Below are 69,839 nucleotides of genomic sequence, written 5' to 3'. Positions count from 1 at the left end.
CCGCCCCTTCGAACTCACAACCCCCACCCTTTCGAACTCGGCGCTCCCCCTCCTCCGCCGCAAAATCGCGAATCCCGAGGCCGGTGGTGCTGCATTTTCTGCTAGGGGGTTGTGGGAGAGTGGCTGTGGGGGAGGGGTAGGGGTGGGTCTAGTGTTGGTGGCTGGTGGGGCTAGGGTTGTTGGGGGGTGGGGGCAAGTGGGTTAGGGGAGAGAGAGGGTTAAGATTAATTAGGTTGACTTAGGGTTAATTAATTTGAATTAGGGCTAATTAAATTGACTTAGGGCAAACTTCTATAAATAAATACTAACGGATGACTAACGTCTGTCAACATATTAGTATGCGATAGATACATCATAAGCTTCACTTCTTCCTCTAACTCCTGTACGCGTCTACTTTTATTTCAGCACAGTAAATTTCAATAATTCCTATTTCCTAGCAATCACTGTTAATGGATTTTCATGTGCTTGTTTTTCTCCCATTAAATTTGTGATTTTCTTGCCACATACCTAATCTCTATTATTCTACTCAATAACAAAAGCTGAAAAGCGCAATTTTCATCACAAATTCAATTCAAAATCAAAAAATGAGCTATTATGAGAAATTGAAATAAGGTTCTTTGTTAAATTATGAGATGTGGGGAGGCAAAAATGAGGTATTTATTCTCAAATATTTTCTTCTTTTCGTTGGATTTCAAGATTATAATTAGGGAATAACATATTTTCAGTTGATTTGAGAGATTTGCAAGATTTAAGAGAGAAAAAAAAGGGAGAAGATAGATATATGAAGAATTAGTGTTGAATCAAGGATTATACTTGTCATTTTTGGAACCGTATTTTCTATTTTTGGGGTGGTTACTATACAATAGCTAAGGGTAGAAGTAGAAAAAAAATTAGAGTCAGAGTGGGTAGAAGATTTAGTGGAGGAAATTACACAGAGGATTAGAGGAAGTTTTAGATTTGAATGTTATGTTCTTCCTGGTCTTCAACGTAAGCTCGTTTAACTTTTAATGGTCTCGGCTCGGCTTGTGAGCTCGACTAGGCTCAAGCTCGTTTTCATGCTCGGCTCGAGCTCGACTCTAACTCGGGTTCGATTATGGGTTCTTCATGGTCTTCAGCGTAAGCTCGTTTAACTTTAATGGTCTCGGCTCGGCTTGTGAGCTCGACTAGGCTCAAGCTCGTTTTCATGCTCGGCTCGAGCTCGACTCTAGCTCGGGTTCGATTATGGGCTCGAGCTCGTTTGAGAAATCTATATTGCTTAAAACATGTATATATACTTTAGTTGAGTTGATATTTTAAAAGAAATACTTAATATAATTTTTAATATATAAATAATTTTTTAATATAAAATATTTTTTTCGTATAAAATATTAATCGAGCTTTTCACAAGCTTTTCGAGTCGAGTTTTGCTTAGCTCAACTCGGCTCGTTTAAGTCTCAAGTCGAGCTTTGACCGAGCCAAGTCCGAACTATTCGCGAAATTGTATCACCTATATCACATACACGTATAAATCTCTTTTACCTGTACGGCTGTACCGCTCCCCAATCTGTCCGATTTTTGCCCCCTAACATACATGTGAAAAGGAAGCGAGACATCTATTTGCAATTGCGTAGGTAGCAAATTATGATTAATCCGGCCGATTTTGGTTTAGCTCGTTATTCTCAATTATTTCAAGTCGGGTGCAGCGAGTTATGCTGTGGGGTCAAGCTAACTCTGCCGTCAAGTCTCATCGCATCGCATCCGTGTGTGTAAGCTATTCTTAATTTGTTGCGACAATAACATATTAACAAAATTGTCTTATTTGCATTCCCACTAACTCAAAATTACTTTACACTAATGTTTCCACTAGTCCTCACCTCACCTGATTGAGTCATTGGTCCATTTTTTTTCTATTAATGAAAACAACAATTGTCATGTTCACATGCATTATTATTATTCTTTCATTTGGCCTTTCTTTCCTTAGAACTTGATTATGAGAAATTAAGAGTTTCTAGGATGTTTCTTCTGACGTGATGCAGTACTTTCTTTCAATTAAGAATTCCTTTCTGTAGCTATACATGGAGGAAGATGCAATGTTTTACAGATAAATCAGGAAAAGATAGTCCTGTGTTGAAAAAAGAAACTTTTTATGGAGTATATTTAAAATTGTAGTTGGATTTAGCTATTACAAGAATCAATCATATATGAAAAGCAGCCATTATTTGACTAGTTTCGGTTTTCCTTAAATATTTCAAAGTCTTACTAATTCTCGAGTGCTATATTCGAGATTATTAATAGTCGTAACAGTTTTTTTTTTGGATAACTATAAAAAGTTGATAGCGAAAACATAAGAATCGCATATTAAACAGTGTTATTATTACATGAGTGTTATATTCGAGATAATTAATAGTCGTAGCAGTTCTTTTGTGGAGTAATGTCTTATATGTAAGATTATGTCATATTCTTGATTATGAGATATATTTATATTTACACGACTACAAAATACGAAAATGATCATAATTCATAGGCCATGTTTGGTAAATGGCTTTTCCATTGGCTTTTGGCTTTTCAATTTGGTCAAACAATCAAAAAATGTGTTTGGTTATTGGCTTTTTGGTTGGCTGAAAAGTTGACTTTTAAGCCAAAATGAAAAAGCTCCATGGAGTAGCTTTTTGGATTGACTTTTGGCTTATTGGCCCACAAATTCTCTAATAAACAATCAACAGTCACAATTAATTTTGCCACACACTTTTACAAACAGCTGGCTTAAACAGTCAACAACCACAATTAATTTTGCCAAATACTTTTGCAAACAGCTGGCTTAAACCACTAACTTAAAAAACCAATACATACAACTAATGTTTCCAACCAATCAAACAAGCCAACTAAACTAGCTAACAACTGATTGTCAAACAAGTCCATAATCTATAAACATAACAAATATGTAGCAAGTTTTAACTATGAATTGACTATTAAAAAATAAAAATTAAAAAAATATTATCTCCACATGGTCAAAATCTTTTTACAAAGACTTGGTAAAATAGGATTCCCAAGAATGAAGTCACATGAAAAATTCTGTTCCACAATAAACAGAGTTGTCTTTTGACTCGCATTCTTGTTTACACTTTCTTATAAGTTTTCAAGTCTACACAAGCAAAGTAGTAACACAGCCACGAAGAACACTTCCATATATGCCTATTGCCTAGTAATTTCACGTTTAACTTCTTAGTATTTTCATCTATTTACCTTTGTTTATTTCCTTTGGGCGCAATGCACTACATCGCATATTTTTCTAGTTTTGGATAACAAATTTTAGTCATAGATAAGAGGGACCATTTATATTTGTTTCTTTGTTTGGATTTACTGTGCTTTCCTTCTTAAGGAATTGAAAATTTAGACAGTTGATAATACAAAAAATGTATGATATCTTTTTGTGAAAGATAGATGATATGTGGATTTTATTTGAAAGCTAAAAAAGATGTGGATATTAATTATAACATAATTTCACATCCTTATAAAATCGCTTCAAGTAAATATTGAATTACTAATTATATTATTATTTTTACAATTTTTTTTTTTTTTTTGAAATAGCACATAATTAGTGCATGAAAAATTATTGAGAATTGTAGGGTGTTCAAAACTAAATAAATGTTTTTCTCATCAAAACAAAACAACAAAATAATTTCAATTAAGTCATAATAATAAAAAACACAACGAATTTTGAGCATATTTGTTACCAAATGATTTCATACTTTCATCGGTTAAAATATAAACGTAATAAACGAGCGAAATATTAAATACATTTTCTAAATGAATATCAATTTATGAATTTATTACAAAACTACGCACTGATTGGTATTATTAATTATTATTTATTGCTTCATATTTACACTTGTAGCTTTTTATATGCATACGTTTTCGAACAGAGGTTTGTTAATTATCGCCCCAAAATTACTTAAAATCGCCCAAAATTCATTTTTTCGGACTATTTTACCTTTTCCTCCTTTACACACCACCCACCACGCCCCACCACCCCATACCTCTTCACTGCCATCTGTGACCCTCCACCGCCGTCACCTACCTCCCCCAACCACCACCATCACCCACGTAGCAGAAGTGTTGCGAAATTTTTTTAGGATTGGGCGAACGTCCGCGGTGGACGTTCACCCCATGGCCGGAACGTCTGGCCTGGACGTTCCGGCCATGGGGCGATCGTCCGCGGTGGATGTTCAACCGATGGCCGGAACGTCCAGGCCAGACGTTCCGGTCATGGGGCGAACGTCCACCGCGGACGTTCGCCCAATCCTAAAAAAATTTCGCAACAATTCTGCTACGTGGGTCGACGGAGAGCTGTCCGCCTTGGTCTCAGGTCGTCGGGGGTGGTGGACCAGCGAAGTCGTCGGAATTTCGAGTACAACGCCGGTGGTCGGCGACTTAGAAGGAATTCACGAAGGTGGTGGTGAGGAATTCGCGAAGGTAAGTGGTGGTTTGGGAGGTAGGTGATGGCAGGGGTGGCCGGGGTTGGCATGTGGTGGTGGGGGTGGTGGGTGGTGGGAAAAAAGGAAGGGAAAATGAAGGGTAAAATGGTCTATAAAAATGAATTTGTGGCGATTTTAAGTAGATTTAGGGCGATAAGTAGAAATTCAATTTCGAACATTGTTACATCTATCCGGTGGGTAATCTACCCACTACTAATAGAAGCATTAAAATATTATTAATCATGTGAGTTGGATTCCACTAATAGAAGCATTAATATTATTAGTAATCTATTAGTGGTGGATATATTAACTAGACTAATTATTTTCCATCATTTTCCTTGATCACACACATTAACTTTCAAACTTTCATCATGCCATTACTTTAGAAAGAATATTTCCGGTGCAAACATCATAAATTTTTAATTCAAATATTATGTTTTTGGTGCAAATATTTTACATATCATAGTAGGACTATATAATATCCCTCCGTTACACAAAGTTCTGCCCGCGTTCTGTTTAATGGTGTTCTATAAATGTTTATCATATCTACTTTATTCCAATTTCGGCAGAGGTTCGTTCCTTTATTACTCGTCTGTAGTCCTTACCTACCATTTGATCCTACTTTATACTCACTTTCGATCGATCTATATCACTATACTGCATAAAGTAACCATGTTATCCTACTCTTACTTATTTAGGTCATGTTTTTTGGATTTATTTTTAATTCATTTCAGTTCATTACTCTACAATTCAGTTACAGTTCATTACTTTATAGTTCGATTTTTTCCAATTTAATTTAATTTCAATTAAATCCAATTCAATTGAGTTTCTATCAGTTCAAAAGAACAGGTTCTTAGTATCATTCTTTGATCTTGGAACAATAGTAAATGAGAAAAATATTACACAACACATAGAGTACCACACTTTTTAACATATTATATTTCTTAGGGGTCAAATTCATTATTTCTTTAAATTTTGATATTAATATAGTATAAATTCAATCCATCTCTAGTCCATATATTATAACCGTTACCCTTAATAAAAAAACTTTCCCCCCTAGCACTAATTTATTAATGAAGGGTAGGTATTAATTAAAGAGGTCGAAAACGAATTAAAACATTGATTGATGATTATTTAATTAACCATCTAAATCAAAATTTATTGTCAGAATATTAAAAAAAAGAAGATTTGAATGATTCAAAATATGGATCAGACAGAGCATGCAGCCTAGATGGTGGCAATATGTCCTTACTGGTAGTAATGTAGTATGGTATGTATGGTGCTACTGCTATGCCAGATGGCAGTCAGTCTACCACATTGAAAGTTGAAGCCCACCATTTTGAGTCTTCACTCAATACTTTTTTTTTACCATTTAATACAGACAAAACGACCCAAAACTCGTGCAATCATCTTATCCGTTCTCACTTCTATTTCTCATCTCACGAATATTTTATACCCCCAAAACATTGCCGAAAATTTCTCATTTTCATTGTAATAATGAAAATACGCGTAGGACATTATAAATTGCTGACAATAAGGTCTTGCTATAAAAACAAAAGTTTTACCAAGTATTACTTTATCATTCCTTCTTATTCTTAAGAGGTCTAATAATTTGATTCGAAACATCTACTAGAGGCACTTTAATGGTAGAGATTTTCCTTTATCATTCCTTCTTATTCTTAAGAGGTCTTGCCTGCAAACCCGGATCGGATTGACCTGTGCGAGGTTCCGATCCGATTAGGATGCGTTCTTCTTATCTTTAAAAAATATATAAAAACAAAGTTTTGATATATGTAATCCTTAAATTAAAAATTATCATTTTAGAAATCGTATAAGACCTTAGTATTATTTTCCAAAAAGAAGGGATTATAACAAGTTAATCTAGTACTTCCTCCGTTCCGTCGTTTTAAATGAAACGTTTGCTTTTTCACGCAACCCAACGCGCTTCTTTAGTCATTAATATCTTTAGTTGTGTACACATAAAAAATATAAAAAAGTTATAATTTGATAGTTTGCATCGAGACGAATCTAACAAGATCCCACTTGACTATGTTTTTCTTTATATAATAGCGATAAATTGGAGTTAAAATTGATCAATGAATAGTGTCATTTCATCCAATGTTTCATTTAAAACAGAACGGAGGAAGTATGTGTTTTTGAACTGAACTCAAAGCTGAAGTGACATGAGACGAGCTGAGCTAAAATGAAATGAGTTGAATTTAACTAAAATGGAGTAAAATTGTGAGAACATCACAGAATTTAAACGAGTTGAATAGAACGGAATTAGAGTGAAACTATTCCAAAAATTATGGTAAGCATGACTGTTTAATAGTGCGTGCAAAATGATCATCACATGGTCTCATTTTTAGAGGGTTCAAAAGTCTTAATTTTAGTATTTTTTTAGCCATATCATTCAAATTTTAGTTTTATTTTACAAAAATAGTTTAACAATGATATATTTTGTAGAATACATTATTATAATTTTACAATCTATGCATAATATTTTAAAAATTTAAGACCTAAATATATGATTAATAAAGGACCTGCAAATAAGATGAGAAGAACAAGCCTGCAAAAATTCAAATGAAATATTAACATAAAAACTAAATTAACAGCATTATAAATATATTTAATGTCAATAGTTACAACAGAGATGTACACTGTACACATCAATATTGTTAAATTCATGCGCGTTTCATCAGTACACACTTGTTGAAAGTTATCTCCCCTTTAAATGTCTTTTATAATACATTATATATATATATATACTTCTAGAATGCTTTTGTAATACATTACATAGTAATACCTTCTTTTTTTACATTGGTAATTTGGTAGTAATACCATCTACTTGTCCAAAAAGAATGCTTTTGTAATAATGCATTTTCTAGAAAAATTACCCAATAGATAATCCACCTACTAGAAATAACAAAATTCATATTTAGTAAAGTACAATTCCGCATAATAATTTTTTTGAATTATCTATAACTAACGAGTAATTTACTCGTACAAATAGATAGATGTATCAATCTCCACAATTATTACGTATGAACAAGAATATTTAATTGTTTCGATTCCCTTTAAAATATAAAATATAAAATATGTTTCGATTCCCTTTAAAATATAAAATATAGTGCATGCATGCCTCATAATAAGAAACACAATAGTAAAGAGAGTAATAGTAATTCAAATAATATATTATACTCCATTATCTTATCAAAGATAGTACGAAAATTACATCAGTGATTTCAGCAAACAACAGAGAAGAATCGAAAATAGAAAGACATACATAAGTTTACAATCTTTCTTCTCTTACTCTCTGTCGCAAAAAAGGGATCTTTAAACTTAACAAAATATACTTAAGCTAAGTAAAACCTATTTTTAAATTTTCTTAAAAAACTATACAAAAATTTTAAACCCAGAAAACTCCGGTGATCCGAAACTGCATCGATTCCACCCTCATTTTTTTCTTTTCCCTAAAATAATAATAATACCGAGGAAATTCGAAAAAAAAATTAAAAACTTCCTTTTTTTTTTTTTTTGTTAACTTCTTGACGTCATAATATCCTAAAACCACCTCTTAATTAAATTAAAAAGAGGAGACAAAAAAAATATATAATATAATAATCAAGCCAAATCGAACGGCGGAGGTTCGTTTAAATCGATCTCAAGACCTCTTGGAACGCTATTAAGATCTTGATTTAAATCCACGACGGAGGATGAATCCGAATCACTTTGAACATCACGCGCCATTGGTGGCGCGTGACGTTCACTCACTACATGATTCATCATCATTTTGTTAAACTGATGTTGTTGATTTTGGCGCGCAACCGCGTCAAAGTAGAAGAACTGACTCATCGGCGCCGGAAAACCAACCGCCGGCGCCGGTGAAACGAAAGGAAACCGGACACTGCCGGTAAAGTTTCCGGCAAGGTTAAGATCTAACGGTAAAGAATCAACCATCACCGCGGTTGTTGTTGTCGGTGAGAGATGAGACGGTTTCTCATGGCTTGATGATTCCACGGTACTACTCTGACTAGGACTACTACGATTATTATTATTATTGTTAATGTTGTTGTGGTTGACGCTGATGTTGGTATGGATCTCATTAGGTAGAGGGAAATTAGTTTTAGCCTTCGCACCGCGGAAGGCGCGTGCAGCATCATCATAAGCACGCGCCGCTTCTTCCGCGGTGTCGAAAGTCCCGAGCCAAACCCGTGATTTTTTAGTAGGATCACGGATCTCAGCTGCATAACGTCCCCACGGACGCTTTCGAACACCGCGGAAATGCGCTTCCTTGACATTAACTCCGCCACCGCCGTTGGAGATTCCTCCAACGGCGGATGTCATTTTAACACCAACAGCAACACTACCACCACAACCACCACCACCGCCGCCACCGTTATGTTTCGGCGCCATAGATATAGATAAACAAAAGTGGTATTTTTTTTTTTTTTCTAGGACACACAAAAGTTGAAGGAAAAAGAGAGTAATATAATATATGATGATGATGAGAATGGGTAATAATAAGAAGAAGAGGTTGTGTTGGTTTTATAAGGGAGAGGGGTGGAAGAGGAGAGAGAAAGGAGTGCGGCACAGTCAGCAAGAGATTTGACTGATCTTTGGTTAGCCGCCCACATAGGACGGAAATTACGGAAATAGCCTTGAGGAGATGTTACGTGGCAAAGAGGGCTGTTTCTTAAAACCCGTCAATCGGCTGTAACTACGCTTAAATTAATAATTAAAGAAAGAAAGAAGATAAAGAGTAATTAATCTGAGCCGTTTGGAGATTCTTTTGGTCTGTAGTGTTTTTTGTGACTTGTGAGGTGGTCTGCTGTATTTATGCATCATTTCGGCACAGTATGTTGCGTGCTGTAGGGAAATGGGTAATCTTTAATTTTTTGTGTAAGACTCGACTTTATGTTACGTAGTCACGCTCTTTTAATTCACCGTGTAATTACGCCCACCGTGTGTAGCCGCATGCGCCGCTTTTAATTTATGTTTTTATTTATTACCATCTAACCTCTTGTGTTATGCATTTTATTATGGACCTTGGTCCATGTACACTGCTTTTTATTAAATTGACCAAATTCAATTTATTTGATTTTGAAACGAATTTAAATTGACTAAAAATATTGGTGTTGAGATTGAAAATGAGAATGATAAAATATAAATAGAGGAGTAATGTATAAAATAATCATAATATTATTTTATTTTGGCTATGTGTTCTTTATTTCTCCATTATAAGAGATAATTACAAATAATGTTACTTTATTATATTTTATCTCAGTTTCATCTACTAATAATAACTGAATGTTATGTGAGTGATGTGCAATATGCAATATGTAAATAGTTTATGTGATTAAAAAAATATTTAGAGATAAAAAGAGAGATTATCTATTGTTTCTTTCGTGTAGCACATTTAGATTTAGAGGCTTAGGTTCAAATCTCGTGAAATGAAGGTTACAGAGTTGATTAGTCTTTATATCTTTTATGTAACATATCTGAATTTAGCTCATGAGTCTTATTGTTTGATTAAGCCATAGTTAAAATTTATCATAATTCAAGGACAAGTGCAAAGGGTCATATACAAACTAGGTAGCTTGTGAGATTGTAGTGATCTCTAAAGCCCTATCAAGACCAATACTCTTTGCTAGTTGAGCAGGGAATTTGAAATTTATACTCTTTTATGTCACTTAATTGCTTTACTTTGCGATATCTAGCTTTGTGTAGACATGTTTGGCAAATATGCAACTTGAGAGTTTGTGAGACGACTTTACAATTAACAAACTTACCCTATTCGACTTATCAAGAAAAGTTTTGTAAATTTGTTACAAGTGTATGCGGGATTAGTCGTTTCCATAACACTTGGGTTTCCTAGTCTTCAAACTCATCTTATTCGAGCTAGTTAATAGATAGGTGTTGCAAGCGCTTCAAATCGACCTTATCCAAGCAAGTTAGCAGATAGACTCTTCAAACTCAACCAATCTGAGCTAGTTAGTAAATAAGTTTTGCAAGTTCATCAAATCAACTATATCTGGTTGGTCCGATATAAACTGTTGGTCTGATGCTGGTACAGCTGGACTGATGCAGACACTGGCTGACTGATGCAAGCCAGAGCACTTGGATTTCGATGGATAAATTTACCCTATTCGACTTTGCCATATAAGTTCTGCAAATCTATAAAAAATGATTGTGAGGTTAGCCACTACTAAAGCATTTAGGTTTTTTGGTCTTCAAGCTAACCCAATCGAGCTAGTTAGCAAATGAGTTTTTGCAAGTTCTTCAAATCAACTTTATCTCAGCAACTTAGCATAAGTTCTTCAAATACACCATATCTAAGCTAGTTAGCTGATAGGTTTAATTGTAAGCTGTTCAATTAACTTTATCTTTACTCCTCTAATGAGTAAAGTCGAGTATGCCAACCATGCGGGCTCTTGTATTTACGCCCGCCGTGTGTAGCCGCATGCGCCGCTTTCAATTTATGTTTTTATTTATTACTATCGAACCTCTCATGCATTTTATTATGGACCGTGATCCACATACACTACTTTTTATTAGAAGGACCAAATTCTGTTTATTTGATTCAAGATTTTGATTTTGAGAGGAATTTAAATTGACGAAAAATATTGGTGTCAAAATTAAAAGTGAGAATGATAAAAGAATATAAATAAAAGAGTAATTTATAAAATAATTATAATATTACCTTCATTTGTGTATGTGTTTTTTATATTTCTATATCACTAGAGATAATTGCAAGTAATGTTATTTTATTGTATTCTATTTCTCTTTGCTCTACTAATAATTGAATGTTACATGAGTGAGGTGCAATATGTCAATAGTTTATGTGATTTAAATTAAAAAGAGGGATTTTTTTTTTCATGTAGCATATTTGGATTTAGAGGCTTGAGTTCAAATCTCGTGAAATGAAAGTTACAGAGTTGATCGGTCTCTATATCTTTCATGTAGCATATCTGAATTTAGCTCACGAGTATTATTGTTTGATTAAGTGTAAAATCAATCATTTATGGAGTCCTTAAACTTTGGGGAGCCACAGTTAAATTTTATCAGAAATCAAGAATAAGTGCAAAAGGTTATATACAAACTATGTAGCTTGTGAGATTATAGTGATTTCTAAAGCGCTGGGAAGACCAATACTCTTTGCTGGTTGAGCAGGGAACTTGAAATTTATACTCTTTTATGTCATTTAATTGCTTCACTTTGCGGTGTCTAGCTTTGTGTAGACATGTTTGGCAAATATATATATGCAACTTGAGAGTTTGTGAGACGACTTTGCAATTAACAAACTTACCCTATTCGACTTATCAAGATAAGTTTTGTAAATTTATACCAAGTGTATGTGGGATTAGCCGTTCCCATAGCACTTGGATTTTTTGGTCTTCAAACTCACCTTATCCGAGCTATTAATAGATAGGTGTTGCAAGCGCTTCAAATCAACCTTATCCAAGCAAGTTAGCAGATAAACTCTTGAAACTCAACCAATCTGAGTTAGTTAGTAAATAAGTTTTGCACGTTCATCAAATCAACTATATATGGTTGGTCCGATACAGACTGTTGGTCTGATGCTGGTACAGCTGGACTGATGCAGACTGGCTGAGTGATGCAAGCCAGAGCACTTGGATTTCGATTGATAAATTCACCATATTCGACTTTGCGATAGAAGGTCTGCAAATTTATAAAAAATGATTGCGAGGTTAGCCGCGACTACAACATTTAGGTTTTTTTGGTCTTCAAGCTAACCCAATCGAGCTAGTTAGCAAATAAGTTTTGCAAGTTCTTCAAATCAACTTCATCTCAGCAACTTAGCATAAGTTCTTCAAACACATCATATCTAAGCTAGTTAGCTGATAGGTTTAATTATAAGTTGTTCAATCAACTTTATCTTTACTCATCTAATGGGTAAAGTCGAGTACGCCAACCATGGTTTGCACATGGGGTTCGCTAGACTTGGTCTGCAACTAGACCTTGGCATGGGTCGGGCCCGAACTCGTGAATGGCGGGCCGTGTCAAGTCTGAAATTAAATCTTTTGATTTTGTTCACGGGTCGGGCTCGTGCCTCCCATAGGCCTGACCCGTGTTTTTTGTTATTTTTTTTGTTTTTTTGACAATTTTAGACTAAAAAACAAAGAAAATAGGCATTCGACCCGCGGGCCCGATAGGCGGGCTCGTACCGGGATGGGTTTGAAATAAAATTTCCAGACCGCGGCAGTCCCACGACCCATGTAGCGGACAATGGGTCGGGCTAGCCTTTGAGCGAGCTCGTGCCGGGCCAGGCTCAAAACTTGCTGGTCTGGCCCATGCCCACCTTTATCTGCAACAACTTCTAATGCAAATCGCCTTCTAGACGCTGGCTGGCTGGTACGAGGCAGACTTTCGGTCTAATGCAAACTGTTTATCTAATGTAGGCAAACTATCGGACTGATGCAGACTGGTTGTCTAATGAAGATTGGACTAATGCAGACCAACTGTCTGTTGTAGACCGATTCTTTGATGTAGGTTAATTGCTGGAATAATGTAGAATGACTGTTTGATGTAAGATATCATAGTAGCACTTATAAATGTACTTATTTTATCTTCCACTTAAAAAATTAGGTGCTAAGTGTCTGAGTTAGGAGTTTCGTGTGATAGCTTATTGCTTCACTAGATGTTGCCTGCTGATTAGTCTGTCACTAAATTGAGCCATTTAGCCATGGAAATTGTGGGTTCTTCCATGAATCTTCAACATTGCCCTTCCTTTTAGCACCACATTATTTTCGCTAAAAAATGTAATGTGGAATCTAGAGCATTCAACGATGCTTGTTAGCTCCCAAGAGATCGATATATGCAGATAATCACAGGGTTTCGAAGGGGGTTCTCCAGGTAGTGCCTCCGAAGCTTCGACACTCAAGTCAGTACTCAAACCCAACGAATTTAGAGAGAATGTGGCGTATGACAGAGTGAGAGTGAGAGTGGTAGTGTCTGTAAAAACCCCTCATGATTGCTTTTAAAGGATGTAGCAGGCTAGTCGTTCCAACAAGATGCATCTTTCTTTTAGAGAGCTAATTTCCTTAGTTAATCCAATTAAGCTTGCTTGCCTATGAGTAGTCCAAGGATGGGTGACCTATTGGAAAGTTTCTCGAGGTGTGCATGAGAGAGGACAAAAATGTGCCGGAAGAACTTGTGTTGGTTATTGAGGACAATTGTTGGTCATGGATGTGTATTGGTGAGATAGACTCAACTTCGGATGGGCCAGGTTCTACTAATGGTATCAGAGCAATCCTGTGACTGTGTGGGATATAAAACTGACTGTGATTGAATATGTGATCAGTTTTGAGGTTGTGAGACATATAGGTCATTGTGGCCGAATATATGGAATGCTCAGGTGCAACGAGGTCATTGTTGTTCTTAAGTGGGGGTGTATGTAATACACCTCATGATTGCTTTAGAGGAATTTAGCAACCTACTTATTCCAATAAGATGCATCTTTCTTTTAGGGATCTCATTTCCTTTGTCACTCCACGGTTAAGTGTGATTGGATGGGAGTACGGGGATGGCTGACCTCTCTTGGGAAGTTTCTCGTGTTGCACATGAGTGAGGACAAAATGCCCTAGAAGAACTTGTGTTGGTTATTGATGACAGTTGTTGGTCCTGGATGCGCAGTTGTAACGATAGACTCGACTATGGATGGGTCAAGTGTTACAGTGGTCCATGTAAGTAGGTCACTACCTCCTTTTACTTCTACCTCTTTAGGGGTATTTATAATAGTAATTGGGTATGTAGAAGGCTTTACTCTTTTGAACCGACGGGCCAAGTAGTATCATGGACCTCCAATATGTATCATGAGGCATGTATGAGGTGGTAAGCCATACAAATATATGGGTCGTGATTAAATTGGACCTGCAATTGGTAGAAGATAATTTAGTCCCAACATTTGACATGGTTATATGAAGGCCTTTAGCTTTTGCTTGTAGCTTACTTCTATATTTCAAGATCCACATGGTTTACATGTTTGATCTATGTAGAATAGATACCGAAAATAGATATAACTCCAATGCCTTACACATAAGAGACACTTATTAACTTGGCGTTGTAAACCTAAGGCATGTTTTTTGGAATTCTTTTAAATGGAAAGTGTTACCTCAATATTGAACCAATGAAACTAATTTTATTACACTTTAATGCATACATTAGTCATAAAATTTCATTATTTCCCCATATTTGGTTTATGGAGCACGTGAAGCCAATTGTCCCTCTAGAAAATAAGGAGAATGCAATAAAAGGGAGTTTCTATGTGGGCAATAGGCCAAGCTTTTCCACCAAGAGGTCTTTGAAATGTTGTACCTACTTCTTAATTCTAAAGAGCTTAGCGTTCGTTGGATAGTGTCACAATGGGAGATTGAAGGAATGAAATGATGTCAATAAGACTCCCTATATGAGCATGACCAACCTTTCTATATTAACATATTATTGTTCTTTTTGAGCTATAAGGCGGTATAGATTCCGTTAAATTGTCCTTAATTATGCTAGACATATTACTATCCTTTCCAAACTATAGGCCATATGGATTCCGTCAAAGCATCCTTACTATGGTAGACAACATCCCCATGAGTGACTCATTTGACATTATGAGTGAACAAGAATTGGGATACCTATTACTTTCTAAGACTAAGAACAAGCTGGTTAGCAAATGACGTGCTTGAATCGAGTAGATATATCATAAATTATTTAGTTGGGAAGTTCGCTAAAAATGCAAAGGATTACTAAAAGAGGGGTCATATGAGCTCCCTGAAAAATTGATGACCCTCAACTATTGAAGTTGTAGTGGAGTTTTTTTTTATATTTGGAGCGAAGGAATCCTCATAGTTCAAGTGTAAATGACGGCTAATGTAGGCCTTGTTTTGTGGGCATAATTTCAGTTCAATTTGGCTCAGTTCAGCTACATTCCTCTCATAGTTTTACTTTAATTCATTTCAATTTAGTTTAGTACAACCCGTTTTAATTCAGCCCTAAAGAATAGGATATTAAAGGTTTGTTTGGTTCTAAAAGTTGGTTATGCTAAATTAAACACCTCCTTTCCCTACATCACGTATAATACCCCTCATGATTGCTTTAAAGTAATTTAACATGCTACTCATTCCAACAAGATGCATCTTTCTTTTAGGGATCTCATTTCCTTCGTTACTCCACAGGTAAGCGTGCTTGACTGGAAAGTAGTCTATCTAGGGATGGGTGAACTTGTGGGAAGTTTCTCAGGGTGCGCATGAGTGAGGACAAAATGAATCGGAAGAACTTGTGTTGGTTATTGAGGATAGTTGTTGGCCATGTATGCGCATTGATGATGATATACTCGACTTCGTATGGGTCGGGTGTTACATCACCATCATTTCAACTAACACTAACTTGAAACTACCCCTAAGACAATCACCTAAGTCTCTTCTTACTTTTCATGCCTCCATCAATGTTATTGTTGCATCACACCAACTTAGGGTAGCAATCAGAGGGGTAGATGAGGGTGTGCAAAGAGCCCTACAGCACAGGGCCTCAAAATTATAAGGGCCTCAAAATATAATTATTACAATAATTTTAGTTCATATTAAAGCAAATCACCATTATTTTTCACTCTTAATCAGAAAAATTTAACGATTTATCATTAATATTTGAACATTCACCTTTAACTTTCGAACTATTTCGTCTTTAATTTATTGATATTGGGGCCCAATTTTCATTTTAGAACTGGGGCCTCAAAGTTTCCAAGACGGCCCTGGTAGCAATTTGCTCCAAATCCAATATGAATCCGACTTATTTCAAGGGAAGAACTTATCAATATCAAAACAAAACCGATCGATTATATGTAAGATCCAACTCAAATGCAACCTCATCCAATTAATTACTATTGCTTAACTAATTGCTCTTCAACTAATATATTATAATGATATTATAACATGATAGGTAAGCGTTCGTCGACTAAGATCGAATAAAGTATAATCATATTCTAAATTTTCATTTTGTTAGCGTAAATGATAATATAATTCTTATTCGACTCACGTCAACCTTGATTCAAGGAAAAAAATATGATCCAGATTCGATAATTAATATTTAAATCTGAATTTGAACAACAATGACTCAAATTTAGAATTTGGTAATTATAATGTAGATTCAACTCATCATATCATTCCAACTAAGCCACCACAAATCCTTCACTATTTCCTCTTATTTCAAATTTCTTGTCTATGTCTTAAACCCTTATCAGTTATTAACTAAACCCGAAAGATCAAGCCTCGTGACATCACAACGTTACCACTAATGATTACTCGCCAAACACCCCCACTTGCTATGTTTCCCAAGATTGAGTATAATGATGGTAAATATAGAAGGAGGCAAGATAAAGAGAGATGGGGGCCGGGGCCGGGGAGAGAGAGGAGGGGGCAGTTGCATGAGGGAAGAGATTACTAAAGGGTGGTAGCGGAAGCGACAATGGTGTGACAAGATGTAGTGAAAGAGGATGCTTCGCTGGAAAGAGGGAAACAAGAATGATTTGTGGGTCATTATACGATGTAAGTTGATGGATTCCATTAATTGATAGATTTGTTAGAACAAAATTATCTCATAGTATAACTATTCAAAAAATAGTAATAATATTCGTTCTCATATATAGTTTTTCTAAAGATACATTAGCGGAAAAACTTCTTTTGCTATTAGTCTTTCGGAAAATGGAAAAAAAAATCACAAATGCTTGGGTTAGAATAATAACTCGCAACATTTGATAAAAAAGTTCACAAATTCCTAGCCAATCAGAATAATAAATTGCGATTTTTTTATAATTCTTGTTAACTTGAAGTTGATCATTTGCTTTTTGCTAAAAAGTTCTAGTTATGAGACCAAGTATTTAATCGGATCTAATTTCATACTGAAAATCCTTTTTTCCGAACCGGACTAGTTTAATCTAGCTCTACTCTCATAAGGACTACCTTGCATTTGTCATGCTAGAATCCATAGTACAACCAAATATTTTCCAAAAATTGCTAGCAATTGTAGCTTTTAAGGGAGGAGATATAATAAGCCAAACCTAAATCACGAACACTCCGACACCTAAGGATTGAGCTGTTGTGCTAAATAACTGCAGTATGTTTATAGCAAGTCAGAACTCCACAACATTGCGTTAGATCTAATTATTTGCTTAATTATTAGTTATAGAATCAAATATCCAGATTAATTAACGTCAAATTTGGGGTTTGTAGTCGTAGGCAGGTTCCACAATAAAACACAGCGCATAATGCCGGTTTGTCATGTCTCACAAACATTAACCAGGCAAGTTCTTCTAACATTGTAATTAAATACATTTTTGCAGGCACATATTATTTATGTATATGTCAAGGTGCTTTTCATAATCAATCCATGAAAGATGATCTGTGAGTTTTCAAATTGTTTGGCAACCTGACATACAAGACAATTCATACTATAAGTTTCCACATCGAAGCACATGAATCTAGTCCCTTCTCCGTAGTGGCGAATCTTGAAGAAGATGGTACGGAAACCAAGGTTTCAGCCTACTTCTAACTTGTATCCTCTTGTTCAATACTCCGTATTCACAACATAAGAACTCAACATACTACGCTTCATAACATAAGTTCCAATAAGTTATACATAAGTTCCAATAAGTTATAATTCGGCACTCTGTCCCAAAATATAATATTTTATAAAATCTTATGTTCATCTTAGATAGTATTTTTATAGAACTTAGTCGTATTTTAAATGAGGATGGTAGAGGCCAGTGGACGGCTTTACCACGCTTTATTTCTCCGTAAGTTTAGCTAGGTGTTTGGTTTATTCTTGTTTTGTTATTTCTACTTTTGCTTGGAGTTCCTCTCTAACAAAGGAAAATTCGGCATTACAAATCTCCTAATCGTCAAACAAACCTTAACTAAATCACTAAACTAGGTAAAGTGATAAGTAAGGGTCAAAAACCGCAGGGAATAGCAAAAAGAACACTAATGTTGCTAATTGTTGCAAGCTAAGTCGAAGATTTAGTAAGATGTTTGGTTTGTTAAACTAAGGAATAAATTAACTAATTAATTAAGACCTTAGGTAGACGCTAATAAGTGATTAGATAAGAAATCGATTGATAAGAACATTGGGAGAAGGGGATAAACACCATCCAATCATGATTTAGGGAATAAGAAGGGTGAAGTATAGGGGAAAGAATGAAGCAACTAATTGAGGTTATTGGCTCTTAACTAGTTCTAAGCCCTCTCGCAAGGGTGCATAAAACTTCACACGCCACTCTCATGGTTTCAAACATACATCCAAGGTAAAGCATAATGCCAATTTAGAAAACCCTTACTCAAATCTCACTCTCATGAGCAATTAAGCCAGAAATAGCTTAAATGTCAACATTAATCTCCTCTATCAATTTGACTAAGGCATCAATCAACAAACATCCAAATAACCAACTACAATGCAAGTAGATAATAATCATGCTATTGATCAATTAAGAAACTCAATCAAACCCCTAACTTTTTATCCAAACACCGAAATCAATCATGATTGAGTTTTCACCCCAACCCCAACTAATTAACTACTCACTAATCATCATAGTCATCATAGTAATACTAATAGAAGGGAAAAAATAAATCAAACATGAACAACTAAAACAATTAACACAAGATCTAACACAAGATTAAGTTAAGAAACTAAAATCTAAACATGGATTAAACTAACTAAACAAGATTTAAATAAACAAAAAGATAAAAGTACAAAAAGTAGAGAGAAAAAAAGATATTAATTAAACCATGAAGAAGAAATGGAGATCTTGCATAAAAAACATAATTTTTGTCATAATCCAAGCTACAAAATCATGAAAATCTACTTTCTCTTACTAGAACTTCACTTTCTTTCACTAGATTAAGCTAAAAACTATCTGAAAATGATTTACTGAAATAAAAGTTAATTTGTCATTAAGTGGAAAAACTATTTATATCATTACAAAAACGGGGGGTAAAAACAGCGTTTAAAGAAGAAATATCGAGAAATTAACAAGGAGCACCCACTCCTTGTTAAATAGGAGGGCCCGCTCATAACAAAGTTAGGGGATGGAGCGAGTGTTCATGGAAAGCTCCTGGGTCGCTCCATCCCTACTGCTAATAGGGTGGCTGCCCAGCAAATTGGGAGCGCCCTCTCCTCTATATAACGGAGCCCTCACTCTCTATCAAATGCGCCCAAGGAGCTAGCGCCTGCTCAATGGGGGCTCCTTGGTAGCTCCAAGCTACTGTATCCTTCAGCACGTAAAGGAGCGCCCTCTCCTTTTTCTTTGAGAGCACTCGCTCCTCTGTTCCCCATGCTAAGAGCTTAATTTCCTCGGTAGCTCCCGTCTCGCTCCAAGTTTCTGCCTCATTCTGCCATGTATTAGAGCTTGGAGGAGCGCACTCTCCTAAGCTATTTTACAAAGAGCGTTCGCTCCTTCACTTTGCTCTTTTCTCCTAAAAAATCCACACTAAACAATAGTGTTAGTGATCAAAGGGGAGGGGAAAAAACCATGAAATCTCATCTACCTAGTATGCATCGCTAGAGGATGAAAATGAGGAAATTAGAAGGAGAAGGTACATTTAAATTCAAAATTATCATGCAAAATTTGCCAAAATATGCACATGAGTAAGACTAAATTCTCACTCATTACTCTCCTCTGAAGAATAAAAAAAAATGCTTGTTTTTCTTTTACACGGTGTCCAAGATATATCTTTGAGATTTAATATACTTAATTTTGTATTAGTAAAAAACATAAAAAGTTGATATTATGAAAGTATACATTGAGAAAAACTTAACTAAATCCTACATGAGTATTTTTTTTGTATATCTTATTGAGAATTTTTGGTCAAAAATTATAAAAACTTTGACCTTAAGAGAGAGAAATAAACATCATATGGTGTAGTTGAGGAAGTACTAAGTTTTGATATAAATAACCTTTATAAAGTTTCAATAAATTTTAATAAATTTGATTAAATTTAGATAAGTTTTTGAAACATAAGGTGAGTGCACTGTACGAGTAAATGGTTAAAGACAATACAAAATTACCTCCCTACGACATCAAATGAGTTCGATACAGTTGTCAACAGTGTAAATAGATTGATGGCCTAGTCATATAATGACTTCAATTATTATTTTTCTTCTTTTCTTCCTTCTAATCTCAGTTTGATACTCTTGTGTGGGGCCTGACAGCTGATGGGGAGTATATAGTATAGTCAGGGTCCATATAGGCTCAGTCTTATAACCCGAATTTTGAAAAGTTGAATTTGCTTGGCTTTGGAAGCTTCATGTTCCTCCCAAAATAAAAAACTTTTTCATGGAAAGCTTGACATGATGGGCTTCCTACAAAAGATAAACTTGAAAAGTATAAGGTATTTCTTCCTCAACAATGCGTTTTATATAGTAATGTTCCTGAATCTCTATTTCACCTTTGTTTTGAATGCCCCTTCACTTTAGATGTTTTTGAATATATTCATAATAAGGGTGCTTGGCCAAAACTCCCTCAAGAGGTTAATTTTTCTAGTTAGTTTTCTTTTCGTTACTGGATAGATTATTGTCATCCTAAGTTCTCTTTGAAATAATCAAAAAGTTTTCTTTTGTATGGTGGTTTATCTGGTTCTATAGAAATAGAGTGGTTTTTAATGATGAAGGCATTTTCCCTCGTCGTGCTAGTTTCCAAACTAATAGTGTTTTTTGCTCAGTGGTCTAGAGTGGACTGTGATGTAGGTGACTCATCATGTGCTTCTTCTTCCTCTCTCAAGAATAATCTCCCTCCGATTTCTCGAGCGCGTACTAATTTCATTTGGTCCCCCTCCTTCCAATTTTTGCAAGTTAAAATTTGATGGTTCTAAACTTAGTAATGGTAATGCTTCCTTATGTTTTATGATTAGAATTAGTGCTAGAGAAGTTCTTCTTGCTGGTGCAATGTCTCTGGGTTCTCAAGTTTCCATTATTCAAGCTCAGGCTTTGGCTCTTAGTGAAGGCATTAAAGGAGCCTCTTTCCCTAACATCTCTCAGCTCATTGTAGAAGGAAATAATTTAGGGGTCATCAATTTTTATGAAGAATTCTTGGCGCATTATGTGGGAGATTTTTAATATTGTTAAAGATGCGGGTATGGATGCTCTTCGATTCCAGGTAAGCGAGTTTCGCGATTGCTTTCACGAAGCTAACAAGGCTGCTGCTTTCATGGCTAGGAAGATGCATGACTACCCTTTCCTGTTACCATGGTTTCCTCCTTGTATAGTTTTCTGCCTTATCATCCAAAAAGGATGTTTAAATTTAGACTGCCCCTCAAAATTAGGTGTTAGTTTAAGCTTGTTCTCCTTATCAAAAAGTAAAATAAAATAAAATAAGACGATAAAATTTCTTAAAAAAGTAATTTAATTTTCTATATACAAAATTTGTACTAAACTCTAGATTTTAAATATAATATATGTAAAAATTAATGAATAAAATATATGGTATTATATCTTTATTATATATAAGAACTTTTGAGTGCTTTGGTGTCTATCCTATTTTACCACCATACTTCTAACTAAAAATCAACTATAAATTCTCTTTTTTTTTTGAATGTTTTTAAAATAAAAGAAAAATATATGTAGTGAATCGAAAAAGTGCAATTTCAACTTCTACCACCCTCTTTTTATTTGCTTTCGTACGAATCGTGTGCATATAAAATTAATATTTATGTATGTGTAGCTTTCGTATATGAGAGGGGACATTCTTCACTAAGCATTTCAAATAAAGAATTGTTATTCTTGGGTAATTTCATTTGGCTTTATGGTTAATTTTCATTGCATATGTGCATTTAGAAAAAAAGGTATTAGTATATATGGAATTTAATATATATTTGGAATTGAAAATGTGTTGAGTGCAATTGTTAGAGAATACAAAAATTTATTAACTAAAGTAAATTAATATACTTCCTCCGTTCTGTTTTAAATGAAACATTGTGCAAAATGACACTATTCATTGATCAATTTTGACTCCAATTTATCGCCATTATATAAAGAAAAACATAGTCAAGTGGGATCTTGTTAGATTCGTCTCGATGCATACTATCAAATTATAACTTTTTTATATTTTTTACGTGTGCACAACTAAAGATATTAATGATTAAAGAAGCGTGTTGGGTTGCGTGAAAAAGCAAACGTTTCATTTAAAACAGAACGGATGAAGTATTATATTTTCCTTTAGAAAAAAGATTGGGAATTTACTCTAAACATGGCATGTGTTATAATATTATGTATAAGTTTAAGTTATATGAACTACTTTTTGACTAATCTAAACATACTAAAATTTATCAGACTTTAGTAGACCATGAAACTCATCAAAATCATTTCAACTCAACTTATGTAAACTAATGTAAGTTATTTTCTCATAAATACTAAATAATAACAAGTTGAGGATAATTCACCTTCAATTAGAGATGATTTTTGGAATAACACTTTCATTTAGAGGTACTTATTTTGATTTGATTCCTCTTGGAGTTTGATACATTGCATGTATTCCTTAGGCTAGCATATAAGCATCAAATATATTTTATATATAGAGTAGCATTAGTTTAGAAATTTATGACCTAATCATGCGTCAATTGATGAATTTAATGTTTATATATCGTTAAATATTTCTATTTTTTTTAACTTCTTATATGTAGCCACTATTACTTGTCCATTAAAATACCTAAGCAACATTAACACCTAATTATTCATATGTGTGTAAATTATTTTAGTTACTTAATTTGAATTGATGGAAGTAAAATATTTTGAAACCATTTAGATTAAATTATTTAAAATAATTTGTGAGACTGCAAGACAGTGTTGTTTGGGTCCAAGCTCAGTCGGACTAGACAAGCTAAAGTGAAATTACCAAAATACCTCGAGATTAAAAGAAGGTCCAATTTGTGACCGATGCCATTATGCCAATCTACTTTCCTAAAAAATTCGCATGTTGTTGATGGCATCATGAGATGTCGTTACCTTTCCGCTTTCTATATAAATAGGGATCATATCACCAATAATATGGGTAATGAGCAGTTCACCAACAAACTCTCTCTAGTTTCTCTGTCTGCTAGATCGACTTTACTCTTTGACCAATTATTGATTTAAGCATCGAAGGGCCGATCTTGGATATACCTCCGGAATTGTCTAACATATGTTTTGCAAGATTCCTACTCTACTCGGACGCATGACCACTACTCAAATCTAACCTCATCGATTTTTCGAAAAGATCCTTACTAATATGTTTCAGTCGAAAGAAGTGTGATTAAGAATTTGGGCACTAAAGTAGACTAATTCATTTCCATACTTATACATTCAGCCGTTTGATAGGACGTAAAATATTTTCTTGGAAAAATGTTTCCTTCTATTTTCAAATTTACATTGTTTGGTTTGTAAATGAGTGTAAAACTATTTTCCCTAGCTAGGAGTAAAATTGCTCTCACGCACAATGATGGAAAATAGTTTTTCCCTTCAAAAGAAAGGGAAAACTCTTCTCCTTCCTTTTCCTTATCTATCTTATACCCTCCTCCTACTACCTGCTTACTTTTCCTTTCATTTTCCTTTTGTTTCATCATTTTTCTTACATTCAACCAAATAACGGAAAACTAATTTTGGAATTATATTTTCATTATAAATTATTTTCCATGAAAATTATTTTACACTAAAAATATTTTTACACCCAACCAAACGGAGCCTCAATATATTAGGTATATTAAGAGTTTGTTTTAAAATGACAAAATCATGAATTCCTATTTGTAATTCATTACTCGTACAAGAGGTGATAAATTAGAATCTCCCATCTTTAAGATTGGGTCAGACAAAAACCAGTTAATACAACTACCCTTGTCTGCCTATCAAAAAACATTAACAACTAAAAGTTCAATTTTCTTAAACCTTGTTTTGTTTAACTAATAAGAGGAAGGTCTAACATAACTAATGTGCCTCCTATTCAAAGATTTACGAATTCATTCATCATAACAAATGCATTATTTACCTATAAACTAATCATATTCATGAACCACATTTCAAGTGATCATTAATTATTTAGTACACAATATACTGCTAATTAAGAGAACATGCAAGTTTCAAATTTTATTGTACACTACACCCAACTCATGGTTTGTGAAAAAGAAAAAAAAAAAAAGAGCTGATCGTTATCTTAAACATTGAGTAAACACAGGAGTAAAATATGTTGACCATGTCGATGTTTTTCGGAGCATAATATTTGACCTAAATTACGCAAAAACCGAATTAAAACATGACATAACATTTTAAGAAGAAAAAAAAAATACTAGTACTAATTAAAACATGAGATGATAAGAGTCAGCTCAAGTGGATAGAGCACTCTCCCTTGGCTCTTGAGGTCAGGGATTCGATCCTTACCCCTAGTATTATGCTGGGGTATTTCCTTCGCATGCTATGCATGGCTGCATGCCTTACTAGCCATTGTGCCTGTGTTTTCTACAGGCTAGTAGCTTTGTAAGGATTAGCTTTTCGGTTGACTTAATTTCTTAATAAAAAAGAAAATTAAAACATGAGATAGTTTGAAAATTTCAAATGGGTCATCTGTCTTGCAGTCTTGTGTGGATAAATTGCAATCTCAACAGCCCAAAAGTGAGCCAGATTTTACGCTGAAAAATCAGGTGAGGGAATAATTTGCTGCCGGAAGTTAGGTAGGAGAGAGAAAAATAAATAAAAAGGAAGACAAGTCTACCATGTAAAGTGCTGGTCATCCATAATAATAATTCCTGTACTGCTGCTCAAACTTCTTTTGTTATTGTCTTCATTGACTTTAAAGATTATGCAATAATCTGCCGCCACGCCGCATGTATTAAAAACCAATGAAATCACAACTAAACATCAGAGAATCTTCATGCAATCTTAATCTTCTCTTTTCTAAGAAAAAAAAATATATAATTTTGGTCGAATTATATTTGGTAATTGGTAGTTAAATTTTTGTTTAATAATATGTTTATCGGAGATATTTTGTGACTTCATGTTAGACCCACAACTCATATCGACATGGTGATCATTCATTTACTCCATGAGAAAGGTGTGTCTAAAATTCATCCGATTGCTACACCTATTCACTACTAATAGAGTATTAAAAAAAATTATGTTGAGTTGGATCCTATTACCACATACCTAAACAAGTCTTTATTAATGTTAGGTAGTTTACCCAATGAATAGACAAAGTTTTTCCATCCGTCTCCTTCACTTTACTCTAAAAGATTGTTTTCCCCTTAATGTGTCCATACTCCATAGTCATCAGATCTTATCAGTTTGTAATTAAAGACAGTACATTAAGATTCACAAATCATCTATACATTTTCAAGTTTCAACTACTTCATCTTCTCTCCATTAAATGGGGATGCAAAAATATTTAAAAAATACGAGTAGACACAAAAAGATATAGAGGGACTTATACGATAAAGAGATAGATAAGCAATCTTCTAATTAATTAGCATTTGTTTTTGAAATAGAGGAAATATCTATATCTTATAAGGGAAGAGGAGAGCGACACCAAGCCCCCATATAAAAAAACAATACTTCAATTTTACCAACAGAAAAGAAGCCACAAACAAACTGACTATTTTTACACATAAACTTTCAAAATCAACATTATCAACTTCAGTTTTCTTTTTAAAAAGGAAAATTTGTCAGAAATCACCTCTTATAATCACTTTTTTGTAAGAAATCACCTTTTTAAAAAAATTGGTTATTTAGCCACCTTTTTGGTTCTTTTTTTGTTGGAAGCCACCACTTGCCGGAATCCGGCATTGACCTTGATTTTCGGCGTTGACCATCAAATTTTCGCCATTCTTCCCCTTTATCTCCCCCCTTCCCCCTTCGCATCCACGACAACCCACCCTCCCCCCTCGCATCCCCGACAACCCCCTCCCTCTCGCATCCCCCGACAATCCCCCTCCTCTCTCGCAACCCACCGGCAAACACCCCCCCACGACCATCCCCAACCTCCCAGCCCTAAGCCCATCTCTTATCGCATCCCCAGGCATCTTAGGTGGAAGAAATAGCGAAAATCTGAAAAAAAAATGGCGAACATCTGATGGTCAACATCGGAAAATCAAGGTCAATGCCAGATTCCGGCAAGTGTGGCTTCCAACAAAAAAAAAAAGAACCAAAATGTGGCTAATTAACCAATTTTTTTTAAAAGGTGGTTTCTCACAAAAAAAATGATTACAAAAAGTGGTTTCAGACAAAATTTTCCTTTTTTTTAAAATAATTTAATGACACAACCCCCTCTCAAATCTCAATGATTAAATGTTACACGCAACTTTACAATTTTTAATTTTTTTTGTAAAAACCCTAAACAAACTATTAACTATTAGGTCTTCCTCTTTTCCCGTCCAAAATTTGAAACTGATTATATTTAATGCAGAATTTATATGGTATCACATGCATGTACATAAGGCTAGTACATATTTGATAACGCGTATAACCATAAACCTCGAAGCATCTTCAACAAATCAACAAATTAGAGAAGCTTATGCAAATCACAGTCACAACATATATATACAAATATGATAAACATGAATGTAACAACATCATCACACAGATGACAACTCTACATATAAGTAAAAACCCTCAATTAGACAATTAATAAATAACTAGTTCAACTAGTTAAACAAAATTCAAAAACTATAATGGACAACTTTCACTTAAAATAAAATACTACAAACTTTATCAAACAAAAGGATTATTTCAAGTATATTCCAAGCTCCACCATGCACTTTGTAACACTTTTCTTAGAACACACAAAGAAAAAAAAGAAGAAGTTGGGTGATAAAGAAAGAAGAAAGGACTCAATTAGTGAAGCGTGAACGGTGAACCCCATAGAAGAAACAAAAGACGGTCGTGTAAAAAGAAAGGAAAGAGACAAATAAAGACAATGAAGGGAGAATGGAAGGAAAATCAATTCATACATACAGCCGTCCAAAAAAAAAACCACCACCTACATTATAAAGTAATTAGGTTAGATTACATTACATTGTTTTGAGTATCCACGTGTATATGTTACTTACGTGCTTGAGAAGATGCAGATGCAAATGCAAATGCAATGAGACGTAATATTTTATTTTTGTATGATGGAGTAGTACACAAAAGAAAAAGTAGAGACAAAGAAATAGAAGTGGGACACTCGCGCGCACTTTCCTTTTGCCTTTCGTAATACCGCGGACATTGCATTTGCACCTACTACCTGATCTAATAGCCAATATCTATATTGGACTTTTGTGTGTACTCTCTACTCTTTATGGTTTGGCGGCACCTTCGGCCTTACGCAGTAGTGCCGCACAACTTAGGCTACCAAAAGTTGGCCCAAATCTTTTTTTTTTTCCTGTTTTGAACATATAGTAGGAGTATGAAATAGGTAATGTGTTAGAGACTTAGAGTTGGTTTATACTTCATCCGTTTCTTTTTACTTGTAAAGATTTGACTTTTACACTATTCACCAATTTTACTTAGTTTATGTTTGGTGATTTATAATTAAGAAAAACATATTCATGTGGGATCTTATTAGATTCGTCTGAATGTATATTTTTCGAATATATACTTTTTATAATTTGTATTTATCGGTAATTAAACTTATTGATGGTTGAAATTATGCATTGGCAAACGTGAAAGTCAAACTGTTGCAAGTAAAAAAACAGAGGAAGTATGAATAACCCATTATGTTTTTGACATAGTTTAGTTCAGTTTAATTTAGCTATTCTCTTTTCTTAATTTTACTTTAGTTTACTTTAGTTAATTTAGCGCATTTTAGTTCAGTTTAACTCAAAAGAATAGGGTCTTGTAAGAATAAATCTTCTGGGTTGTACTTGTACATGGTCCCCACTTAGAGGCCCATTGCAAGCTAGACATTCCGAACCCCCCTCCCCCCCTTAAATTCCAAGCAGATTGCTTGGGGTAGGAATTGAGCCATAGATTTTGCTAGAAAAAATGTAAAAATTCACCACTTGACTCAGCCCCAATTTCTTATTAGATAGATCAAATCAGAGTTAATTTATATATCAGATATATATTAAATGAATATAGTCGGGTTAGAGTTGGTTATACTGATAATTCTCTAAATAGTTAGATTGGATTAGAATTGCATTAGGTGAAAGTATTGGGTCAGACCGTCTGACCCAATGCATATTGTCAGACGGGCTGAGCCCAGTACTTTGAATTTGTTGAAACAAATTTAAAACCCAAAAATCTCCACTTTCACTTCCTCCTGAACTTCACAGGTTCTGCAAATGCCCTATTTCTCTCTCCCCTATTCATCTTCACCATCTTCAAAATTCTCATAACATCTATTTGTTTAAAAGCATATTATACGATAAGACAGTCCACCATAAAAAACTAGGCTTCATTTCTAGAGTTATAGAAACGTTCTACAACACCCAATGACATGTCGTATTCTTATCACTTAGCCATGATGGTTTGAGCTTGAGCCTCCTGTTGCTGCTGGAAGTTCAGTGGCCTCCTGAACAACATTATGTGTCTTAATGAAAGCGCACGTTAATGGCAAGAACAACTCCAATTACCAAGATCTCTTCACCGGAAAAGCTGCTGTTGTTTGGTTTCTTTGTGTTAGAATTCGTGTTTAGGGAGGTTGAAAATCATAAGAAGAATAAGATGAAGCCATTGATGAGCAAGAGGTTGAAGAACAGTAGAGGAGAGAAGATAGAGAAAATGTAAAGCTACATTTTTATTATTATTATGTAAAGGTAAGAAAGAATATTATGACATCTACCTATTTATACTAATTACACTAATTACAATAGGTAACAAAATTAATGCTAGAATTACAACTAATAACCTAACAAGAATATCTAAACTCTAACAACCTAATATCTATACTTCAACATCCCCCGCAAACTGGAAATGGTTGAACAACCATTTTCAGTTTGAACTTTCAAAGTGAACTTCAAATGGGACAACCAGATGTTGCTGCTGTATGCATTTGAAGAAGAACCTTCACTTGTGTGCTTTATAGAAGATTGCTGCAAGTTATGTCAAGTGACAAATAATATCACAGAAGAGGATTCTGGCAGCAGCTAGCTTGTCATCACTCTGGTCTAGTGTGATACTAAATTCAGCCAACATAGAATCCCAACAAACTTCCACCGTACACCACTGATCATTCTGCAGAACTATACATGTACACTTACAACTTGCATCCTCCAAACACACCATAACAACTACAATGCAAACACCATAACTGCTTGCCACAACAACATCATCATGTATCAATAAACAAGGACTTCATCCCACTTATCACCACTACAATGGTCATATCATCTTTCTCACAATATACAAAAACTAGGGAAAAAGCTAGAGATAGAAATTGACCCTTGGGGTCTTTTTGAGAATTGACCACTTTGGGTCGGAAACTAACCACTTTGGGTCTGAAAATGACCTCTACGGATTTGAAAAGAAAATTGAGCCACAATGGGTCTCATCAGAAGAAAAATCATAAATGGATCAATGAAAGAGGACCATCTATTTGGTCAAAGAAGATCACAATGGATCACAACAAAGCCACTATGGGCTATCAAAACCACTATGGGCATACAAGACCACTATGGGCATACAAAGCCTCTATGGGCGAAAACAAGCCTCTAATGGGCACAAAGAAGCCACTAATGGGCATAACAAGCCACTTATGGGAAAATGACCAACTATGGGTCTCAAAATTCAAAAACCTCTTACGGTCAAATGACCAACTATGGGTCTTGAACAAAGGACCACTTTGGGTCGAAGAAAATGATCACAATGGATCATGAGAAATGCCTCTATGGGCACAAAAGAATCAAGAATACTAGACGAAATCCCAACTTGATTTCAAGAAAAAAAAAAGTAGGAAATTTGTGGTGAGAAGAAGTAGAAGAATTATAGAATAGAAATGTGTTTTAGAAGAAAGAAAATGTTGAAAGAATCAAGAGTGTGAGAATTTATCTCACAAATCAGAAGTGAAGAATCATAAAGAAAATTTCAGAAAGCATACAAATTCACCTCCATCATCCAACAAATTCACCAACTCATCATGTATTCAACCATTACATACAACAACAAACTCAACACTACAATTTCAATCTAAGAACACCTAATAGCAACTTCAATCTTCAATCTCAATCTCAATCAAACACCAATAAAACCAGAACATCAATACAACAATAATAAACCCAGGAAACATTGTCAGCTGAATTATTACCGGAGTAACTATGCATATAACTTGGCGAAATCAACAAGTTAGCGATGAAAACTTGCAGTTGAAAGCTTGAGCCGAAAAACAAGAATCAAATCTTGAATGCTTCGAATAAGATTTCATAATTCGTAGAGGAGATAATAGTGAAAATCGCAAGCAAAAAACAGCAAGCAAACATCAAAACGACGATTCCCCAATACCACCAAAACAAAATTCCCAGGTGGAAATTCGAAACCCTCGATCTGTACTAGAGAGAAGAAAAAAAAATCCAGAAATTTTGAGTGCAAAAGATCAAGAAGGATGAAGTTGATGAATCAGAAAATGAATCTGACGTTGATTTGATGAAAGCGATTCAAAGAAACTCGAAACAGAAAATGAATTATCAAAAGGAATTGGAAAGAAATGATGATTTCAGAATCGCGAAGCAGCATTATCGCAAAAAAAAACCTAGAAATTAGGGGAAAACCTCAAGAATCTATAAATTGTTCGATCCAAGGTTCGAAAAGATAATTTGTGAATGAATTAGGTGATAAATGGGCAAATGAAACCTAATTGCTCAATTTTGAGCGTGAATTCAGACATTTTCGAACAGAAAATTTTTCAGAAAATTATGATGAATTAGAGATTTGATTTGAACAAAAATTTTGTGTGGAATTTACGAGCTAGGATCATTCCTGCTCTGATACCATGTTAGAATTCGTGTTTAGGGAGGTTGAAAATTAAGAAGAATAAGATGAAGCCATTGATGAGCAAGGTTGAAGAACAGTAGAGGAGAGAGATAGAGAAAATGTAAAGCTACATTTTTATTATTGTAAAGGTAAGAAAGAATATTATGACATCTACCTATTTATACTAATTACACTAATTACAATAGGTAACAAAATTAATGCTAGAATTACAACTAATAACCTAACAAGAATATCTAAACTCTAACAACCTAATATCTATACTTCAACACTTTGGCATCTTCTTTTTCTTTTTTTTTGATAATTTCAAGATCTCTTCTCATTGCTGGGTTAGAATAGTTCACAGTACATTACCAATTACAAAATTACAATCAGTACTCTAATCCCTACATTCATATCAGAGCCCACAGAAAAAACTCTAACCCAGTACATCAAAGAGGAGAAAAGAAGACTAGAGCCACGCCAGAAAATCAGATCTTCTTTGGCATCTTCTTCCCATTTATTCTTTCAGTTGGTATTTTCCATTTTCAGTTGGACTATTTTCCATTTTCAGTTGGACTTTGTTTTGTTTCAGTTGGACTTTGTTTTGTTTCAGTTGGACTTTGTTTCGTAATATGTATACCAACTGAAACAAATAATGGACCAACTGAAACAAAAAATGGACCAACTGAAAGAAATAATGGGCGAACTGAAAGAAATAATGGACTAACTGAAAAAAAATGAAGACTACCTGAAAAAAAATGAAGACTACCTAAAAAAAAATGAAGACTACCTGAAACTCAAGTGAAGTGGTCCGACGGGCTGATTGTGTCGGACGAGTCCGACACAATACGACTCTTCTTTGTTATTCATTAAATGAAATATGTATAGATTAAGTGATTTTCAACCTATTTATTATTTACCCAAACGAAAGCCTAAATGTACAAACCCAAGTTTTGGGAGATTATATATGGGGGTGAGCTTTCATACTCCTACACTCACACCTCCTGGGTTGTTCACTTGCATTGCTAAGTGCCTAAGTCCATGATATGGATATCTAAGCACGAGACTTTTCTTATTCAGAAAGTTACTCCATTTATATGACCATATAGCTCTCATTACTTTTTTTTACACAATCTCAAGCCACAACTTTGATATTTAAATATATGTTTAGTTATATATAGGGATGATTACTTCACGAACCGAGCCCGAACTATACTGGACTCAGCTCGTTTATTGTTTAGTTCGCCTTGCCTTGACTCGTGAGCTCTACAAGCTCGATAAGTGAAGCTCGTGAGCTCGTTAGCTTCTCTTAAGGCCCGAGCTCGGCTCGGGTTGGCTCCAACTCGAGTTCGAACTCGATTGAGACAAATTAAGAATAAACCAACACATCATTAAACCAAACAAGAAATTAATATTCGACATTTAAAAAATTGTTGACAAGTCTTGTAAAATTATAGACTAAATTTAAAAAGTACTAGCAATAAACATATTTTATTTCATAATTACATGTTAACCAAATGAATTACTTACAAACATACATAAAAAAATCGACAAAGTAGATCTAAAAGGATACAAAAAGAAAAGACAAGAATTGTTCAAAGTGAAAAAATTGTATAAAAGGATACGTATAATAACTTTTAAAGTGTTTCAGCACATATATGATAACTTTTTAAAAGCTTTAAGTTAAATTCATGTTTTATATAAAATTAATAATCGATCCTGCTCATGAGCTTCTTTAATTAAGCTTGGCCTAGTTCGGCTTGGCTCGTTTAGATAATCGAGTCGATCCCAAATTCGAGTCGAGCTAACACGAGTCGAGTTTTGACGAGCCAAGCCCGAACTATTAGCGAACAGGTCGAGCTCATTATCACCCCTAGTTATATATTAGCAATGAAAACTTAAAAGTTTGTACTTCTAATATTAATACTTGAAGACATAGAAAAAATATATATAAATGAATTCAAAAATCTTAAAATAATTTTTTTTTTTAGCTTAAAGAAGTTATCTTTCAAAATAGCATGAATATGAAGGGATTGGACCTGAGCACAGGCATACGCCTCCATCGTGCACAAGTTGCGCCTAGTTGTTGTGCCCATACAAAAGATGCATCATTGATAGAGCAAGCTAAATGCTCCAATATAAACAAGAAATTGACTTAAATGCACTTATGATCCTATATGAATATGGTACGTTACCTGGCTGCTGGCTCCAAGAAAGCAGTCCATGAAAAGTTTCTCAAATTAAAGATCGAATATCCTTGAAGTAGAAATGAAGAAGAGAAGGAAAGTCATCGGAATGGCCCTGCATGGTCGTGCTACCTTAAGGCACCCATGAATGCAATATTGGCAATTTGGCATGTGGTGAACCAAAAGGAACCAAACAACTGAACAAGCTAAGATTAATCTTAATTAACATGCAGCGATAAAAAATAAATCACTGTGTGACTTCTCAACTTCCATATTGTTTTGAAGCCCTGCACATGCACACATGATGATTCTACGTTTAAGATGATACTCCCTCCGTCTCATAATATAGTTCCTACTTCATTTTTGGTGGGTCAAACTTTAAAATATTTGACCGAATATTCTCATTTATATATATAAAAAAAAAAATCATGTGGAATCTTGTTAGATTCATCTCAATGTGTAGTTTCATAATATTAACTTTTTATATTTTTTTATTAATACATAATTGAAGATATTAAAGGTCAAAGTTACGTCTTGGAGACCGTATAAAAAAGAAACAATCACTATATTATGAGACGGAGGGAGTATTAAGGAAGTCAAATTAACTTAGGTAGTTAGTACTGGCCTGGCCTATATGCAAATTTTGTACATTTCAAGAAGTGAGCAGTCAATGAAGGATGCAAGACGAATCACAAGGAACATATTTATTTGACAATTATTAGGCACTTGGGCTACTTATCAATGCATGCATCCTGTAATACCAACAAATAATGACTAATTAGTTTATTTAAGTTGAACAAATACATCTTGTTCTACTACTACTACCTCTTGTAATATCAATGAGTAATGACTGATGAGTTCATATATTCAAATGCAGTCTTCATAATATGGGACAAGTCATAACTCATCAAATGAGTTAGTACCCACCCTCAATCGCATGCAAGAAAGAGGTATATATACAGAGTTGGGTAGTTTTGTGCCAAGAGCAAGATTGACATAGATGATGTTCCGGAAAATTTCTTTGAAGTTTGAACAGAAACTAATCAAAGATCAAAATCATCAAATCATCCTTAGAGCCCTACACGTATAAGTTGTGCATGTCAAATTTAAAGAAAACCTGCTCTAATCATCATTTAGATACGAGCTAAGTATACATTTGTTTCTTCTTGTACTTCTCATTTTTATATAATAGGGTGTATTTTTTTTACTATTTCTTTCACAACAATTATCTCGTGTGACTTCAGTGATCCACCATTATCCCTTATTAACCCAAAAGTAATAGAAAAGGAAAAAAAAAGTTATATAGGTAGTAGAATAAATAAATTTTCAAAATATCCATTATGATAAAGTTTTTTTGTACAGTATGTATGCTAACATTGTTCTCTTTCTCTCTAATAACTTGCTATATTGTTGTTGACACAAGTATTAAAAAGGATGTGCTGGAGTCATAATCACTTTTTAGTTTTTTCACCAATTACCCCCGAGTTTTTAGAAAATTCATGAGGTACCCTCGCATTTTTCAAAATACATGGGGTACCCCTTATTTTCATAGTAATACATCCAAATACCCTTAATGATTAACGATGGTTAACTTCATTAATCATTAGTCCTAATTTTATGTTTTCATCCATAGTTAACCCTTAATCCTAATCCTAACTCCTACGCCTAACCACCAATCCATCATCCACTCCCCCACCCTCCCACCACCCTTGTAGTCCCCCCAAACGCAGCCCTCTACCCTTCCCCTCCACCCAGTAGCCCCTTACTCTCCCCCCCCACTCCAGCACCCCACCTTTTCAGACTCACCCCTACCAATGAGCATCTCGATGAACTCCTCCCCACCATTACTTTTCTCATCATCTTCATCATCATCTTCCTCGTTTTCTCTGTTATATTCAAGAAGTGTCAGAGAAGGAAGCTTCCGCGGATGGTGAAGATGAGCGCAGAGCTTCATCGGATGGATTTGACCATTAACAAAAAGATCATTAGCGATGACATAATCGAGCCGATCTCCGGCTTCGGGTGCGTCAAATCGAGTGGAAAACTCAAACTCAAAAGAGCTATTAGTGGGGGGCTAAGAAAATTCGTCGGGGGTGGGGGAGGGAGGGGTAGGGGATGCTGGGGTGGGAGGAGGGGGTTGCATTAAAAGGGGGGGGGGGGCTACTAGGAGGGGGAGGGGGTGGTGGACTGGTGATTAAGGTTAGGGGTAAAGTTAGGATTATGGATGAATTAGGATTTAAAACAAAAATAGGATTAATGACTAACAGAGTTAACCGTCGTTAGTCATTAAGGGAATTTGGATGGATTGCCATGAAATTGAGAGGTACCCCATGTATTTTGGAAAGCGCAGGGGTACCTCGTGAATATTCTGAAAACTAGGGGGTATTTGGTGAAAAACCCGTAATTTAGAAAATATCAAATATTTGAGAGTTATAGTACGACAAATATTTGAGTGATAAAGATATTGTTATAAGCTAATTAGGGTGTGCTATTCACTAGATAGTTTTGAGCTTAACTTATCTAAATAGAATTAAGGGGGTGTTTGGTTTATGGAGGGGAAAGGGAAAGGATAAAAGAAAGAAAAACAAGGAGAAAGGAATAGAAAATCCTTTGTTTGGATAGAAAACCCCATCTTCTCTTCTTACCATTGCACCACCATATATCCTCTTCCCCTATTTCTCAAGTTCAGCCGGCCACCACCCTTCCCCTCACCGCCTGCCTCCCGCCTCCTTAAGGTCGTCCATGACCACCGCAACAACACCTCATACCACCACCCCCTCCTTTCTTTTCCTTCTCCTCCACAATTAGATATAAAATTTGAAGTTTTAAAGGTCAAATCGACCATAAAAACTCTAGATTTAGAGTTTTTGTGGTCAAATTTGACCATCTAAAGCCATAAAAAGGTATTCATGCATCCTTACTCTTGATTTTCCTTTTATTTTTGAATTTTCAGGGTTATGAAATTTGAAGTGGTGTTGGTGGATTTTTGAGTAGGTAGTAGTGGTTTATGTGATATTTTATTAGCAAAGGTGGAACCATTGTATTTTCGTTCTCAAGGTGGTGGTTCCGGCGAGTGGGTGGTTTGGGCAGACATGGTGGTGGTTGGGATGTCGGTTAGGGTGGTGTGAGGGTGTTGTCGGTGGCGAGGGAGTAGTGGCAGCCTTTGGTGGGTTGTGTTTTCCGGTCGTGGAGATGGGTTTTGAGGGAGGTCCGGTGGTTGTGGTGGATATGTCGTGGCTGTGGTGGTGCGGTGGATGTGGTGGATATGTCGGTGGATGTGGTGGTGCGGTGGCTGTGGTGGTGCGGTTGGTGAGGTGGGTGGTTTTGTATGAGGTGTGTTAAACTTGGATGCTCAAACTTAAGTGGTCAAAGGTTTCCCTTATCCCTAGTGGAAGAGGGTGTGGGTAATCAAGTTAGAGGAATTTGGGGGTAAGGAGGGAAAAGGGAGGGAACACAAACTCCCAAAACAAACAACATAAAAGGGAATCAAGAGGTTCTATTCCCATTCTAGTTTCCCCCAAACCAAACGCCCACTAATTAATTTAAAATATTTTCCAGCCTATATTAATGCATTCGTAATCTTCAACGATTTTTGTATAAATAATATTTAACCTTTATCGTACCTATTACTTTTACAAAAACTTGACAACAGTTGGGATATAAAACAATCCTAATACTATCAAGTTTGACAAATTTCCCAATATAATCTTTAGTTTACTATAGTGTCATATAGATGAATCTTCGGCAACTTCTCCATAACTTCCTCTAATAATGTCTTTCTTCCCCACCTCCTATAGTCTCATCCCTTTCATCACCAACCCTATCACTTAGAATGAAAACGATTTTATGTAAGGTTATATTTTTTTGATAATTTATTTCATTTCATAAAAACTCAAACTAGAGTTATGAGCAACATTAAAACACCAAGACTACACACCTCTACCATCATGACAAAGATAACCAACATCTACATCCAAACAATTCAAAAAACGGCAACAATCCCGAAACAACATGAGCACTAGAACAAGATAAACAACACACGCCTACCAATTCCATATACAAGCAACAACACCTAACATTAACAGTAGCCACAAAGCTAGAAAGCTCAGGACAACATAAACAAAACATCTAAGGAGCTCAAATAACCTTTCAAGCATTTTCAATGACATGAACACCATACTATCCACTAGCAAATCTCTTACTACACCTTGTGTTTGCTACTTGGATCCCATTTCTCTGCTCTATTTTATGGTGGAACCTAGGATGATAAAGAATTTGAGATTTGATCATTCTTCTCCAAGTTATAATGGAGTCCTAAATGACGAAGTAAAGGATATTGATTTTTCTTCTTTGTTCGCTAAAAGGGACAACTTATTGGCATAACATTACTCGAATTTGATTCAAAAGGCAAAATTGAACCATTACTAACATCATCCACGAGAACTACATTCGGAACATTTCCATCAGCACAAAATGAAACCTTATTTCTATCATCACAATATGATTTTTCATTGATAAACATCTCATTTCCAGATAAAAGGTATTGGAATCGCTATCTAAACCAACATTCTCCAACAACCTATCTGGATTTGGCGACACCTTCTCATTGGTACCACTAGCATTAATACTATGGTCATTACTCAATTCCCACTTAAGTAAGCCATCCACTTCTAACTTGAACTCACTATCATGAGAGAAATATGAAGTTTCTCTGCCAAGCATAACAAAAGACTCCAATAAACAGACTTTTTGAGTGACTCCAACAACAGCAACGTCGTGTTGCTTCAACTCCTCTTGAGCAACTTGAAGATAGGCATTGACAAAATTCCTCCAAGGATTAGCACCATTCATGGCAGGGACAAAAATTGAATGTAAAACACCCTTAATCTCAACACTTATTAGCTTCAAATACCAACCCCATCTATTATAACCAAATTGAATTTTCCACCAAAGCTAACCAAATCGTTTAGAGTATTCGGATTCAATCAACTTTGAACAACCATTTAGGATATTGGAAACCCATTCAATTAACTTAATCAGATAATTAATCCACCTTTTTCGATTCTTGATGAACTCACCAATTTTAAAAAAACCATTACTTAACTCCATTTGAAAAACCTTACCTTTGATTTGAATCAACTCAAACTCCAAATTGACCAGCTCCTCACAAATGTTCAAGGAAATACCACCTGAAATCCCCGCAACAGCAACCCAACCACTCCAAAGAAAGGGAATTCCGATAGTTACGTCTTGTGAACTTTGATTTAAATTCTAATTGGGAAAAACTGATTGAGAGAGGAATTCTGGAAATTGAAAGAAAAGAGAAACTAAGGAAGGGACTGAAAGAGATGAAACGAAAAGCATCGGGAAGGGATGTTGACCCTGCGACGACGCACACCGGAAGAGAGAAGCGTGGTCGCCGCCGTCGCAGGGGAAGGCGAAAGGTTTAGGGTTTTGGCAGGGAGCCTAAAAGGAGGAGATGAAGCTGAAGAGGCACGGATTCTCTTTTAAAACTATAACTATATTAATTAATATTAGGATGTAGTTAAAATCAAAACACTATTATCTCTAACGTGTGTTTTCTGTTCGGATTTTATATTAATTGAGCTATTTCATATTTCCATTCACACAAAATTTTTATGTAAGGTTATATTTAATGCAAATTTAAAGGAAAAAAAGAGTATGTTAATCATTAGTTAGATCATCATATGAAGCAAAGTGAAGATTATTATGAGTGTTTATCCAATTATAAGGTTATTTTCTAATTTCATAGTAAATTAGTAGCTTGATTGTCAAACAATCTTTAACATGGGTGTCCCATATATAAGTCCCATAAGTCCATAACTGCAACAGACTTCCATTGTCGGGTCTACTATACAGTATACTCCATTTGGTACGCAATGTTTCTCCTAGAAGGCTAGATAAAGGACAAAATATAACAAGAAATAGAAAAAGGTGGAACTGGTATGAAGTGTTCCCACTCGTCGAATTAGTCAAATGTTCTTACTCAACTTTAGTGAAAAGAAAATGAAAGAAATTCGTACGCGGTCTATAAAAACGTGAAAAATCTTCTAAACCACCGCATATGTGATATGGATATTTCAAATTTGACCAATTACGCCGATTATATATGTACTTGACTTGTGAGTCCGTGACACTACTTCACAATTCACATGCCAGCTTTACATTGACAAACTAGTGCTTTTTTTAATGTATTACTAAATAAAACAATAAAAATTCATGAAATTTAGTTATATATCTATAATCAAAATCAAATCCAGAAACTTACATACTTGATACAAAATTATAGTTAATTCATTCGTTATTATTTTAATTCTTAATATTATTCTTTAGCGAATAGCAAAAGAGAATGACCTAGCACATGGATTGATGACCTAGCACATGATTGATAATCTTATATTCCTATAATCTTACTAATACTTGTCTTGGTTTAGTAACTTTTACTAACTTTAATTATTAGTTTATTATTTTATTAATTATAATCTGAAATTTGGTTATTTTTATTGAAATTATTATGATTAATATTTAAGTATTTAATTAGAGTTATGAATTGAGTTTCCAATTTTTTATTAAATCTTATAGCGTTACTTATACAACTATCAGTCTATAACTCAATTAAGTAATAGTATGGTTATATTTATTTAAGTGAACTAATATGTAGTGTTACATTGACTTAGATTATCGACTTACGTACATTCATTAATATCGTCGGATAATACGTTGTTTCAATTCAAATGCATGTTAATAGTTTCGAAATGCATTCACATGAAGACTATTGGCTAAAATAGTGTACTATTATCTTGAATTAGCTTATAATCTATATTGGTACATTCATTAATCTTATTTAGTAACAACTTTTTTTATGAAGTAAGTACTTATTAACTTATTAGCTTATGGTAGATTGATTAACCTTGTTAGCAGTTAACTTCTTGATTTTGATTTTTAACAAGTTAGAATTTTAGAAAGAACCGAAGAATTTGTGATTTTAGTAAGATATACTTGTAACCAAATGTTCACACAAGCTGATTTGACTTATTCGTTTGATGATTGATCATTAGTGACTTTAGTGTTTATTGTTTAATTATATATTCTGTTTGGAGTAACACATAAATTCAATAAGCCCTTAGCCAATAATCTAAGTCTTAGTTCAGTAACTTTACTTATTTATATAAACTTATGTTTATTATTATTGTACAACATATAACCCTCGTTATAATTACTTAAGCCTCATATGAATCATAATTATAAACATATGATTGTTATTTGTTATAATTTTATAACATATCAAGAGTCATTATACTAATTTATAATCAGTAGAGTATTAGATTGGTTTTACGATTATTTTGATACCAATTTTATACTAAAATGTTTAAACATATTGACAAAATAGTTTGTTTATAATTTATCATATATAGTCACAATATAATACTTATATACCACATTAATTATGTTTGTTGTTGTTATTATTATTAGCATTGTTGCTACTATTACTATTAGTATTTATATTGTTATTGTTATTGTCAGTGTTCTTGTTCTTATTTGTATTACTATTGTTATTGTTAGCACTGTTACTTCACAGTTATTATTTGTATTATTATTATCTAGGGGTGTTTATGGGCGGTTAACCGTCCTGAAACGATTTTTTGGTATGATTTTTCGGTTTCGATTTTTAATGAACACCCCTATTATTATCATCATCGCTTTATGTTTATCATCAAAATTATTTACAAACTTATATATCAATTATAATGCTTATAATAATGAATCATTTATATAAACCTTGGAATTGATCGTCTTCTCGTTATTATTGTCGTTGGTTATAATATATAATATTAGAACATATGAAGAGTCGTTCTACTCCTTTACTCATTACAATGGTTTTACGCAATTGAATAGTCGAATTAATAGTTGACTAAGAGCATACACTAAACACCACGGTAAACAATATAGTGTTTTTATTGGTTTTTCGTTTTCATCCACATATTTATCTCACACACATATGTCGATCTTAATACTTTTATATGATTCGTTTACAAAATCCATAACAAAATCAAAATGACACGACCAGGAGTTAACCGAAGTTGCATTGATGTTCAATTGTGAACGGATCCGATGCTTCACAACGACCGAACTAAGTTCATTAGTGATTCAACCCGAGTGCACTTGACTCTACCCAAGCGTACATGGAATCCAAATAAGGCCTGCGCAAAACTGGTTAAAAAATATCCACGTGTGATCAATGAATCGACTTGTAAATGGAACGCTCAAACTTGTCCGGCACCCGACAACCCCATGATTCAAATGTAATCGACCCAGTTAAACAAAACCTGACCAATCATGACCTGGAGCACTGACTGTCAGAATCCTGACCTGGTTCACCGTAGGTATACCCAGAAGCTGTTTGAGAACCTATTTTGACACCACTACACTACTTCACATTCACATGCCAACTTTACATTAGCAAACTAGTGCCTATTAATATATACTAAATAAAACAATAAATTCATGAAATTTAGTTATACATAATTTCAAATCCATAAAGTTACATGTCTGATACAAAATTATACTTCATCCGTTATTTTTTTATTGCAGCAATCTGTGTTTTCACGTTTGTCAATGCACACTTTAGCTATTAAGTAGTTTTTAGGTCCGGGCTACCCTCCTACATAATAAAGATTTTTCATTTATTAATATTTTACTTTCAAATGATAACACTAAGTATGACTTGGTTTAGTGGTTAAGACTTTAATGTATGAGCTTGAAGTCACGAGATCAAATCTTATACAAAGCATTTTCTAATTTTTTTTTATTGTATGTGAATCCATGGATTAAAAATCCTAATGGAGAGTGACACGTGGCACCATTCCTTGTTTAGGAATACTTTTTAATATATTAGTATAAATATCTTTATTTATTTTTTAGTAAAAATTATAAAAGTTCAATATTTTGGAAGTTTATATCGAGATGAATTTAACAACTCCCCATATATATAAATGCATTGGTCCTTAATCATCTTTTCTCTTTAAAAAGAGTTGTTAATTAGCCATTCTTGAGAAGTTTCAATTATATTCAAGTTAGGGTGATGGAGGATCGTTGTGTTAGCCTTGGATGCAAAGTCACTAAGTAAGTAGACCTTCATAGGTGGTAGCACTAGCGTATCCAAAATTTCACCCGCGTGGGTTCAGAATTAACGAGATTATTTTAAATAGAAAAAGATCAATTTAAATTGTTTAAAAATAAAATACATCAATTTAAGTTCGGAATTACAACCGATAAATACGAGAATAATTTGGTGAAGAACAAGTTGAAGACTTTTGAGACTTCCAAAAATGTTCCAAACTTTTCATACTTCATTCACAAATTCAATTCAACATTATTAAATTGAATTTGACTTCACTAAATTATACTCTAAATCTCGAATTTCTAATGATGAATAATTCAATTCAACAAAGTAAACTTTATAACCAATAACATTACCCAAAGTTCAAATTAAACTTCAATAACAATAGCAAATTCACCCAACAAAAATGAAACTTGAGAGTCTAAATTAATCTCATGTCAATCAATGATTTCAATTCATTCAAGCATTCCATTAATTTAATTCGTAAATAACCATCTATCCAAGCATTACTTGATTACTAAATGAATCGGTAAAGTAAAGTTTAAGCAAAAAAATTAGTCAATTACCTAAACAAATTCGAGTAGAGGCTAGAGAAGACAGAAGAGGAGAAATGAGAAATGCGTCCGTGGCTCCGTGCGAGTATGCCGCGGCCGGCGGTCGGCGGGCCACCTGTCGTCGGAGTGTAAGAGGAGAAAGGCTGGTGTGCGGTGTGCCTTTGTCGAGTGGAGTTAAAGTGTTAAACCCTAGGTTCTGTGAAAAGTGAGAAGAGAGGAGAGAGAATTAGAGAAATTGGTTTGAGAAAGGGTTAAGTTATTGGGAGGAAAATAATATCAGACTCCAAAAAAAAATGGGGCCGAGAAGATTTGAACTCGGTACGCGTAAGGGTTGGGCTGTCTTAAGTTTTGCACGCAGAATCACTAAGTCATCGTTGTTCTATGTTAATTATTACGCTCTTCCTTTCTTTTAGCTATTTTTATTTTTTTTTCCAGAATTTTTCCTTGTTTTTTTCCAAAATTTTAATTCGTCGGTTCAGCTGAACCCACGCTAGATTCACCCTCTGGGTGGTAGATCATATTATCGAAACAATATTGACTATTTTTATTATCATCAACTATCCCACAATAATGCTTTTTCCAAACCATTATAGCAAAAAAAAAATAAAAAAAATTGATGTTCAGTTAAACAGTTTTGACTATCTTCGACCTTCAATTCTACGGATTCGATGTTATCAACTAGATATTAAAAATCAATATGTAGTCTGATAGTAAATCATACTTCGTTTGTTCTTTTAGTTGCACCATTTGACATTTGTGTATTATTCATCAACCAATATTGACAAGCTTTCTCTCACCATTATATAAGAAAAAATAGTGTCGAGTGAGATCTTGTACGTTAAGTTTGTCTAAATGCGAGGGTACCAAACATAATTTTTTACTTATATGAAAATATAGATGTTAATGGTCAAATAAGCATCTTACCATACGTGAATAAACAAACAATGCAAGTATGCAACTAATAGAAAACAAAAAAAGGTATTACCAGAAACAATTTTAACTATTTTAGAGCCAGCAACCGTTTATTACATGAGGTTGAAAATCAATTCATTTTAAAGGCTCAAATTCCAATGTTACTTTCGTTAATTTAAAGACAATTCTCTATTGTACGTATTTCTTGTATTTTTTTATTTTATTTTTTTGGGTAAGAAGAAGTAGCCCGGACCCCGTTCGGGTCTTAATGGGTCAGACACTTAAGAGTAAGGGGGAAGGGTAAAGGGAATCCCTACTCTCAAAGTGCCTCTAGTGGAGATTGAACCCCCAACCTTGAGGTTGAAAAGGTGCTCTCGTTACCACTAGACTAAGTACTACTTGGTACGTATTTCTTGTATGGGTTATCACTATTTATTAGTTATTACCAACCATAAAGTATTTGGAATCCTCCAAAAATCGAAATACCCTTAATTATGTATTATCAAAAGTTCAAAAGTATGTATGGACTATTTGATTTCGTTTATAATCAATCCCCGCGACTTTTACAAACCTCCAAAAAAACCAAATTTTAGTTCCACAACATTTTGAAATCATGATGATTGATCTAGTGACCACTGACCAGAATGATCTGATGGCTCTAGTCGAGACATTCTTTGCCCTTCTTAGCAAGGCGTTCATAAAACTCCACGTGAAAGGTACTAGAACTCTAGAAGTATTATAGAGCTATGAATTTTGCCGCCAACCCATTTTGTTGTCTTTTGAGACCCTCCACAAGTGACAATAAGTCTACTTTAATTTGTATTTATCATTATTATTTTTCAAAAATATCCATATGTTATTCCCATGCATAACACTCTAAATAAATTAATAGGAGTAATATTAGAAATCAACACCAATAATTTCTCATATGTGTCTAATTTGTAAAATTTTTCAAATTATATATATATATATATATATCAATTAACTTCGAATAACATTAAATTTAAGATTGTCACTTCAAAATAATATTTTTTGAACATGTTAAATATGTACAAGAATCTTGTTATATTGAAGACTTGAAAAACATTGTTGAAAATTTTCTTAATTCTCTTTATTTAAATTGTTCTTATAAGTTAAAAAACTAGATAAATCGTACATAATATACACCAAGTCATTTTGTAAAGACACACATCGTTGGAACAATTTAGAATTGACTAGTACTCATTTTTTAAAATTGAAAAATCTTACCCTACTTATAGTACTCTATTCTCTTTAACTTATTTTTCCTAACTTTTATTATTTTTTATGAACTTTTGAAAATAACCAAAATTGAGGTGAAAGAATAGACCCTATAGTATATTGGATAAGGATTTGAAAAGGAGAGAGAGTGAATGGATTCCATCACATGGGAATGTTTTGTGGGCAAAGGATCTCGTAGGCTATGTTCAGTTCACCTTATTTTTGCTTATTTCAGATCTAATCAGATCAGATCAGATCAGATCAGAAAAAATACGTTCAGATCAGATCAGATCAGATCAGTTCAGATCATGCTTATATTTAAAAATCATTATATCTTTCATTACATATTAGTAAAAATTATAATAATTGAATATTAATAAAGTACTCATTGAGACGAATCAAACAAGACTCCACATGACTATATTTTATCTTATATATTGAGAAAAATCTAAAAGATAAGATTTTGTAATCAGATCAGATCAGAAAAAATAAGTTCAGATCAGATCAGATCAGAAAATTTCAGGTGAACTAAACATAGCCTTAGTCCGGGGTTCAATTCTTGGTTGTTGCTTGAGGTGCGTGTCGATCGAGCCGAGCCTGACCTCTTGTTAGCTCCGCTCGTGTTCATTTGAGTTTATTCATTGATAACAAAACTAGTAAATTATTATTTTGTAATATCTGGAATAAACATATTATATATACGTACATAATACACTATTTCATATAAGAAAAGTAATCAAGCCTGTTAACGAGCTCTATTCGATTCGAGCTTGTCATAACTCAGCCAACTCGTTAAGGCCTCGAGCCAAATCCAAACTCGAACTGAGCCACTATGAGTCGAGTTGACCGAAGCGAGCTCGAATTGTTTACGAACAGGTTAAAGCTTATTATCACCCCTAATTGTTGTCTCGCACATTTTTTTGACTCACCTCCTCCATATTGAAAGGGTTTGGCTGGTTGGCAAGTTATGGGTGAGCTAGTGTATCATCTTTTGGAATATTTAACTAGTTATTAGGCCCGGGCTACGCCCCGGGTAAGAAAATTTTCATTTATTAATATTATACTTTGATATGATAGCACTAAATACTACTTGGTCTAGTGGTTAAAACTTTAGTACATGAACTTGAGGTCACGGGATCAAAACCTATGCTATGCAATTTCTAATTTTTTTTATTGTACATGGATTACATGATCTAAAACTCCCTAGGGAGAGCGCCACGTGGCACTGTTCCTGATTTAGTAGTATAGATTATAAAGTGATAATGGGATGAATTCTTAATCATAAAAGGGGTAGTGAGACAAATGTTAAATATAAAATTCTATTAACATAAGAAAAAATAGGGGTAAAACTGGGGATGTAACTAAAATTAAAAAGTAAAGATTCAAATTGAGTAAGATAAAAACTATATTAAATAAGAAAAAAAAAATACAGGAGAGCGTTTGAATAATTGTTGCATTATTACAAAAACAAACAAGGATATTAATTGTTAGCAACAATTTCACAAATAATTGGTTGGTAGGGGATTACCTAGTTTTAATTTAAAACTAGGCAACGACTCAAATCCAATATTAAGAAGAAAACATATCACCTTTTTTTTTTATATAATTGACTAGTTTAATTCATTTAGTAACCAGTTTAATCCGTTTAGTAATCATATTCTTTAAACCATTTAGTGACTAGTTTAATGCATAAGGTAATATTGCAGAGTTATTTTTAAAAAAATTTGTTGCAATTCAAGATTCAAACGGAAACAAAGGAAGGAGAAGAAAATTAGGTACGTCTAGGATGTGAGATATCTATGGATATTATTTGTTTAGAATGAGATGGAATGAACTTGTTATAAGAATATAGGCTTTGATTTGTCTAACTTTATATTAAATTAAGACAACTTATTCTAATAATTTGCGTTTGACAAAATACTTCCTTGTTTCAGATTATATGCTACATTTCTATTATTGAATGTCTCGAGTTAATCAGTCCATCCTTTATAATAACATTTTCTTATTTATTTTCTAGAAAAAGTTGAAATACATACTCATATCCCAAATAATTTACCACTATTTCCTTTTTCAAAACTGTCTCAATATGTTGGCCATATATCCAAATTCACATTTTTAAAATTTCTAAAATTTTTACTCCAATTTATCCCTCTATACTCAACCGCTCATTTATTTTTCTTTACTTTTTTACACTCCTCTAAAATGAGTCACTAGTACACAATGGACGATTTGCGTCGGATGCGAGACACCCATTTACATCAGACATGGGTCTGACGGCATAGGTCTCGACGCAGATCAGGATACAGGATCTGCATCGGACAACGATGCGACGCAGGTGACTAACACTGATTTGCGTCGGACTTAACTCCACATCAGACACAAATTGCTATTTTTTAATAAAAAAAATTAATTTCATGAATTGCAGCTCGTAACTCAAATAAATTAACTGAAATTTCAACTGGTGTTTCAACTCAAACAAATTAACCAATAATTTAAAAAAATAGAAGTGGTGTTTTATTGAGTAAAAGGGTTTTTTTACAACTAATTACAAAAAAATACATAAATGACAGAAACCAAAAGGAGAAATCAAAATGAGAAAATTACAGAAAAATCATCAAAAAAAGAAATAAATTACTCGCTCGCTGTTCGCTGTGATTCTGTCGACGTTTTCATGGCTTCATCGAAAAAAATTCGCTTTAAAAATCCCAGATCTGAGAATGAAAAAAAATAAACAAAAAGAAATCAGATCTAGAAAATGAAAACAAAAAACTGAACATATATTAAACATTCAACAATCGTAATTTTCAACTAGGTAAACAAAAAAAAAGCAAAAATTCAAAAGTGAGATAAAAAATCAAAAATCAACAAAAACAAGAAGAAATTGAAAAAAAAAGTTACATCTCAGGAGCAAAAATCTTCAATGTTCATAGTTATAATCAGGAGCATAATCTTCGTTCGTTGTTTATGCCTCCGCACAAAATCTCTAAAACTCTCTTTTACTCCAAAACTCTCTTTCACCGAACACTCCTTTTAAAGTTTTTAACTAATCAAAACTTTAAAAGTAATCTAAATCTCTCTTTTTACTCCAAAATTCTAATTGCCAAATATCTCATGATACATAAAATTACACTTATGTCTAACAACCCTACAAATTCAAATACTGCAATTGAGAAAAAAAACAAAGGAAGTACTTTTTAAAGAGAGGAGTATGACTTTTCCAAAAGTTCAAACCATAATCAAAGTATGAGTCAAAATGGAGGAACCTGCATTGAACAAACACCTCCAATCAAACACGCATAACATAAGACTAATCAACCACCCCCAAAACGAGTCAGTCTTCTCTCTACCTCACACTTCTCTTCTTCATGATCACTCTATTTCACACCTTTCTTCTTCTTTTTCAGCACTACTTATTTTTTTAAGCTCCTTCATTTTTTATCATCTACCCATATAATTTGATTGATCAAACAATAATCAATTATTATCTAACAACAATTGTACAAAAATGGGTAGTATGAGAAATATGGACCCACAATCAGTAGCTGATAGAGCGGTTCGGGTAATCGGGTACGGGTATGATCTGACTACGGATCTCCGATTATCAGCGTGTAAAGCTGGACCGTCTGATTCAAGATTGATTGTGATTGATCAAAGATTAAGCAGAGATTTGGTGTTACCAGGTGGAATTATTGTGCCTAATGTTCCGTCTTCTATTCACTCTGATAAGGGTGAGCGTACTCGATTTCGCTCCGATGTTTTGACTTTTAACCAGGTTAATATTTTTTTACCACGTAGGATGTTTATTACTTTCATCTTTTTTATTACTTGTAATATTAGTTAGACTCTTCCATTCACGTCAAATATCCGTGTCGGATTCTTGACACTTGAATTATTGAAATTTTTTATAGAAGAGTCGAGACAGATACTTGGATACGTACCCGTGTGAGACATGGTTATAGGAGTCGCAATAAAAAAATGTGCACAACAACTAAGTATTAAATAAGTGAGACAGTTGCAAATTGTAAAGAATATTAGTAACTTGTAAGTATTAAAAAGACGGAAGAAATATGTTGTATGATTGCAATTTTTTTATTATCTTAAGGTTGTTTATTTTAGAAAGAGGTAACTTATCATAGTTAGAAAAAAGGTATGATTAGCTTGGAGTAAAGAATGCGTTGAGAATTTCATGTGCGAAATGATCATATTCTAATGTAGGGTTAAAAAATGAAGAACGAGACCTATAGACTAAATGTTTTGTTTAACCTATTTTAATTTATTTTAGATAAGATAATATAATATAAGATAAGATAATTTCAGATAAGATAAGATAACTTCATATAAAATAAGGTAAGTTCAGATGAGATATAATGAGTTGAATAAAACGGATTAACTCAGTTAGACAACATAATAAACTAGAATATAAGTTTGGATAAGATAAGATATTCAAATAAGATAAGGTATCTTCAGATAAGGTAGGATAAGTTCAGATAAGATAAGATAAGATAATTTCTAGATAATTCACAATAAGTTGAATCAAACAAAACCTTCCGGGGGCGTTTGGTTCACGTAGTGGTTTGAGTTTGGAATCAGTAATGAAATCAATGTGGTATAGGTTTGTAACTTGATACGTAATAGCATGTGTTTGGTTTTATTTGGGAATGAAATTTTTTCTTCTATCTAATACTGGTATGAGTCAAACCCACCTTCCCCTTAGGTTCCTAAACCCCATACCTTATGGGTTTGAGGTATGGGTTTTAAATCTATCAAATCAAATTATTAAACAAACACTAGTTATATGTTTTGCTCATTCTAAACCCATACCTTATGGGTTTGAGGTATGGGTTTTAAATCTATCAAATTATTAAACAAACACTAGGTATGTGTTTTGCTCATTCTAAACCCAAACCTCATACCAAAATTATATAAACCAAACACTCCCTAACAATTTGCATCCTATATCCAGGTATGAACAATCTCATGTTCTCCCCTCAATCCTCATTTCTATCTATAAGAAACATCTTTGTCTCCATTAAGCATGATATGTTTTTGTATCTCGAACATGCATTAAGTAGTGCTTTGTAATAATCTAAAATAGCAATGTGGCTTATTATTTATTTAGAGACTCAAGGAGTTTGAAGTAGTTGTTAACTTGTCGAGAGTAATCGGATAAATGAACCAACAGGGGTCCATTTTATTGTAAATACGGACTTACGGCCCGTTTGGTAGTCGTTAATAAATTGCGGTAATGGGAATGGATCTTAAGTGTAATTTTATTAGGGAAGCACCCTTAAAATCTCCATGGGGAGGCATTTTTTTCTCCATGGACAAGCAATCTCACCCCTAAACTTGTGTTTTTATCTCCAAGGGGAAGCAATTTTCATTACCACTCATTACCACCCTAGAAGGTGGTATTGAATGGGAATGAAAATTCAAGAAGGAAAGTGGACACTTTAGGATAAATTAGCATTACCATGGTAATGGACAATGATATCTTTCACAAATTTACACACAAATTCATTCCCATTACCACCATTCATGACCAACTACCAAACGGGCCGTTAAGGTCTCAACGGATTTTGTATGTCGAAGTTAACATAATATGCATATTGAAGATTAATACTTAAAACCTTCCATTTGAGGCTTTGAGCACTGAATGTAGATTGTGGAACTCGTCCATAACTCCATATAGAGTATGAAATGATGTGTAATACAGATTATTATGTGTACGTCAATGTTGTGCAACGTTTAACCATAGGCGACCTTGCGTATCAAAATTACATGTCTATGTTCGTCTCAGTAAGCAACCATCATCCTTAGATTGTAAGTAATACTTAAGGTGCGACACTTATTTGAATGGAAGGTCCATTCAACAGAGGTTTTATGTTTGCTTTCGTAATTTAGGTGAATCATGAAATGCCCCTGTTTCTTGACAAGCCTCATGTAGCTTTGATGGCCAAATATAAAAGAGGTTGGCAGCAAAGTGATTTAATACTTCAAAAAGATCATATCTGCTATTGCATTTTGTGTTGATCAATGAATTATTCTCAAGCCAAGATTCGAGCGTTATTATTATATAAGTTGCATTGCTATTATGGCACTGTGTTGCACTATGCATCACAGCTGCTCTTCACAGGAGTATAACGTAACTCTCTGCTTTATAATGTATTGCAGATGTCAGAACATTTCAATCAAGAAAACTCCTTATCTGGTAAAATTCCCTCAGGTCATTTCAATAGAATGTTCGATTTCAATGGTGGCTGGCAGAAGGATGCAGGCCTTACAAAAAGCCTTGCTTTTGATGGCTGTTTCATCACTCTCTACACTATTGAGCTTGCAAAATCCCATATAACCCTTTCAGAAGATATTAAACGAGAAGTGCCTTTGTCATGGGACCCTGCTGCCCTTGCTGCGTAAGAATCTAAGTACTTTATAGTGATCAAGCTAACTTGGCAGTAGGGATGTAAAGAGTCAACAATGTGAAAAAATTTAGTGGAGGACTCCATAAATTTTCAATAGAATGCACTTTTTTTTCTTTCTTTTCCATTGTACCTATTTTCTCCAGGTGAACTTCTTTGTAGGAGGCTGTTGCTGGATGTGCAACTTTTGCATCACTGATGAGTGCTCCTTTATGTTGGCAATTTAGTTTGGTTTTATAACTTGTGGGTTTTTTTTTCCGCTTATTTGTATGAGAGGTTTTGTGTTTCAAAAGAAATTTGTCAGATTTCCAAGTTTTGATTAAATTTTTCTTCTCTATCATCAGAATGTTTAGTTTGGTATTGGAAAATTTTAAGCATCTTACCATTATAATAATTTGTATTTCAGGTTCATTGACAAATTCGGTACCCATGTTGTTATTGGGGTAAAGATGGGAGGTAAAGATGTAATACACATCAAGCAGCATAAAAGCTCAAATATTGAACCAGCTGAGGTTCAGAATTTGCTCAAGAAGCTTGCTGATGAAAGGTTTTCTGAAAATGTACTAAACCTCGGAGCACATGGGAAGCCTAAGGTACATGGCGTCTCAATACCTACTTTCTGGCTTTAGTTTCCGTTGTATCCATCTGTAACTGGCACAAAGCTTACATGTTATGGAATATTGCTGCTAGATCCCCGTGAAATGATGCAGTGTTCTTCACTTTTATATCACAGCAATTGTTCGTTTGCTATGTACAATCACCATTAGGCTTTGTATTTAAAAGAAGAACCATTAGGCTTCTGGGAGAGAAAGGCTCGGTATTGTTTCATGTCTATCCTGAACTATGTTAAAGGTTCCAACTTCTAAGCCCTAAGTGAGTCAGCTGAAAATTGAGTCACTGATCAGCGTGATTCTTGCCAACCAACAGTAGGGGTGTAGGGGCAAGGTTTTCCGCAGACTGCATCCCAGAGTGTAACAGCTTTTGTCCTTGGGGCTTATATGGTACTTTGGCTATGATAAGTTTTGGATGCTGAAGATCCAAATTAATGGCTTGAGAGTGATTGAAGGTTCAGTAATTCGTGATTTGTGGAAGTTCTTGAGGCCAAAACATAATATAGTTCTTGCTGAGAATTCAAGGAATTCCCATGCCCACATTATAACTTAAAGTTCACAGCTTTGATTGGTTTGAAAGGGCTGATTAGTTTCAACATGTGCTTATAAGAATTCCATATGTAGATCTTCAGGAACCTATGAATAGCTATGCTTAATGCTTCACTTGTGCAACTTTTGCGCTTAGAGGGTGGTAGGCGTCGTAGCTCCAACCCTACAATACAAGTCAGATCTTTCGGTAAAATCCTGCCTGCTGTGTTGCAATGCACAGCCTAGAAGAGATTCTCCAGCATAAGATTGTGAGCTGCAACTCTAGATAATTCCTTTAGCCAAAGTCTATGATTAAAATTGGAGGTTCTTTGCTAAAAAAGATGTACTTCTCAGTTTGTTCATTTGAGGGCTAAGGCTTCAAGGTTTTCAAGGCTTTAGCGACTTTATCTAACTATTTGAGAGTGTGCCAAAGTTTCATTGCGGAAGCTGATAGCTCATGCAAAGCATTCAGAGTTTCTAACAGAAAAAAATTCTTAACCTAACATGTGTGGATCGATGTACCTTAACATAATGGACTCCATTTGAATATGTTTTTTTTTTTCATTTAGCCCTTTTGAGGTTTTGCTTTTCTTTGGCTGTATATCTATTGTGTCGTACACCTGTATATTTGATCTCTCATTTCTGGGAGGCATATTGAATAATGTAATGGCTAAAAGAAGTGACTTGTAGGATATTACTCTATCTTCCATAGTGTTTGCAAGCTTTTGCTTTGGATTGATTTAGTGTTCTCTACTTCAGTCAATCAATTATTATCTGGAAACTCTGCCTGACTTCCTTAACTCTACTTGCTCTCATTTTTCGTTGTTTTTGCGTAAGTTTCTACAGGATGTGCTACAAGAGAAATCTCACTCTTGGCTTTTTTTTTTCTCTTATAGGAAAATAATCGGAGTAACTGGCAAGTTCCAGCATCTTTGCCTCACTCTAACAGACCCTCCGTCACTCCTCATTCAAAGAACGATGTGAGCTTTACGTGGTCTTTTTTTCAACTACTTGATGTGAATGCTGTTGAATGGTTTGAAGAGACTGAATTTATATCTAAATTGCCATTTCTCTACAGGATCTTATGAGTATTGCAATTCGAAGAGGAGGGGTTGATCTTGGAACCCACAAACAGTGGGTTTCTACTATCTCTGAGTCACCGAATGTCATATCTATGTCCTTCGTGCCTATAACATCATTGTTAAGTGGAGTCCAGGGATGTGGTTTTCTCAGTCATGCTGTGAATCTGTATCTGAGATGTGAGTGATCTTATACACTTGGCAGTTATCTTATTCATTTTATAGGTTGAAGTGGAACAGCCATTTTCTCTTTTCTTTTATCTAATTGTGAGTGATATATGCAGATAAACCTCCTATAGAAGAACTTACTGAATTTCTTGAGTTCCAGTTGCCTCGGCAGTGGGCTCCCGCATATGGCGATCTTCCATTAGGTCTTCGACGCAAGAAAGATGCATCTCCATCATTGCCATATGGCTTAATGGGTCCTAAGCTGTATGTTAACATTGTGCCAGTTGACACCACAGAGAGACCTGTGACTGGAATACGACTTTTCCTCGAAGGTAAGAGGAGTGACCGCCTAGCAATCCATCTCCAACATCTCTCAGCTCTTCCAAAGATCATCCAACTCTCTGATGATCACAACTGGCAACATAGTAAGGATGAACATCTTCAAAAAGACTACATAGAACCTATCAAGTGGAGCATGTTTTCCCATGTTTACACCGCCCCAGTCGAGTATAATAATTTATCCAGTGATGATACTGCCCCAATCGTAACAAGGGCATGGTTTGAGGTCAAATCTAGTGGCATGAAGAAGATTCTCTTTCTGAGGCTAGGGTTCTCTATGGTGGCCTCTGCAAAACTTCGTAGATCGGAGTGGGATGAAACAACCACCGTTTCTCGGAAATCAGGAATGTTCTCAAAGATCAGTGGACGATTTAGCGGGGCATTAAATCCTCAACCGGAGATACAGAAGCCGGAAATAAATTCTGCCCTCTATCCTGGTGGCCCCCCGGCTCCTGCTTCAGCACCAAAACTGTCAAATATTGTTGATACCAAGGAAATGGTAAGAGGCCCAGAAGACCATCCTGGATATTGGGTGGTCACTGGAGCTAAGCTGTGTATGCAGGGTGGGAAGATCAGTATAAAAACAAAGTTTTCGTTGTTGACCATTATTACAGATTCAGAGGATTCAATGTCTATGTAAATTATGTCATATATTAGTCAGAAATTTTGTTGATCAGTAAATACTGTAGATTGTTATAGGGTCCTGAAATTTCTTGAGGCCAAATTGTCCCCCAGGAGCAGATCGACCAAAACAACTGTTATCTCAGTAAGTCTGTTGTGTGTGGGGGCCTGTGTGCCTATACTTCCCTTTCTTTTTTTCATTTTATTTGTGTGTTTTGGTTAGGAGGATATGAAGAGAGTTGTGCAACATACATCATTGATCATCTATGTATCATATCAGATTAGCAGAATGGCAGAGAAGTTTATGGTGTACATATACATATGTTTCCATTCGATGTAATTCCAGTAGACTTCCATGTAATATCCAGTTTAATGTAATGTAACTTCTGCATTGCTGTGTAAGCAGCTCGAGAAGATGTTTAAAAAACCATAGTAACCGTCTCAAGAAAAGGATTCCTTATGGCGCCCTCAATTTCGAGCCACCAAACTCTGCAACTGAATCTTTGCTAGAGCATCTGGTTCAGTTGCTGATACCACTAGCCTTCCATGTCCTTGTCTCTTAGGTCGCGGCCTTCTGCAACCGAATCTTCAATTAGGGGAGGGTGTGTGTGTATGTGAATAGTTTGTAATGTAGGAAGTAGGAACCCTGCCACATACCTTGTTGGAGGGTGGTGTTGTACTTTCCAGAATTGCCAAGAGTGTGACAAAAGGCAATTTTAGGTTGTCATATTAGTAACAATTCCAAGCAAGAAATGTATTAAACTATGATTAAAATATACTTATTCCCACTTCTGGTAAAATTCCCAAGATAAAACTATCATTCCTCAGAGAAGCTATGTAAAAAGACATCTCAAAGCATTTCATTTCAGAATTTGCTGAGAAACAGCAAAACATATCTCTGTTTCTGATCAATACAACAAAGGTAACATTTCCGAAGATAAGAGGACATTCTTTTGTACATCATATTGGATGATTCTTGTATTCTTCTGGAATTCAATATCACCAGTAATCACGGCAAGAGCATGAACCATCTTTGAAATGATGATACCTGTTCAAATCTCTTACGATAATCTCTCGAGAGACTACTTTACAGATGAACTTGAAAGCTGTATGACAGTCCAAGCAAATCCGAAGATTCTTCTTAATTCTAATGGGAGAACCTGGTGGAGTTGCTATAAGTGAGAAAGCAACAGCAAGTTTTTCGCTATGATGAAGAAGCAGTAGCTCTTTTTCGCTTCGTTCAACATCGTGGAGATCAATCTCTAGCATAGGAACATACCCTTCTTTTATTATGAGATCCCTTATCTCATTCAGCTTTACATATATTTCAGTACTTCTGGGGTGGCTTTTATCTCCAACGATAAAAGTGTGAACCTTGTCTTTCACCTCAACCCAACTCATTCCAGGCTCCTTCTTCACCTTATTTTCCTTCATTATTTTCCTTATATCTGATACATTTTCCCACATTCCAGCTGATGCATATAGGTTGGCCAGCAGAATGTGTGTCCCAGATTTCTCTGGTTCAAGCATGAAAAGCCTCTCTGCTGCACGTTGCCCTAGCTCCACGTTCTTGTGGATTTTTGCAGCACCAAGAAGCGCTCCCCAAACTGCTCCATTTGCTTCATACGGCATTTTGTTAACAAGTTCTAATGCTTCATCTAATTTCCCAGCTCGGCCAAGGATATCAATCATACAAGCATAGTGTTCTTGAGTGGGTTCTACGCCATATAATTTATCCATTGATTGGAAGTATTCTTTGGCTTCTTCAACCAAACCTGCATGACTGCATGCACATAGGACACTGACTAAAGTAACATGATTTGGGTGAACACCATCCTTGATCATCTGATCAAATAATCGAAGGGCTTCTTTCCCGTGCCCATGTTGAGCAAGTCCTCCGATTATAGCAGACCATGATACTATTCCTTTCTCACTTAGCTTTGAGAAAGAACGGGTAGCATCATCTATACATCCACACTTAGCATACATGTTAACTAGGGAATTTCCAGCAAAAGTATCAGACATGTATCCAAGTTTTAGTATATGAACATGTATCTGTTTTCCTTGTTCATATGCAGATAAATTTGAACAAGCATTTAGGAGAGCACTGCAAACAAAAGGATCTGGCCAAACACTCATACTTTGCATTTCCTTAAAAAGCTTTAGAGCTTCCTCACCTTGCCCATACTGAGAATAAGCCGTGATCATGGAAGTAAAAGATGCCAAGTCTCCTATCCTGGATTCTCGAAAGATTTTTTCTGCGCCTTTTATGTTGCCAAATTTTCCATACGAGTCGACAAGGCTATTTACAACATAATCATCAGATTGAAGACCTGATTTTAATGAAATTGCATGAATTTGCTGACAAACTTCAATATTCTGCAAGTTAGTTATGGATTTCAGGACTGCTGATAAGGTGGTCTTATTAAAACTTACTCCCTCTTTATGCATCTCAACATAAATGCTTAAAGCTTCTTTGTCGTTTCCATTTGATGAGTAACCTGAGATCATAGCATTCCATGCAATCAAGTCCTTTTCTAAGATTGATATGAAAACAGCCTTTGCCTCCTCCATCGACTTACATTTTGAATACATATCAAGCAAACCAACTCCGGTGAATAAATCCGCATTTGTATCCATCTTAATCAAAGTGGAGTGAAGCTGTCGACCCAGCTCTTTCAATCCTAATCCTGCACATACTTTCAGGGCACTCGATAATGTGAATAAATTTGGATATATACCCAGATGGTTCATCTCACCAAACAATTCCAAGGCCAAAACATGTTCTTCCTGGAGCACGGATCCAGCAATGATGGCATTCCAAGATACAATATCTGGTTCCAAAATATTATCAAATACAAGAAGAGCATCTTTGATTTCCCTCACTTTAGCATACATATCAACAAGTGCATTTGCCGAGAACTGATCTTCCTCATGTCCAAACTTTATCAAGTACCCGTGAATCTTTCTTCCCAAATCACCGTCCCCTTTCCCTGCACAGGCATTCAACATACTTGATAAACTAAACTCATTTGGTCTAGTATTAGTTGAAACCATTTCATTAAACAAACAAATTGCCTCTTCGAAAAAATTTCCTTGAACATAACAAGAAAACAAAGCATTCCATGAAACAACACTTCTTTCAGGAATTTCATCAAACAACCTCCTAGAATCATCAAATTCTCTGCATTTTGCATAAACAACAACCAAGGTATTTGCAACAAAATCATCAGATGCAAAGCCGGCAACCAATGCTAACTTATGAATTTGCTTGCCATACCTCAAATCCACCCTAGTGGCACAAGCCTTGAGCACACTAGAGAATGCAAATTCGTTACAGATAATACCCAAAGAGTGCATTTCCTGGAAAGCCAAAAGAGCTTCCTTCGACAACCCATTTTGGACATACCCAGATATAATAGCTGACCAAGAAACTAAATCTGGTTCAGGACTTTCGTCGAGCAGTTTCCGGGCATACCCGAAAACTCGACACTTAGAATACAAACTAATCAAATGATTTCGAAGTTTTGCATCTACCAACAAACCAGATTTGGTTAATTGAGCATGAACTTGTAATCCAGGACCAAGGGACTTTGTCTTACAGCAATGTGACAAATGCTCAGAGAAGGGTATAAAGGTTGAAACAAGAATGCTTTTTTGGGGTAAATTTATGAATAAATCAGGTTGATGTTGTTCGCTAAATCTGGGTATTGTCTGAAATTGTTTAAGAGACAAATTAGAAGTTGGGAAGAGAGAGAGGGAATTTTTTTTGAATGGTAGTTGATGAACCGTTGGTTGGAGGGAAAGTAGACGACGAATGTTCATTGACTCGCGGGGTTGTTAGTTCGATTGGGCCATTAAAGTCAAACCTACGCAACTAAATGGGAAATACTTCATCGATTCCTCCATTCTCACATATAGTGAGTAGGGAGTTCAATTGGAGGGGCGGGTGCGGGGGATGATCTCTTTATATCCGTATCTGCCTAAAATTTCATTTCATTCCTGCCTCACTATTATGTCATTACTGCCACAACATAATATAATAAAAGAAAAAAAATATCTAATTAGAACTAAATTTTATACTTAAAGAAGAATAATTAACAATTAGATAAGTAAGAAATGCCAGAAAAAATAGTGATATAAGATAAAAGTTACCTTCAATATAACAGATTTAAGATGAAAATCAAATGGGTATATTGTGAAATAGTTCGTCTTCTTTAACGAGAAGTCTATGGAGGAGAAACGAGGCAGGTGGGGATGTGGTGGGGCAATGGGGATAGGGGGATAGGGCGGGGCAGACAATTGATCGAGTGTTTCAATTAATTTAATGAAAGACTTCGGATCCATTCAGAGGGTAGGAGTGCGAAAGTTGAAAGAGAAATTGCTAAGTTGGAGGTTAAAAAAAGGAAGATTGCTGCAAAGGAACAAGAACTAGCGCTGCAAACCAATAGCTTGAACTTACAAGAGTATCATAAGAATTGGGATTGCTGCAAGTATTGTATGCAAAGGAAAATTGAGCACCATTTGAGGAGGCAATGATTGAGAAACTAACATCATGCTTGACGAATAATGCAATTTTTTAAGTTATGTTTATGTTTAAGTGAAGTTTATGTTTAAGTGTAGTTCATGTTTGAGTTTAAGTTTATGTTTAAGTTTACGTTCAAGTTTAGTTTATGTTTAAATTTAAGTTTAAGTTTAAATTTTAGTTTATGTTTATGTAAAAGTTAACATTTGTATGTTTAAGTTCAATTAATAAAAAAAAGTTAAAAAATGTACTTGTGTAATTTATGTTTAAGCTTTACTTATTATCTGAATTGACATCTCTATACAGCTTTTGATATTATTGTTCTGTTTTTGACATTATCATCGTGCTTTTTACATTATTATTCTGCCTTTTACATTATTGTTCTGCTTTTTACATTATTGTACTGCTTTTAACATTATGGTCCTACTTTTTACATTATATTGTCCCGCTTTTATGTATTATTGTACTACTTTTTACATTGTTGTTCTTCCTTATTTTACATTATTGCAATGCTTTTTACATTGTTGTTCTGCTTTTTACATTGTTGTTCTGCTTTTTACATTATTGTTCCACTTTTATGTATTATTTTTCCACTTTTTACATTATTGTTCCACTTTTATGTATTATTTTTCTACTTTTTACATTATTGTTCTGCTTTTTACAATATTGTTCTACTATTTACATTATTGTTCCGCTTACAATATATAAGTTGAGCATACTTGTTCACCATTTGATCACACCAAACCTAAAGACATTGGCAAATTTGTAGAATGAACTCTTTCAACTTAAACCTTATCGCTTCAAGTTCCTCTAGTTCTGAGGATGAAAGAAGATCATCCTCAACAAGCTGTGATCAAGAAATAGATGATTTATTATTCAATGTTGCTCAACCAACTCTTATATTAAATGTTACTCCAACACCAAGGAATTGAAGAGTAAAAGTGACTGATGAGGATGAGGATCATCACCAGCCTATTCAAGGTAGGGAGGAAGACCATAAACGATTGTTCAATGATTACTTTGCTGAACAACCAGTCTGTCCTGCTCGTTTATCTCGTAGAAGATTTCGAATGCAGCAATATGCCTTTCTTCAGATCAGAAAAAGTGTCGTTGTAAATCATGAAAGGTTCATTCAAAAAAGAGATTGTACGGGAAGGTTAGATTATCGCCCCTACAAAAGTGTACAACTGCTATTCGAATGCTTGCGTACATGATAGTGGATAACTCGGATTGATTGATGAGTATGTGCGAATTAGTGAAAGCATAGTTTGATTAGCATTAATGAAATTTACAAAGGGGGTTATCAACCAATTTGCTGCCGAGTACTCCAATGATTTGGCTAGACTACTTCGATTTGGTGAAAAACGTGGATTTTGGGGCATGATCGGCAACATAGGTTGTATGCATTGGGAATGGAAAAATTGTTTGTGGGCATGAAAAGGACAATATCAAGGAAGAGACGGTGTTGTCACTTTAGTTCTTGAAGTTGTTGCTAATCGTGACTTATGGATATTGCATTCTTTTTTCGGAATACCAGGTTCGTGCAATGATCGGAATGTCCTTCACCGATCTCCTATTTTTAGGCATGTTTTAGAAGGTCGAGCACCGCCCGTGCACTTTACGGTGAATGGTAACCAATATGATAAGGGTTATTATCTCAGTGATGGTATATATCCGAATTGGACAATATTCATCCAATCGGTTACATGTCCTCAAACTCGCAAGGACAAGTTATTTGCTCAACACCAAGAAGGAGCTCGAAAAGTTGTTAAGAGAGCATTTGGGATGCTGTAATCTCGATTTCCTATAGTTTGTAGACCATCAATCGCATGGGATGAGGAAATTATGTTGTCTTGCATTATCATGCACAACATGATTGTGGAAGATGAATGAGATACATATGCATACTACGCCAAATACTACTACATTTACTACTACTACAAGTAATAATGACGACGAATTTACATGGCGAATAGAGACGCAATTATTGAAGATCAACATGTACTCATCAGAAATAGTGATGTATGTTGTTCTTGGCTTTCTGCCATAACGACCTAGAGCTTTAGCACTCGTGTACACGTTTAGTTAGCGCGTAAGTTCTATGACTTTTATCTCAAATACTCGTGTCTGATTTGATACTCTACATTGCCACATTGGTATATAATTACTCTTCACTTTCCACCTAAAACGTGCAAAAAAACATTGTAAAGTGGCATAAATTTACAATCATCAGTCATCACCCGAACATGACTTAAACCAAATCAGCTCAATTTTGATTCAATATTTACTTGGACTGGACTGGGCTGGTACGGTTCATGGACCGGACGGGACCGATTTCATGGTCCAAATTGGGCGGTTTTAGTAGCGGAATGGGTTAGGCTCAAGAAATCTGGTCCACGACCCACCCACCAATTTCACGGTTTGAATTGGATTGGACCGGACTTTTTACAAGGCCGATCCACACATCTCACGAGGTAGGCTGGGCTGGATTGGCCCGCATTATTAGTCTATAGTGAGAAATGGAGATTAAATTTGGAGTTTCCTCGTGAATGTTTTGGGTGAATATGATAGGATGTTGTTAGAAATACTTGATAATAGTGATTGACTTTGGAGTAAAATGATGTTACATCCGGATGCGGTTGCCTAAAATTTTTGTTGTTTTTAAAAACATTATCAACCAACGCAAATATTAATACTTTTTATCCTTACTTTTTTTCCATTTGACGGTAACAAGGCAAAACTATAAAATTGTCTTTTTTAGATGATATTAAAGAGGGCAAAACTGTAAAGAGGACAAAACTGAAAAAAATGTCCCCTTAGTTTTTTTTTTTTTTGAGGGGAAAAGCATGAGCTAGATTAATCATGGGACAAATCGTCCATAAAAATATAGGGAGCCACCTCCCTAGGAGCATGGTTCTCCCAGATTTGTTCAACCCCAAATGGGACTAGCTTAGCTAAATGATGAGCTACATAATTGCCATCTCTTTTCACATGAGACCATACTAAGGAAAGAAAATGAGAGCTAGAGGAGAAGATAGAAGATAACACATTATCCAAATCAGAAAGGAAGAAAGAGGACTTTTGCAGTCTCGATATGACGTTGAGACAATCGGATTCCACCATCACCTTCTCCAGCCCAAACCTGCTTCCAAGACGCACACCCATCTCAATAGCTTTTGCTTCAGCAATCTCTGGAGTCCAGTAGGCTCGAACCCGGCGAGAAGCAGCAAATGTCCCCTTAGTTAATATCAAAGAGAACAAATTGTTCTCCGAAGTACCTAGGTAATATTAAAAAGAGCAAAATTATTTAATTATCGTCTTAGTTAATATAAAAAGGGAAAATATTTTTGTCTTTCTTAATATGATTAGATAAAACAATTAACTAATTAGTTCAGTTCAGCTCCAATCAGTTCTGTTCAGTTCAGTCCAGCTCAATTCAGTTCAGTTCAATTCAGCTCCATTCTTTTATAATCATTTTGTTAAATATTATTATTATGTTGGTGTAATTTATTTTACTAATTACTCTTATTATTATTATTATTATTTATTTTTATATCATTACTATTAAGTATTATTATTATTATTATTATTGTTTCTATATATTATTTTATTTATTATAGCTTTACTCATTATTATTAGTATTATTATTAGGAGGAACATGGTTTAGGTCAAAGCTCAAATACCCACGTTTTTCAGCCCATAAACCAATCAAATCGCGTCAAAACGGTTTATGATGCAATTTTCGCGGTATCCAATCATTACTTTTAATTACTAAATATTATTATATTATTAAATTTAATTATTAAAATAGTAATATTAATTTACTTCATATATATTATTATTATTATATAATCATCATCAAGTATTAATATATTAATACAAATAGTATAAAATAATTATTATTATCATTAATTATTATTATTATTATTATTATCATTATTATTAATATATGATTATTAATATTATTTATTTATAACTATCATTTAAAAATATCCAAAATACTATTATTATTATCATTCATTATTATTATTACTTATCATTATAATTATTATTTAATATTCATATTACTATTATTTAAATATTATTTATATATTTATTACATTCAACTTAATTCAATTCAATTCAATTCAATTCAATTCAGTTCAGCTCCAATCAGTTCAGTTCAGTTCAGCTCCAATAAGTTCAGTTCAGTTCAGCTGTTTTATGCCGAAGAGAACAGACCCAAATTACCTATTTAATTCAAATAAATCGCCCTCTTTAATTTCATTTCTTGTAGTGCTATATCAAGTCACTCATTATTATTAGGGGTGTAAGTTTGGTTTTCGGCTTGGTTTTGGGACAAAACGAATTCAGAAATCCAAAACCGAACCAAACCGAAATTAATTCGGTTTTAACATTTCAAGTCCAAATCCAAACCGAAATTCATCTGAAACCAAACCAAACCGAATTTAGAAATCCACAACCGAACCAATACAAACCAAACCGAATAAAATTTCTTTTTTTCCAAAATCCAATCAAATTGAAAGAACACAACAGATAACAAACCGATACATGAAACAAAATAAAATTTTGTAACTTTATCTATCATAATTGTCAATTCTTACAAAGAATAAAAATTTCTTAACTTTTTCACAGTTGTAATTCTTGATATTTGTAGATAACGAGATACTACATTTGTAATATTGTAAGAAAATAAAAAATTGACTACAATAATTTTACATAATAACGAAAAAAAATAACCTTCTTAATTATGAAATGGAGGAGATATGCTTTGACTACTTCATTCTTCAAATAACGAAAACACTGAGATAATCGTGCAGCAAAGATTAAGGCGACTAGCTAGTTCGGGATCTATTCGACTCTCTCAACTCAAACACGAAGGAGATCTTCGAGATAGAAGAAACAGAGGAGAAGAAGAAGTAGGGGAGAGAGAAAAATGGAGGAGAGGGAGGAGTGGAGGAGAGTGAAAAACGGTTGGGTGTTGGGAGATGGGAGAGGATTAGGGTTTGTTAGGACTTAGAAGAGAAATAGGCTCAAAGTTAGGAGGGAGAGAGACGGGTTATGGATGGGTTGAATATATTTTAAACTCATCAATGCCCATAAGGCCATAATATGACATATATTACTTGTAAACTTCGGTTTGGTTTTTCCGGTTTTTCCAAATAAAAACCAAACCAAACCGAAAACCGACAAAAAAATTAATTTTCCAATCCAAACCAAACCGAATTTATAAAAAAACAAACCAAATTACTTTCGGTTTGGTTTGGTTTCGTTTTCGGTTTTTAACCAAATAACTTACACCCCTACTCATACATCTATGATTTAACATCCTCTTCGTTAACAAGTGTCTGCTAAGAAAAATGTTCTATATAATTTGTAGAAATGACACAAGTTACCATACCTCAGATGAATTATACAGATGCGTTCCATGCTTGCTTATTTATAGGAATGCTTTACAGTTCCTAAATTCTGATCTCCTCAATGGAGCGTTATGATCTAACAACTTGGCCACATCTTAAGCATGGCCTAGAATTATCTACATAAATATTATATTTTACAAGTATGTATGTTCTAGTTCTACTTCTACCACCTCACTCTAAAATTATTCAACTGATCTTTCTAAAAGCCTCTCAAACTTTTGATCTTTCACTTTATAAGTCATCATCTAACTACCAAGCAAAAAACTTGTACTTCTAATAAATGCCAATCCCAAAGGTCCAAACAACATATCCTTTTTAATCTATTAAACTAGTTGTTGGCTCGGACGATGCCCCTAATCATTTATCAATGTTATTTTAGAATTTTCACCCAAGATCTCAACTAGTTATTGATATTATGACAAAATAGATTGAAAGGAAAAAGTTCGAATTATTATTAACCCAAAGGATATTTATAGTATATCATATAAAACCTAATTTAAGTATAACTAAGTACCAGGCGAGGTGGAGCGTGACATTGGCAAAAGCTATGGCCGCCAAGTTCAGCTTGCAGGTGGCTCGGGTAGTAGGATGTGCCAACGTTGAGTTAGAATATGATGCCTACAACTTGTCGGAGGACATACAACAAAAGAGTTATGGACGTTCTCCGCTTGATTTTTGGTTGTGGAAGATATTGTTTTATTAAGTTCAAGTTTTGTTGATTTTTCTATTGCTCATGTTAGGAGGGGAGGGAATAGTGTAGCTAACTTACTTGCTAGATTTAACCCTTCTAATGGGATCGAATAATTTTTTGTTGATGATGTTCTGCAAGGTATCTTAACCTTGGCAGAGTTTGATATTGCTTAATAAAATCCTTATAACGCTCTTTTCAAACTAAATATATTATTAATAAATATAATCTCTAAATAAACACTTCTAGATAGATCCAGATAAACACTTGTAGATAGATAGATTCAGGAAATACTCCTAAATCTATCCTAACAGTTGTAATGTTTAATTGGTTTATCGGGAGAAGTTACATTAAGCCATCCGTTATCCATTATATCATTAAAAAAATTATATTATTATATGGTTCAATTGTTCATTTGTCAATAATGTTGTAGGACCTCACTTATATGCATAGATGCATACTTGTATGACCATGTCTTTTTTTCCTCAATAATTTGGAGTTAATTGAATGGATAATTTAGAATTTGTCAGCTCCAGCTCAATTATAACTTATAAACTATAATATTCACATTCCATCTACTTAAACGTATATCTTATCATCTTATTAAAAAAACGCAAACCGAACTGCCACACCACACATCTCATTTGTCCAGGTTCCAGCTCACTTCAACGCAATTTCTTTGCATAAATTAGCCATTGATAAAAACTGTTAGATTAAAACTATTGACTTTTTCGTGTCTTCTAAGACTCTAAGTTAAAGATTGGGGAACATCAACCGAGCATATAAGATTGGCATATAAAAGAAAGAGTTTTTGTGGGGTATATTAGGGTAATAAGACATTTTGTGGAGATATACTTTACTAAATTTTTTTTCGTGGGTATATAATAACCTAAATTCAAGTTTTGTTAAGAGGTATTAAAAACACTATCTTTAACGATAAAGTCAAATTTCCAGCCTTTGACTTGGTAGGAACTCGCGAGTGAGCCACAAATTGACAGTTGAGGAGGTTGGAGGAAAATGAATGTAATAGAAGCAATTGAATATCACGCACTATACAAAGAGTAATTAAGCAACTCAAAGGCTGAAAACTTGACTTTCTCACTAGAAATAGTGTTTTTGGTATCTTTAACAAAAGTTAAAATTAGGTTGGTATATCCCCACAAGAAAAAATTAGTGAGGTATATCTCACAAAATGCTAATCCCTGTTATATTCCCAAAAACTCTAAATGAAAGTCACTAAGAAATTAAGCAAGCACATTGCCATTAATTATGATATTGTTCTAAACACAATTAATATTATTTCTAAATCCGCCACTACTAGTCAATGTTCTAAGTTTTTGCGTTTCCAATGTATACGTGATTCCTTTAACCATCATATTATTCTCACAATGCGGAAGATCAAGTAAATGACACTCCAATTTATGCTTGTGAGTTGTGATAATATATAGTAGGAAGTTTACTTCTCACTTAAAGATCATACTCATGTCCTATCAAAAAAAAAAAAAAGATCATACTCATGAAACTTAGATGTTTTTTTTTTTGTTAGCCTCTGTCTAGTTTTTTGGGCCAGATTATGGGCTATATTCACCTCTGTCCTTTTAACTTTAATACTCCCTCTGTTTCAAGATATAAGACATTCACGTTTTACGAAAATTTGCTTTGACCACAAATATCTCTCAAATACGATAAGTAAAAATTATAAAAATTATACTGTTTGATTCGTCTTGAAAAATACTATAATACTATTATTTTTTGAAATTTTCTATCAACATAAATTGAGAGTATTTAACGGTCAAAGTTCGACCTCGAACATCGTACGTGCCTTATATTGTGAAACGGAGGGAGTACAAGCTAAATAATGTCAAACAAGTGAACAATAAGGACTGGATAGTAAACAGTTGAATTGAGCATCAAATACCTATAAATATGATTGACGTGCTAAAAATATAGGATGAAATTCCTTGAATGACAGTTATTAAAACATGTTTCAATTGCATATATCCAATCTATTTTATACTTTCTCCATTTCATAATAAGTGAAACACTCTTATTTTTTATGTAAGAGCTTTTTTAGAGTGTTTTTCAAGCAATAACTATCTAGTAATCCTGTAAACAAGAGACAAATTAATATCTACAACACTAATTTTGCTTTGTCCTTCTGCTGATCACTATTCACCTCTCATCTCAAATTTACCATCCAACAAATCCCAAGAAACTGCAATAAACAAAAAATGCAATCAAGATGATGAGCCAGAAAATCCAGAAGTAGAACAGAGAAAGAAAAGCAACATATACAAAACCAATAGTCTATGTTGCTCGGACTCGGGAATATATCCACGTCCAACATGAATACGTGTCCAAGGGTTCGTTTTGACCATTTTATTTGGAACTTTTTCAAAATTTTGGCCTAAAACAAAGTTTTTAAGTGTCTCATGTCTAAAGTGTTAGAGGATCCAACACGGATATTAAGGTGAAATGAAAAGCAACATATATAAACAAAATCAATAGTCTATGTTACTCGGACTCAGGTAGAAACTACTATTGAGGAGTGATTATGAATATCCATTAATCCAAAAAGAAGGAACTATATAAGGAGAATAAAAATTAATTCATTCTTTGATGAAAGTACCTGAGAGAACGAAGAGCAACATGAGAGAAGAGGGCATGAAAGAGTACATGAGCTCCATGATAGAACATGACCATACCTGTACATCCTAACACAAATAATTCTACCACCATTTTCTACCTCTTTTCTCCTTTCTTTCTTCTTCCGAGTTTTTTTGTCCTCTCTTACAAAAACTGTCTTCAGCTAACAGTGTTAATAATTGTGGAAGAAGTTTTGGGAGAAAACTGCACGTTGACTTTCATTAGCCTTTTAAGCCTCTTTATATACAAAGCACTACAAGCCCATATTTACATAAAACTCCCAACCTAAACCTAATCCAAAAAGGAAACATAATATTAACTTAACATATTAACTTTACATAAATATCTCTAATACTCCCCCTCAAGTTGGAGCATGCAAATCACTAATGCCCAACTTGCGCAGAAGAAAACCGAACTGCTGACGCCCAAGGGCCTTAGTTAGGAAATCAGCCAACTGATGACTTGTCGGCACATAAGCAGTAGCAATGTTCCTAGATTGTAGCTCATCACGTATAAAATGACAATCAACTTCGATATGCTTAGTTCGATCATGGAATACGGGATTTTTAGCAATATGAAGAGCCGATTGACTGTCACAAAACAACTGCATAGGAGAAGAATGAATCACACCTAGGGAACGCAGTAACGACTTCAACCACTTCAACTCACAAGTAGTAACAGCCATAGAGCGATATTCAGCTTCAGCGGAGGAACGTGCCACAGTGGGTTGCTTCTTGGTCTTCCAAGATACAGGAGAACGTCCAAGAAGGACAATATAACCAGACAATGATCGACGAGTAAGAGGACAAGCAGCCCAATCACTATCACAATAAGCAGTCAATTGCAAAGCATTCCTGCGCAACAAAATACCCTGACCAGGGTGACTTTTAACATAACGCAACACTCGAACAGCAGCATCCCAATGTGCAACCTGAGGTGCACTCAAAAACTGAGCCAAGGTATGCACTGAGTAGCTTAAGTCAGGACGGGTAACAGACAAGTAAACCAATCGCCCAACCAAGCGACGATACTTGTCAGGATACTGATAAGGACTACCATTTGCATAGGCTAGCCTATGGTTTTGTTCCATAGGAGTGTCAATAGGTTTACAATCCAACATACCAACTTCTTTCAAAACGTCTAAAGCATACTTACGTTGAGAGAGAAACAAACCAGCATCACCACGAGCTACCTCAATACCAAGAAAGTACTTTAGAATACCCAAATCTTTCATATGAAAGCAAGAACTTAAGTATTGCTTGAACCTCGTGATCACGTCAAGAGAGGAACCTGCAATAATTAAGTCATCGACATACACAAGAACATGGAGAGAAACAACTCCCTGTCGATAAGAAAACAAAGAGTAGTCGGCATATGACTGAACAAACCCAAACTTGCGTAGAGCACAAGAAA

The 69,839-nt window shown here is 34.6% G+C and overlaps 3 protein-coding genes and 1 long non-coding RNA gene across 5 annotated transcripts; 1 reads left to right on the top strand and 3 right to left on the bottom strand.

Annotated features, from left to right (window-relative positions):
• Window positions 1-7,633: 7,633 nt before the first annotated feature.
• LOC104900638 (ethylene-responsive transcription factor 4) lies at window positions 7,634-8,982 on the bottom strand. Its single transcript, XM_010688114.4, has one exon. It carries the CDS (start codon window positions 8,868-8,870, stop codon window positions 8,079-8,081), a length of 792 nt encoding a protein of 263 aa, XP_010686416.1. The 5' UTR covers window positions 8,871-8,982; the 3' UTR covers window positions 7,634-8,078.
• A 39,755-nt stretch (window positions 8,983-48,737) lies between these two features.
• Window positions 48,738-55,579, top strand: LOC104900636 (MACPF domain-containing protein NSL1). 2 transcript variants are annotated; one of them, XM_010688110.4, is made up of 6 exons: window positions 48,738-49,157; window positions 51,557-51,795; window positions 52,208-52,394; window positions 53,837-53,920; window positions 54,019-54,199; window positions 54,304-55,579. In XM_010688110.4, the coding sequence occupies exons 1-6, from the start codon at window positions 48,891-48,893 to the stop codon at window positions 55,164-55,166; spliced, it is 1,821 nt and encodes a 606-aa protein (XP_010686412.1). In that variant the 5' UTR covers window positions 48,738-48,890; the 3' UTR covers window positions 55,167-55,579. The 2 variants fall into 2 exon arrangements, with proteins under 2 accessions (XP_010686412.1, XP_010686414.1); XM_010688112.4 differs by having other exon boundaries at window positions 48,942-49,113.
• Window positions 55,580-55,900: 321 nt separating this feature from the next.
• LOC104900637 (pentatricopeptide repeat-containing protein At5g04780, mitochondrial) lies at window positions 55,901-59,127 on the bottom strand. The gene has a single exon (XM_010688113.4). It carries the CDS (start codon window positions 58,970-58,972, stop codon window positions 56,147-56,149), a length of 2,826 nt encoding a protein of 941 aa, XP_010686415.2. The 5' UTR covers window positions 58,973-59,127; the 3' UTR covers window positions 55,901-56,146.
• An 8,556-nt stretch (window positions 59,128-67,683) lies between these two features.
• Window positions 67,684-69,208, bottom strand: LOC125492662 (uncharacterized). Its single transcript, XR_007269311.1, has 2 exons — window positions 68,410-69,208; window positions 67,684-67,995 (listed from the first exon to the last, which is right to left on the bottom strand). It is a non-coding gene; the product is annotated as an uncharacterized LOC125492662 (long non-coding RNA).
• Window positions 69,209-69,839: the final 631 nt, after the last annotated feature.

This window comes from Beta vulgaris, chromosome 8 (genome assembly GCF_026745355.1).
Source record: "Beta vulgaris subsp. vulgaris cultivar EL10 chromosome 8, EL10.2, whole genome shotgun sequence".
In the NCBI taxonomy this organism is placed as follows: Eukaryota; Viridiplantae; Streptophyta; class Magnoliopsida; order Caryophyllales; family Amaranthaceae; genus Beta; species Beta vulgaris.
Note: the sequence above shows the minus strand (reverse complement) of the source record. Positions and strands in the feature narration are given on the sequence as shown.

Coding starts and splice junctions, on each gene's coding strand:
- LOC104900637 (XM_010688113.4), bottom strand. CDS start 58,972: ATGAACATTCGTCGTCTACTTTCCCTCCAACCAACGGTTCATCAACTA.
- LOC104900636 (XM_010688110.4), top strand. CDS start 48,891: ATGGGTAGTATGAGAAATATGGACCCACAATCAGTAGCTGATAGAGCG. Junction 52,395..53,836: donor GAGCACATGGGAAGCCTAAG/GTACATGGCGTC, acceptor TTTCTCTTATAG/GAAAATAATCGGAGTAACTG. Junction 53,921..54,018: donor CTCCTCATTCAAAGAACGAT/GTGAGCTTTACG, acceptor ATTTCTCTACAG/GATCTTATGAGTATTGCAAT.
- LOC104900638 (XM_010688114.4), bottom strand. CDS start 8,870: ATGGCGCCGAAACATAACGGTGGCGGCGGTGGTGGTGGTTGTGGTGGT.